The 61,028-nt window shown below is 45.8% G+C and overlaps 1 protein-coding gene and 1 long non-coding RNA gene across 3 annotated transcripts; one reads left to right on the forward strand and one right to left on the reverse strand.

Moving 5' to 3' along the window:
* Positions 1-9,711: 9,711 nt before the first annotated feature.
* On the reverse strand, positions 9,712-53,084 carry TIPE2 (TNF alpha induced protein 8 like 2). Of its 2 annotated transcripts, none has more exons than XM_089658963.1 (2): positions 52,986-53,084; positions 9,712-12,085 (listed from the first exon to the last, which is right to left on the reverse strand). In XM_089658963.1, the coding sequence occupies exon 2, from the start codon at positions 12,077-12,079 to the stop codon at positions 11,519-11,521; it is 561 nt and encodes a 186-aa protein (XP_089515089.1). In that variant the 5' UTR covers positions 12,080-12,085; positions 52,986-53,084; the 3' UTR covers positions 9,712-11,518. The 2 variants fall into 2 exon arrangements, with proteins under 2 accessions (XP_089515089.1, XP_089515088.1); XM_089658962.1 differs by lacking the exon at positions 52,986-53,084 and adding an exon at positions 43,094-43,191.
* On the forward strand, positions 52,151-54,644 carry LOC149440082 (uncharacterized). The gene is made up of 2 exons (XR_016307789.1): positions 52,151-53,279; positions 54,253-54,644. It is a non-coding gene; the product is annotated as an uncharacterized LOC149440082 (long non-coding RNA).
* The last annotated feature ends 6,384 nt before the right edge of the window (positions 54,645-61,028 follow it).

The following is a 61,028-nucleotide window of genomic DNA, read 5'->3' on the forward strand; positions in this document are numbered from 1 at the left end:
TAAAGTATGAAGAACAGTAAACTGGCCCTTTATTTAGAGACCCCAGCTGTACATATACAGGAATAGATAGGGAAGAATAGAGAGAGAAAGAGAAGGTAGATGATGGATGGATGAATGAAAAAAATTAATGGATGGATAAACGAATGAAAGATATGATTACAGGATGAATGGGTGGATGGTTGGTTTGGATGAATGAAGGTTTGGATGGATGAAGGTTTGGATGGATGAAGGATTGGATGGATGAAGGTTTGGATGAATGAAGGATTGGATGAATGAAGGTTTGGATGGATGGATGAATTAATGAATGGATGGATTAAAGAATGGATGTGTGGTATTGATGGATGAACTAATGAATGAATGGATGGATGAGTGAATGCATGGATGGATGGACAGATAAATGAATGAAAGATATGATGAAAGAATGAATGAATTGATGGATGGTTTGGAATGATGAAAGAAATATTGGATGAATGGTTTGAATGAAGGATTGGATGGATGAGTGAATGATTGAATGAATTGATGAAAAGCTGGATGGGATGGTGGGTTTGGGTGGATGAAAAAAAAAAGAATGGTTTATGGATGATTGAAGAATGAATGATTGGGTGGATGGATGGATTAAAGGATGGATGCGTGGGATTGATGGATGAATGAATGGATGGATGAGTGAATGATTGCATAGATGAACGGATAAATGAATGAAAGATATGATGAAAGAATGAATGAATTGATGGATGGGATGGATGGTTTGGAATTATGAAAGAATTATTGGATGAATGGTTTGAATGAAGGATTGGATGGATGAATGAGTGAACGATTGCATGAAGTGATGAAAGGTTGGATGGGATGGTTGGTTGAATAATGAATGGATGGATGAAAGTATAGATGGATGAATAGTTTGGATGGATAAATGAATGACTGATTGGATGAAATGTGAAATGATGAAATTATGGATGGGATGGATCGGTTGAAAGAATTATTGGATGGATGGTTTGGATGAATGAAGGATTGGATGGATGGAAGAATGAATGAATGAATGCATGCTGGATGGGCGGATGGATGAATTTTTGAATGAATGGATGTATAGCTTAGATGAATGGATGCATGCTGGATGGGCGGATGGATGAATTATTGGATGAATGAATGTATAGCTTAGATGAATGGATGCATGCTGGATGGGCGGATGGATGAATTATTGAACGAATGTATAGATTAGATGAATGGATGCATGCTGGATGGGCGGATGGATGAATTATTGAATGGATGGATGAGGGAATGATTGCAGGCTGGATGGGATGGTTGGTTTGAGTCAATGAGAAAAAAAAATGGACCAATGGATGATTGAATAATGAATGAATGGATGGATGAATGGATAAATGAATGACTGATTGAATGAAATGCTAAAAGGATATATTAACTGATGGATGGGTTGAAATAATTATTAGATAGATTGCATGAATTGATGAAAGGTTGGATTGGATGGTTGGTATGGGTGGATGAAAAAAAAGGATGGTTTGGATGGATGATTGAATAATGAATGAATGGATGAATGATTGGGTGGATGGATGATTGCATAATGAATGAATGGGTGGATGGATGATTGAAGAATGAATGGATGAATGAATGATTGCATGGATGGATGATTGAATAATGAATGGATGAATGAATGGGTAGATGGATGATTGATGAATGAATGAATGAATGATTGGGTGGATGGATGATTGAATAATGAATGAATGGATGAATGATTGGTGAATAATGAATGAATGATTGGTGGTTGGATGATTGAATAATGAATGAATGATTGGGTGGTTGGATGATTGAATAATTAATAAATTAATGAATGATTGGTGAATAATGAATGAATGATTGGTGGTTGGATGATTGAATAATGAATGAATGATTGGGTGGATGGACGATTGAAGAATGAATGGATGAATGATTGGTGAATAATGAATGAATGATTGGTGGTTGGATGATTAAATAATGAATGAATGAATGATTGCGAGGATGGATGATTGAATAATGAATGGATGATTGGTGAATAATGAATGAATGATTGGGTGGTTGGATGATTGAATAATGAATAAATGGATGAATGATTGGTGAATAATGAATGAATGATTGGTGGTTGGATGATTGAATAATGAATGAATGATTGGGTGGATGGACGATTGAAGAATGAATGGATGAATGATTGGTGAATAATGAATGAATGATTGGTGGTTGGATGATTAAATAATGAATGAATGAATGATTGCGAGAATGGATGATTGAATAATGAATGGATGATTGGTGAATAATGAATGAATGATTGGGTGGTTGGATGATTGAATAATGAATAAATGGATGAATGATTGGTGAATAATGAATGAATGATTGGTGGTTGGATGATTGAATAATGAATGAATGAATGATTGGGTGGATAGATGGATGGATGAAAGGATGGATAGTCTGGAGGGATGAATGAATTAGTGGGTGGATAGATGATTGGATGGATGAGAGAAAATAATTAGCTTCCCCCATCTATGCCAACAGTGTGACTGGAGGAATCCCCACTTCCGGCCATCCATCCATCCATCCATCCTGAATACCCCAACAGTGGCTGCATCCGATAGGCCTCAGTCCCCGTTCAGATGATCATTTTGTACCCAGCACAGTGGATTTTTACTTCCGATTTGTGGAGCCAAGTGCCGATTGCAGGGCCACCTACAGCTCAGATTTCAGCCGATTCAACAGGAATCGAACAAAATTCGACCCTTCGATGGCCAACTTTATTTGAACAGAAAAACTTAAATAGATGAAAAAAAACAATCACAAGAAATGTCGTCACATCAACATATTTATTGTAGATCAGGACAATACAAAATGCAGAATACAGTGTGTGCGTCTCGCAGGACCAGACGCCTGCGGTCGTCCTGAAATCTAACCGTGGCCGAGGAGGTCAGGTACAGGAAACTGTCCACCAGAAAGGACCCCGAATGGCCCTCCTGGATCCACAGCGAGCTCTTGGTGGAGATGCTGCCTTCTGGGGTAGTCCCTCTGCCAACTGACATTTTGCAGCAGTTGGAAGACGTAGAGAAACAATTGCATTGGTTCTGTAAAGAAATAAACAGCATTATCGGAACTTCAGACGAAACCTCTTTTTCTCGCCCTGGATAGGGTAAGGAAGCGATGGAACATTTTTTTTCTGGCTTTCGTTGCAGTCGGTGTCCCCAAGGAGAATTGACTTCACTTCCTATGTTGTCACCGGCCCAGGACGTGTGACAAAATCCACAGTACAAACCCGGCAGAGATTCAAACCCCTCCCCCCCATCTAGACTGTCACCCCTCTGCTACAAAAATGGCCGGAGTACCAGTTGAGGTTTGGTCACGTAGGATTTCACCCATTTTCTTGAACCCTGTGCTTTCTAAAAATCTAATCTGAAAAAAAATTGAATGAATTAAATGAATTGAATGAATTAAAAATAAACCTCTGCATAATTTAAAATCAATTTCCTGGGCAGTTTAAGTCCGCCCCCACCCTAGGATGACTACATTAAGGTAAGCCCATTCACTTACACTATCCTGTACCTCAGGGGTGGGGCCAGCCAACTAGTATGGGACTGGTTGGGAAGCCAGTTTAAAACCATTCCGGATTTTTACCGACCCCATCCCAGTATGACCATATTTTGATAAATGAATCCACTTATACTATCCTGCTCCTCAGTGGTGGGTCCAGTAATCCATTTATACTATCCTGCGCCTCAGGGGTGGGTCCAGTAATCCTTTTATACTATCCTGCGCCTCAGGGGTGGGTCCAGTAATCCATTTATACTATCCTGCTCCTCAGTGGTGGGTCCAGTAATCCATTTATACTATCCTGCTCCTCAGTGGTGGGTCCAGTAATCCATTTATACTATCCTGCGCCTCAGGGGTGGGTCCAGTAATCCATTTATACTATCCTGCGCCTCAGGGGTGGGTCCAGCAAACCGATTTGGGTCTGGCTGGAGAGCCAGTTTAGATCCACCACCGATTTGCACCGACCCCATCCCAGTATGACCATATTTTGATAAACTGATCCACTTATACTATCCTGCTCCTCAGGGGTGGGTCCAGTAATCCATTTATACTATCCTGTTCCTTGGAGGTGGGTCCAGCAAACTGATTTGGGACTGGCTGGAGAGCCAGGTTAGATCCACCCCTGATTTGCACTGACCCCGCCTCAGTATGACCATATTTAGGTAAACTGATCCTTTTATACTATCCTGCTCCTTGGGGGTGGGTCCAGCAAACTGATTTGGGAGTGGCTGGAGAGCCAGTTTAGATCCACCCCTGATTTGCACCAACCCTGCCCCAGTATGACCATATTTAGGTAAACTAATCCACTTATATTATCCTGCTCCTTGGGGGTGGGTCCAGCAAACAAATTTGGGTCTGGCTGGAGAGCCAGTTTAGATCCACCCCTGATTTGCACTGACCCCGCCCCAGTATGACCATATTTAGGTAAACGAATCCGCTTATACTATCCTGCTCCTTGGGGGTGGGTCCAGCAAACTGATTTGGGAATGGCTGGAGAGCCAGGTTAGATCCACCCCTGAATTGCACTGACCCCGCCCCAGTATGACCATATTTAGGTAAACCAATCCACTGATACTACTTTGTTCCTCGAGGGTGGGTCCATCAAACTTCGGACTGGCTGGAGAGCGATTGTAGGTTTGCAAATAATATTTTTTTTTTTTAAATGATGATCTGCAAAATGAAATCTTTCAGAAAGAACCCAAGAATTTATTTTTTATTGTCCTATAAAGAGATTTTTAAAAAATGTCATAAATAATTTTGTATCTATTTACAATATTTCTGTCTCGGATAAAAAAAAGAAAAAAAGAGAGACGTCAAAGGCTGATGTACAAGACGGGTCTGATTTCCCCCCAAAAAATGCGTAATTATCTTTTACAAACCATGAAAACAAAAAAATATTCGATACGCGAGGTCAACGAAAAAACTATGAAATCTAAAAGGACTTATTGCCTCACATTTCCTGTTTGTTCTGTTTCTGGGATTCCAAAGGGGGCAACAAGGCAGGCGGGCTCATATCTGGAGTTTATTTTTCTTTCCCTGCTTCCTCCCTCCCCACTCAGCAACAGGATACTTTACATTATTAAATAAAACCTTTCAGTTTCATGACACCCCTTACCATAGACCCCTTGATGTTATCATTGGGTCTCTGCGCTTCTCTATGCAATGCAGGCAGATCGTGGCTGGGGGGAGGGGCTTTACATAGCTTCCTGAAAACATCACAGCACCCTGCCTCAGTACTCCTCTCAAGAGCCTCGGCCCTACCCACATGGAAGAAAAATATGTTTGAAATATATTTTAAAAATATTCTTCCCAAATATATTGGCATATATTTGAAATGCTACAATTTCAGCCTTATTCAATATATTTCAAAATATATATATTTATATATATATATATATATATATAAATATATATATTTATATATAAATGTATATAAATATATATATATATATATATATATACACAAAAAAAAAAAAAAATATATATATATATATATATAAAAAATTAAAAAAATAAATATATATATATATATATATATATATATATATATACACACACATACATATATATATATGTATATATATATACAATTTCGGCCTTATTCAATATATTTCAAAATATATATATATATACATAAATATATATATTTTTATATATATATATATATATATATATATATATATATACACATATATATATATATATATATATATACACATATATATATATACACACACACACACACACAAATATATATATATATAAAAAAAATATATATATCTATATATAAATACGCACACACATATATATATATATATACTGCATGTTAAAATGCAATTTTTATATATTACAAAATATATGAAAAATATTTTTTAAATATATTTTTTTTCAAAATAAATTCTTCAGATTTTTTTTTAACATACAAAAAAATAATTTTTAAGATATATTTTTACAAATATTTGTAAATGCGTTCCAAAAATGTAGATTGAATGTATTTTTAAAAACATACAGTATGTTTGAAAATTTATTTTTAAAAATATTTTTCATATATTTTGAAATAAAACCGCGTTTCAACATGCAGTGTATATATATATATATATTTTTTTTTATTTATTGAAATATATTTTGAAATATATGGATTACGTCAAAAATTGTAATATTTCAAATATATGTCAATATATCTGGGAAGAATATTTTTCAAATATACGTATATTTGTAAAGGCATTCCAAAAACGTAGATTAAATTTATTTTTAAAGACATACAGTATATTTGAAAATTTATTTTTAAAAATATTTTTCATATATTTTGAAACAAAAATGCATTTCTTCCATGTGGGTATAGCTAGCAATGGGAGGAGTTATGCAAATATCAAAATGCTTTGGTGGGCTGGTTCCTAGGCAGGCTGCATTTACATAGGTATCGCTCACATGTGATGCTGAGCCTCAATAATTGAAAGAACTGAGGTCCAATGAATGAAAGGGCCAGGCTAGGGAGGAAAGGGCTAGAAATGGGGTGCCAAACTGGCGGCCCTCCAGCTTCCAAACTACAAGTCCCATGATGCCTTGCAAGGCCGGCAATTACAAGGATGACTCCCAAAGGCCGAGGCATGATGGAACTTGTGGTTTGGCAACAGCTGGAGGGCCGCCAGTTTGACACCCCTGGGCTAGATGATGCTGGATGACCTCCGGCCAGGAAATGAGGCGAAGCTCTGTCTGACTGGCTGCAGCTTCTAATGCACATTGTGAGGAGCTCGCAGTGTGCGGTGAAATCAAAGTGAGCCTTTTGAGGGTCACCTAAAGTCAACAGTCAGACATTACATGCTATCTTCTAATTGCTGAGTGGGCATAACACCATCGAATTACAGAGCCGCAGAGCTAGGACGAATGTAAACAGCTAGGGGGCGCTGTGATTTGATGTTGCTGTGCACACTGTGAGGTTGGGAGACAGCATGTAAGGCAAGGCAGTCGATTGGGCAACTGTCAGACATCAAGTGGTCACTGACACCATTGAGCCAATAGGAGCGTCTAACAAATGACTTCGGACTTCAAAGCCCTCTACTATTTTCACAAGTGAGAGAAAGCAGAAGGCATCCAACCAGGGGCGGACTGAAAACTCATGGGGCCCCCGGGCAATAGGGAATCATGGGGCCCCTGTGTCCTCGCCCACCCTCAAACCACACCCAAAAAAGCCTATGAAAGGTACCAGGCATCTCATGGGGCTCCCTGCTGACCTTGGGCCCTTGGGGAGTGCCCGAGAGCCCGAATGGTCAGTCCGCCCCTGCATCCAACGCATTTTGGCACCAAAGAAATCCCCCTTCGTCAGGGCTTGTACAATGTATCAATGTGTCTAACGGAATGAAAAGCTCCCTCGGCTCCAGAGGTCGATTATTTGTGCCGTGGATCCTAGCATGATCACTCGCTGACTTACCTCCTGCCCGGGAGCTTTGGATTTGATTCCATTGGAGAAGCCCTGACGAAACGCGTAGGTCACCTTTTTCCTTTCCTGTTGTCACTTATGAACACAATATTGGGCTTTGGACTCCCTAGACGTTCTTTTGGCACTCTTATTGGCTTCATTACTTGTGGACTTCTCACTTTGGGTGACCCCCTACCTTCTTGGGGGGGCCGTTTTGTGGAGATCTGCTGAACCCCAAGCCCTTAGGCTCCAATAATGACTCTTTCTATTGGCTAAAGATCAGCGCCCAGAGCCATATTTGACCTTTCCTTGGTCTCAAACTGAAGTGGTTGGATACATATAAAAAAAAGTTAAATATATGGATCATTTCAGGTGACCTCTGACCCCTGATGCTAAAAATGGGGTGTCAGGCATGGGTTACATAAGGGGGTGCATATATTAAAGAGAACCTGCCTGATTGTAGTCATCTATAGGAATCCTGTACCCAAAGAGGCAAAGAGTCCTTCTAAAAGGATAGCTGCCTCGCTCTCTCTCTGGACTCTACTTTCTGATAAAGCATGCAGCCAGTGAAGTCAAAGCACAGTGAGAGCCCCTGATCTGCCCGGTAACTCAGAGCATATCGAAACGTTCACCTCAACAGCCAGGCAGGCGGCATTTTTCAAAAGAAGGTCAGGCAGTTTCTCAGCGCAGTTTTCCTTTATGGCTTTCAGATAAGCCTGATGGTGGCTGGTCCTCTCTACGGGAAACCTCCACGTGGCCGAAGAAGCTGCCAATAAACAATAAACTCAGAGCCTGAAGCTAAACAGTATCACCAGAATTAGAACGGAATTGGAACTGGCAGGCGCAACGCTTGGCGTAAACAGAAATTTAACCCTCAAATGGGCGCTGGCTGCAAGCGTGAAGGCCAAAACGGGGACACAAAACTCCTGAAACCACCAGGACCATTCTGTAACTGGCGAAAAGTTGATCGGTTGGCTCAACTGGGAATCAGAATAAAGAAAAGTATAGCAACACCTGGTGACCTTGCCAGTTACAGAACTTCCTGTCGTAGGGTGACAACGCTCACTCTGCTGTATCTATGGAAGAACAGTGTTGTCACCCTAGGCTGCCTTCACCCTCTACTTAAAAATACTGTAACTCCTTAGAGCAAACTAGAGAAGAAGCTTCACATTTTTTCCCTTTCCGTTGCCATCCGTGGAGATCTAATGTGGGATCCAATGTGGAATCTAATGTGGGATCTAATGTGGAATCTAATGTGGGATCTAATGTGGAATCTAATGTGGGATCTAATGTGGAATCTAATGTGGGATCTAATGTGGGCTCTAATGTGGAATCTAATGTGGGATCTAATGTGGAATCTAATGTGGGATCTAATGTGGGCTCTAATGTGGAATCTAATGTGGGATCTAATGTGGGCTCTAATGTGGAATCTAATGTGGGATCTAATGTGGAATCTAATGTGGGATCTAATGTGGAATCTAATGTGGAATCTAATGTGGGATCTAATGTGGGATCTAATGTGGGATCTAATGTGGAATCTAATGTGGGATCTAATGTGGGCTCTAATGTGGAATCTAATGTGGAATCTAATGTGGGATCTACTGTGGAATCTAATGTGGGATCTAATGTGGAATCTAATGTGGGATCTAATGTGGGATCTAATGTGGGTTCTAATGTGGAATCTAATGTGGGATCTAATGTGGGATTCAGGGTCCTGGCAGATCGGATTTTCCTTTATACACCACAAAAGGCAGCTAAAACTAAGCAAGAGAACCTAAAGATTTTAAATGGACATTTGGGGCCTCCAAATGTTTTCAATGAAAGCCCCTCATGAGGGAACTATGGAGGCCGCTATAGATGACCTCTCCAATTGGCTGGTTGACCCTCTCGTTTCCATAATTTGAGTCGTTCACCTGGAACAAATATGTGCATAAGGCCTTACAACTTTGCTCCGATTACCATACTTGTACCTTGCCAACCAGGCAACTAGTATTTTTAGAAGGTCAACAATAGCAATTGGGGCCTCCAAATGTTTTCAATGAAAGCCCCTCATGAGGGAACTATGGAGGCCGCTATAGATGATCTCTCCAGTTGGCTGGTTGACCCTCTCGTTTCCATAATTTGAGTCGTTCACCTGGAGAAAATATGTGCATAAGGCCTTACAACTTTGCTCCGATTCCCATACTTGTACCTTGCCAACCAGGCAACTAGCATTTTTAGAAGGTCAACAATAGCAATTTAGTCCTCCTAAGATTACTTTAAAGTGGGCAAATTGTAAAGAATATCTTAACCGTTATACATTTTTTACGTATTTTTCACATCAGAGATGACACGGCCTGTATACCAGTTCTGGTTTGGTTTTCAGGTAAAAACAGATCTCAAACATCTTGCTTATTCACTATTTTTGTTCTGAAGGCGCCTCCATTCTCCATTGCACCCAACAGCGAAATTCAAGCACTTCTATATCTGTACCAAATCTCTGCAAGTTGAACACCATCTAGTTTTCAAACATGCCACATGCAGACATTAAAATGTGTAAACAGAACCTCAAACTGGGTGGCATAATTCAAAAAAGTAAGTATTCCCTAAGTTATTTGCAGTCACGTATGGAGTAAATCGGTGGTCATAAAAAAATGTAGCTACACAGCAACCATAAAGTCTACAAGTTCATGAGATTCTACGACCATTATTGAATTCTTCGTGTTGAAGATTCAGAACCTGAAACACCACAATGTTCATCAAGGTGGGAAGAGATGCTTCTTCCCTTTTTGGTTTTCCAAAGGTGGTTTCTCATTTTTGGTCTTTTAAAAAAAGACCTGTGCAGAAGAAACACATAAAGTCACGTGACACTGGTGGTCTTGTCCATAAAAGTTCATGATATTTTCCGACCATTATTGAAGTCTTCGTATTGAAGATTCAGAACCTGAAACACCACAATGTTCCTCAAGGTGTGAAGAGATGCTTCTTCCCTTTTTGGTTTTCCAAAGGTGGTTTCTCATTTTTGGTCTTTTAAAAAAAGACCTGTGCAGAAGAAACACATAAAGTCACATGACACTGGTGGTCTTGTCCATAAAAGTTCATGAGATTTTCCGACCACTAAAGAACGCTTCATGTTGAAGATTAGGAGCCTGAAACAGCACAGTGTTCATCAAGGCAGGAAAAATTGCATCTCCATTTTTTGGTTTTTCAAAGGTGGCTTCTCGTTTTTGGTCTTTTAAGAAGGTCTGTGCAGAAGAAACACAAAATGGTGACAGGACACTGGTGGTTTTGACCATAACATGTACAAGTTCCTGAGATTTTACGACCACAAAGGGACCCTTGTATTGAAGAGTCAGATCCTGAAACACCACAGCGTTCCTGAAGGTAGGAAAAGATGCAAACCCCCTCTAGGTTTTCTAAAGGTAGCTTCTCGTTTTTGGTCAAGGTGGCTTCTCGTTTTTGGTCTTTCAAGAAAGCCCGTGCAGAAACAACACAAAACTGTCATGTAACATGGGTGAAATCTACAAGTTCATTAGATATTACAACCATTAAAGGTTGAAGATTAGGAACCTGAAACACCACAATGTTCCTCAAGGTAGAAAAACATGGATCTCCCTTTTTGGTTTTTCAAAGGTAGCTTCTCATTTTTGGTCTTTTAGGAAGGTTAGTGCAGAAGAAACACAAAACTGTCACGTGAAACTGGTGGATTTGACCATAAAATCCAGTTCATGAGATTTTACAACCATTAAAGAACTCTTCGTAATGAGGATTCGGAAACTCAAACACCACAGTGTCTTGCTTGCTCAACCTCCAATAAGTAATGTCCTCAAGGTAGAAAGAGATGCATCTGCTACGGTTTTACAAAGGTGGCTTTTTGTTTTTGGTCTTTTAAGAAGGCCTGTGCAAGAAGAACACAAAATGGCTACGTGACACTGGTGGTTTTAATTAGCAGAACTTTCTGTCCCCAAAAAATGGGAACCTCTTCAGTTCAGCAGTAAATACCGGTTCAAGCACCTGGACATTCCAGCCAATCTGGAATAGTGGTAATTTTGACCATGCTGTCCATCATAATTTTCCCTCATCAATCAATTTGTTCATTCCATGGCAAATCTTCTGCAAGTGGGGCCTCATAGACCCCTGCGGGTCGTATAGCTGGCCAAGCATATCCTTATTTGCAAAGTGGTTGAAGACGTGTTGGATGCGGCCATGGGATTTGGGAGTCAAGTGTTTGTCAACGAGGCGGAGGAGCAAGTTCTTACATTCCATGAGGATCTCCGGTAACACGTCCTTCTCGTATGTAAAGTCTACTTCGTAGAAACTGATGGCGGTCATTGCTCCGTTATGCAGTTTGTTCTTAAAGTCCTCAGCCAGCACCAGTTCCTCAGGGCTGAACCGGTTGTGGCGGTATAGGACGCCGATCTTCACAGCGATCTTTATCAGGTTCTTGATGACCTTCTGAGACTCAGCTTTGTTTTTGGTGTACTCTTTTGAGACGCGGTACAGCTCATCTAGAACCTCACTGCTGGTCTCGTCGATGAACATGTTGACGACGGACTTGCTGGCCATGCGACTCAGGATCTTCTTTTGCGCCTGGAGGGCGAGGTCTTTAGAACTGAACGCCTCCATGGCCTCCTAGGGAAAGACAGAGATACAGATATGAAATACAAGCTGGAGATGAAAATAGACAAGACACATTTTTGAAGACCAAGAACTAATATGGAGGAAACCATTAATATGAAATACGAGCTGGAGATAAAAAATAGACACTTTTTTGAAGAACAAGAACCAATATGGAGAAAACCATTAATATGAAATGAAATAAACATGAAATACGAGCTGGAGATAAAAATAGACACTTTTTTGAAAACCAAGAACCAATATGGAGGAACCCATGAACATGAAATACGAGCTGGAGATAAAAATAGACACTTTTTTGAAGACCAAGAACCGATATGGAGGAACCCATGAACATGAAATACGAGCTGGAGATAAAAATAGATACTTTTTTGAAGACCAAGAACCAATATGGAGGAACCCATGAACATGAAATACGAGCTGGAGATAAAAATAGACACTTTTTTGAAGACCAAGAACCGATATGGAGGAAACCATTAATATGAAATACGAGCTGGAGATAAAAATAGACACTTTTTTGAAGACCAAGAACCAATATGGAGGAACCCATGAACATGAAATACAAGCTGGAGATAAAAATAGATACTTTTTTGAAGACCAAGAAACAATATGGAGGAACCCATGAACATGAAATACAAGCTGGAGATAAAAATAGATACTTTTTTGAAGACCAAGAACCAATATGGAGGAAACCATGAATATGAAATACGAGCTGGAGATAAAAATAGTCACTTTTTTGTACACCAAGAACCAATATGGAGGAACCAGAGGCGGACTGACAACTCATGGGGCCCCCGAGCAATAAGGGATCATGGGGCCCCTGTGTCCTTGCCCACACTCAAACCACACCCAAAAAAGCCTATGAAAGGTACCAGGGGCATCTCATGGGGCCCCCTTCTGACCCCGGGCCCTCGGGCAGTGACTGAGTTCCCAAATGGTCAGTCCACCCCTGGGAGGAACCCATTAATAAAAGCATAAATGATACTTTTTCTTTTTGATACAGTTGTTCATGTTGAAGTATATCTAATGCCCAAAACATTTTTTTCCCCTTTAAATCAAGACAGACAAAAGGTGCATTCTGATTGGCTCGCTGCACTTTGTACATTTGTCTGACTCTGCAGTGGTCAGCGGCTGTGGCACTTCGGGAGTTAAGTAGAGGCTTCCTATGGCTAATCTGTCTCCTCTTATCTTTTTGGCCCAGAACTGGGGGCCCTCCCCAGCACCAGGCCAGGGCCATGATGGGGAGGGGGGGGGGATTCTGGAATATAATTTCCGGGACGGTCAAACCAGTTTTTCGAACTCTGATATACAAAAGCCCTCAAAGAATTCTCCGCACCTGAGGACACAATGGGAGGATTTTTTTTCTTCTCTCCCTTCTGTGCCGTGTCGCGTCCGACATAATAAAAGTTTGTTTGAACAGCGATTGAAACAGGAAGTCTTTCCTGCATCCTGCGTGTCGGACGCAACGCGTCTTGTCTGGGTAACGCTTCTCAATACACAACACGGGCATTTCAGAGATCCAAGGCGGGACTTCAAATCTTTAAAAAAACGAAGATCAGGCTATTTATATTTTGCCTTTCCTGGTTCCAACCCCCCCCCCATCAGCATGCCAATGAGATTTTCCATTTGCATTACGTATCTGATTTTAGACTCACTGGGTCTCTGTGCTTCTCTAGGCAATGCAGGGAGATCATATCTGGTGGAAAGGGGCATCTGTGTGTATTTTGCATCCATTAAATTCAGTGGGCGGAAAAAACACAAAAAAAGATAGATTGCAAGCTCCAAGGAGCAGGGTCCTCCTAACGCTCTTGTATTGAACCGTTTCGTTGCTGTATTGTCTCTTTTTATATTGCAAAGCGCTGAGCAAACTGTTGGCGGTATCAGGGGCGGACTGACCATTCGGGCACTGGGTTAGTAGGGGGCCCATGAGATCCCCCTAGTACCTTTCATGGGCTTTGGATCCACATTGGAGATCCATGGCGTGCTGGTGACATCCTTCTCCTCTGACTGTTCCTGGGATGGGAAAAATAGGCCCGGGCATTTTGGACTGAGCAGCCCCACGCCCAGGGACCCTTTCCTTGGAGTCTGGTGGTGGAAGACCAGCGAACTTTGTGACCCTGGCGGAACGCCAATAGTGTCTGTAGATTTTTCGGGGGGGTTTTTTACAATTTTATATTGTATTTTTTTTTGTAGGAACCCGTTGGAGCTTTGATGAGAAAGAAAGAAAGAAAGAAAGACAGAAAGAAAGAAAGGAAGGAGAGACAGAGGAAGGAAGGAAGGAAGGAAGGAAGGAAGGAGAGACAGGGAAAGGAAGGAAGGAGAGAGAGAAAGGAAGGAAGGAGAGAGAGAAAGGAAGGAAGGAAGGAAGGAAGGAAGGAAGGAAGGAAGGAAGGAAGGAAGGAGAGATAGGAAGGAAGGAAGGAAGGAAGGAGAGATAGGAAGGAAGGAAGGAAGGAGAGATAGGAAGGAAGGAAGGAAGGAAGGAGAGACAGGGAAAGGAAGGAAGGAAGGAGAGACAGAGAAAGGAAGGAAGGAGATATAGGAAGGAAGGAAGGAAGGAAGGAAGGAAGGAGAGATAGGAAGGAAGGAAGGAAGGAAGGAAGGAAGGAGAGATAGGAAGGAAGGAAGGAAGGAAGGAGAGATAGGAAGGAAGGAAGGAAGGAAGGAGAGATAGGAAGGAAGGAAGGAAGGAAGGAAGGAAGGAGAGACAGGGAAAGGAAGGAAGGAAGGAGAGACAGAGAAAGGAAGGAAGGAGATATAGGAAGGAAGGAAGGAAGGAAGGAAGGAAGGAAGGAAGGAAGGAAAGAAAGAGATATAGGAAGGAAGGAAGGAGAGAGGAAGGAAGGAAGGAACGAAGGAGAGATAGGAAGGAAGGAAGGAAGGAAGGAAGGAAGGAAGGAAGGAAGGAGAGACAGAGAAAGGAAGGAAGGAAGGAAGGAAGGAAGGAAGGAAGGAAGGAAGGAAGAAAGGAAGGAAGGAAGGAGAGACAGAGAAAGGAAGGAAGGAAGGAGAGATAAGAAGGAAGGAAGGAGATGCAGGGAAAGGAAGGAAGGAAGGAGAGACAGAGAAAGGAAGGAAGAAAGAAAGAAAAGAAAAAAAAAGAAAAGAAAGAAAGAAGGGGGGAGAGAAGACACAAGACTGCCAGGGAGTGTGGGCGGGGCAGATACAGGAGGAGAGGGCGGGAGGGGGAGGGGCAGAACCAGGTTTCTCTCCTCCCCTGCTTATGGTGGTGGGGGAACTGTCAGCACAAGGGACAGTCTATCCTGACAGAACGCGCAGAAGTGCTGCAGGAGATGAGGAAGGGGTGGCTGCAGGGGAGCATACAGGAGCCCAGGGCAGCAGGGGATGGATAGGAGGAGCGGCACATAAAGGAACCGGACCGTGCATTTCTCTCCTGCCGCCACTGAATGCCTGCAGGAGGGAGAGGAGGAGAAGCATGCATTCAGTGGCAGCAGGAGAGAAATGCACGGTCCGGTTCCTCTATGTGCTGCCCGGCCGCCCCTCCTATCCAGGCGGCCCCAGCCCACAGGGCAAATGCCCAGTGTGCCCTATGGCCAATCCGGGCCTTTCTCCCCGCACCGTACAGCATGGTGCTGCGGCACCATGCAATTTGGCAGGTGTGAAAATGTGCATGTTTGTAGATGTATGGGGTGCCATTGACCATCATTGACACCATCAATAGCACCGCCGTGCGTCTGCTGAAGGGCAACGCGTTTCTGTGGGTGTCTACCAACACGCATAGATGTGAGCCTAGCCTAACATAGACATGAGATCCCAGACACCCCCTAGGTCAGGGGTAGGCAACCTGCGGCTCTCTAGCTGTTGTGGAACTACATTTCCCATGAGGCATTGCAACATTACAAAACTGACAGTTACAGCTATGACTTGCAGAGGCATGATGGAACTTGTAGTCCTGCAACCGCTGGAGAGCCGCAGGTTGCCCACCCCTGCCCTAGGTGACTCTAGATGTATTTCTAGCGTTGTATAAAGGACGCTGTTTGGATGGTTATGCAAGAATTCTAAAAAAGCAGAAGTTGCCAAACTCCTCCGACTGATCTCCTCTGCGGGATGTCACGGGTTACTAAACCACGGCGATTCCTAGTAAACCCGATCGGTTGCGTAAAACGGCCACTTCCTTAAAGGAACGGAAACTACAAGAGAGAGAACGACCTGTAAAACTAAACTAAGAGAACGTTTTACAGAACAAAGAGAACTAAAGGGCCAAGTCCAACCCCTGAAAAACACCCCCACACCATAATCCCCCCTCCACCAAACTTTACACTTGGCACAGTGCAGTCAGGCAAGTACCGTTCTCCTGTCAACCGCCAAACCCAGACATGTCCATCGGATTGCCAGACAGAGAAGTGTGATTGGTCCCTACAGAGAACATGTCTACACTGCCCTGGAGTCCAGTGGCGGCGTGCTTTACACCACGGCATCCGAGGCTTTGCATTGCACTTGGTGATGGAAGGCTTGGATGCAGCTGCTCGGCCATGGAAACCCATTCCATGAAGCTCTCTACGCACTGTTGTTGGGCTCATCTGAAGGCCACACCAAGTTTGGAGGTCTTTAGCTATTGACTCTGCAGACAGTTGGTGACTTCTGCGCACTGTGCGCATCAGCATGCACTAACCCCGCTCACACCAAGTTTGTAGGTCTTAAGCTTGGTGAGTGCGTATGCGCAGAAATCACCAACTGTCTGCAGAGTCAATAGCTAAAGACCTCCAAACTTGGTGTGGCCTTCAGATGAGCCCAACAACAGTGTGTAGAGAGCTTCATGGAATGGGTTTCCATGGCCGAGCAGCTGCATCCAAGCCTTCCATCACCAAGTGCAATGCAAAGCGTCGGATGCCGTGGTGTAAAGCACGCCGCCACTGGACTCTAGAGCAGAGGAGATGTGTTCTCTGGAGTGACCAATCACGCTTCTCTGTCTGGCAATCTGACGGACGTGTCTGGGTTTGGCGGTGGCCAGGAGAACGGTACTTGCCTGACTGCATTGTGCCAAGTGTAAAGTTTGGTGGAGGGGGGATTATGGTGTGGGGTTGTTTTTCAGGGGTTGGGCTTGGCCCCCTAGTTCCAGTGAAGGGAACTCTTAAGGTGACATTTTGGACAATTTCATGCTCCCAACTTTGTGGGAAGAGTTTGGGGATGGTCCCTTCCTGTTCCAACATGACTGCCCACCAGTGCACAAAGCAAGGTCCATAAAGACATGGAGGAGCCAGTTTGGGGTGGAGGAACTTGACTGTCCTGCACAGAGTCCTGACCTCAACCCCATAGAACACCTTTGGGATGAATTAGAGCGGAGACTGCGAGCCAGGCCTCCTCCCCCGACATCAGTGCCTGACCTGACAAATGTGCTTCTGGAAGAATGGTCCAACCTTCCCATAGACACCCTCCTAAACCTTGTGGATGGCCTTCCCAGAAGAGTTTAAGCTGTTGTAGCTGCAAAGGGCGGGGCCAACTCAATACTGAACCCTCCGGACTAAGACTGGGGGGGCCATCAAAGGTCATGTGCGTGGAAAGGGCGGGGCCAACTCAATATTGAACCCTACGGACTAAGACTGGGGGGCCATTAAAGGTCATTTGCCTGGAAAGGGCGGGGCCAACTCAATATTGAACCCTACGGGCTAAGACTGGGGGGCCATTAAAGGTCATGTGCGTGGAAAGGGCGGGGCCAACTCAATATTGAACCCTACGGGCTAAGACTGGGGGGCCATTAAAGGTCATGTACATGGAAAGGGCGGGGCCAACTCAATATTGAACCCTACGGGCTAAGACTGGGGGGCCATTAAAGGTCATGTACGTGGAAAGGGCGGGGCCAACTCAATATTGAACCCTACGGACTAAGACTGGGAGGCCATTAAAGGTCATGTGTGTGGAAAGGGCGGGGCCAACTCCATATTGAACCCTACGGACTAAGACTGGGGGGCCATTAAAGGTCATGTGTGTGGAAAGACCAGCGGCCCAATACTTTGGGCAATATAGCGTAGCGCACTCACCAGGGGTGGACTGACCATTCGAGCACTGCCCGAGGGCCCGGGGTCAGTAGGGGGTCCCATGAGATGCCCCTGGTACCTTTTTCATAGGCTTTTTTGAGTGTGGGCAAGGACACAGGGGCCCCATGATCCCCTATTGCCCGAGGGCCCCATGAGTTGTCCTCACACGTCTAGCAAACTTGCACGTGTTCACATCTTCCAAAATGCACGGTATCGCAGCACCACACATTTTGGTTCAGTGTGATTCGAAAAATCGCACTGGCACCTTTTTTTTTTTCACGCGTTTCACACCCATGGTCAGCCCACTGCAATGAATGGGCTTCCCTAAAACGTGCATCATGGGAACACACAAAAAGCGTGGAAGCTCCACGCCTCCTGGTGTGAATGAGCCCCGCGTCACGCATTAACGTGTGTTGTGTGTAACTTTTTTTTTTTTCTGTGGTTGAACTGGATGGACTTTTGTCTTTTTTCAGCCAGACTAACTATGTAAAATTATGTCAAGACAGTCCAACTAAAGCGATTGTCCCGCCAACGCACCGATGCATCCCGAATATCAGGCGTGTAATGCATTGAACTATGATGCGTTGTGGTGAATGCTATTGAAAAGCGCGTTGCGGTGATCTGCGCGATTCTGTAACGCAAAGATAAAATGGTTGTATTTGCCGCTTCCACCATCTTTCCCACAATACCCGGTTATTGGAAACAGGCAACCGGCGTTACATTGTTGCCATCTCATCAAGGATCAGAGCCCCGCCCTCTTTTTTGCTTCATCCGTGGCGGTGAGAACGGCGGCAGGCGAGATCATGTCATACATGGATACGCTTTGTTGTTCTAAGCCGGGTGGAGTCGGGAACTGTCAATAAAGCCACCGAGGTTGGCGGAGTTACCGAGTCACCTGACCCGCCCTTCTCGCCTTCGACAGCCAAGAACGGAATTTGGATGGCGACCAATTCCCGATGGAAGAGGAGAGATGGGAGGCTTTTTTTTTTTAATATGAAAGATAATCACAAAAACAATTAAATCTCCTCTAAGCCAAACACAACCGGATTGCCCAGTCTTCAGTCTTCCCCATACACCTTACAATCTGACCGTACAATCTCTGTAGACCTAACTAATCTATCCAATCAATGTGTATCCAATCAGCAAGGACCTTGCAGGACAGAGTTGATGGCAGATCTAAAGGAGATTGAGTGTATGGCCACCTTTAGAGATCGATTGGGCAAGACTGATCTCCTAAAAGCTGGTAGCCTTCCAATTACTTTTCAGGAGCCCATTCACACATGTGCGACCTGTCATGCGACTTTGGGGGTCCAACGCCGCAAAGTCCAGGGGCGGACTGACAACTCATGGGGCCCCCGGGCAAAAGGGGATCATGGGGCCCCTGTGTCCTTGCCCAAACTCAAAAAAGCCTATGGAAAAGGTACCAGGGGCATCTCATGGGGCCCCCTATTGACCCCGGGCCCTCGGGCAGTGCTCGAGTTTCCAAATGGTCAGTCCGCACCTGGCAAAGTCACATGTCAAGTCGCACTCCATGTGTCCCGATGAGTACCATTCACACATGTGCGACCTGTCATGCGACTCTGGGGGTCCAACGTCGCAAAGTCACATATCGAGTCGCACCCAGGGGTGGACTGACAACTCATGGGGCCCCCCGGGCAATAGGGGATCATGGGGCCCCTGTGTTCTTGCCCACACTCAAAGCACGCCCAAAAAACCCTATAAAAGGCACCAGGGGCATTTCATGGGGCCCCCTACTGACCCCGGGCCCTCGGGCAATGCCCAAGTGCTCGAATGGTCAGTCCGCCCCTGGTCGCACCCCATGTGTCCCAATGAGTACCATTCATATCTGTGCGACTTGTCATGCGATTTTGGGGGTCCAACATTGCAAAGTCACATGTCAAGTCGCACCCCATGTGTCCCAATGAGTACCATTCACACATGTGCGACCTTTCATGCGACTTTGAGGGTCCAATGTTGCAAAGTCACATGTCAAGTTGCACCCCATGTGTCCCAATGAGTACCATTCACACATGTGCGACCTGTCATGCGACTTTGGGGGTCCAACGTCTCAAAGTCACATGTCAAGTTGCACCCAGGGGCGGACTGACAACTCATGGGGCCCCCGGGCAATAGGGGATCATGGGGCCCGTGTCCTTGCCCACACTCAAAGCACACCCAAAAAACCCTATAAAAAGGTACCAGGGGCATTTCATGGGGCCCCCTACTGACCCCGGGCCCTCGGGCAATGCCCAAGTGCTCGAATGGTCAGTCCGCCCCTGGTCGCACCCCATGTTTCCCAATGAGTACCATTCATATCTGTGCGACTTGACAGCAGTTCCTGCACTACTTTCGTCCAACCTGAGGGCCATAGACTTCAGTGCAAACCTTACAAAGTCTGAATGATATGCACGCGACTTTGTAGGGCACAAACATTCGTCCTTGGCCAGAGTCGCACTCATCCAAAGTCGTGTCAAGTCCACGCAATGAAAATCGCACCATTTAGAAGTCGCACATGTGTGAATGGAGCCTAAACAAAATTCTCTGCAGAAAATCCTGGCCGATGGAGGGTTAAATAATAATGGCGTCGTACCGCGCTCAGTCACAAATTGGCGGCGCACGCATTAAGCTCGGAGCCAACGACCCGGTTGCCGGATACATGGAAAATTCCTACTTAAATCTCCATTAGCCATCCATCACCATGATTGGGGCTTAATGGGCTCGAAGGCGGTGAGGCGTAGGCACCCTTGTGCGCCGTGTTAACCCATTCGCCGCCGCCATACCGGTCGACTCCACAGGCGACGCTAATTAATAATTCTTCGTGCCTTGTTGTTGTCTTTCCCTCCCGTTGTGGATTTCCTGACTCCGCGTAGAAACAGCGCGCTTCTTGTATCAATTTCCGTGCTCCAGGCGACACGGACAGCCGACCGCCTCCCCTCTGTGCGATTTGTTTAATCCAAGAGAGAACGTGGCTTCTGGTGCTGCGTAAACATTAGCACATGAAGTGTTGGTGGAGCGCCGGGACCCGAGGGTGGTGTTGGTGGACACGAAGGTGGTGTTGGTGGACCTGAAGGTGGGCGATCCCTATCATACGGGGTGTCCCTAATGGTAAATTAGCAACTGAAGTGTTGGTGGAGCGCCGGGACCCGAGGGTGGTGTCGGTGGACCCGAAGGTGGTGTTGGTGGACCCGAAGGTGGTGTTGGTGGACCTGAAGGTGGGCGATCCCTATCATACGGGGTGTCCCTAATGGTAAATTAGCAACTGAAGTGTTGGTGGAGCGCCAGGACCCGAGGGTGGTGACGGTGGACCCGAAGGTGGTGTTGGTGGACCCGAAGGTGGTGTTGGTGGACCCCAAGGTGGGCGTTCCCTATCATATGGGGTGTCTCTAATGGTAAATTAGCAATTGAAGTGTTGGCGGAGCGTTGGGACCCGAGGGTGGTGTTGGTAGACCCGAAGGTGGTGTTGGTGGACACGAAGGTGGTGTTGGTGGACCTGAAGGTGGGCGATCCCTATCATACGGGGTGTCCCTAATGGTAAATTAGCAACTGAAGTGTTGGTGGAGCGCCGGGACCCGAGGGTGGTGACGGTGGACCCGAAGGTGGTGTTGGTGGACCCGAAGGTGGTGTTGGTGGACCCCAAGGTGGGCGTTCCCTATCATATGGGGTGTCTCTAATGGTAAATTAGCAATTGAAGTGTTGGCGGAGCGTTGGGACCCGAGGGTGGTGTTGGTAGACCCGAAGGTGGTGTTGGTGGACACGAAGGTGGTGTTGGTGGACCTGAAGGTGGGCGATCCCTATCATACGGGGTGTCCCTAATGGTAAATTAGCAGATGAAGTGTTGGTGGAGCGTCGGGACCCGAGGGTGGTGTTGGTGGACCCGAAGGTGGTGTTGGTGGACCCGAAGGTGGTGTTGGTTGACCCGAAGGTGAACGGTCCCTATCATATGGGGTGTCCCTAATGGTAAATTAGTAATTGAAGTGTTGGCGGAGCGCCGGGACCTGAGGGTGGTGTCGGTGGAACCGAAGGTGGTGTTGGTGGACCTGAAGGTGGGCGGTCCCTATCATACGAGGTGTCTCTAATAGTAAATTAGCAACTGAAGTGTTGGCGGAGCGCCGGGACTCGAGGGTGGTGTTGGTGGATCCGAAGGTGGTGTTGGTGGACCCAAAGGTGGTGGTTCCCTATCATATGGGGTGTCTTTAATGGTAAATTAGCAAATGAAGTGTTGGTGGAGCGCAGGGACCCAAGGGTGGTGTCGGTGGAACCGAAGGTGGTGTTAGTGGACCTGAAGGTGGGCGGTCCCTATCATACCAGGTGTCTCTAATGGTAAATTAGCAACTGAAGTGTTGGCGGAGCGCTGGGACCTGAGGGTGGTGTCGGTGGATCCGAAGGTGGGCGTTCCCTATCATATGGGGTGTCCCTAATGGTAAATTAGCAAATGAAGTGTTGGCGGAGCGCCAGGACCCAAGGGTGGTGTCAGTGGACCCGAAGGTTGTGTTGGTGCACCCGAAGGTGGTGTTGGTGGACCCGAAGGTGAACGGTCCCTATCATATGGGGTGTCCCTAATGGTAAATTAGCAATTGAAGTGTTGGCGGAGCGCCGGGACCCGAGGGTGGTGTTGGTGGACCCGAGGGTGGTGTTGGTGGACCCGAATGTGGCCGGTCCCTATCATACGGGGTGTCCCTAATGGTATCCGGAGTCATCAGAATGGAGTATAAAGGGTGAGAGCGCCACACCTGTGTCACCAACCCAGCAAACATCTATGAGATAAAAGATCAGAAGGTAGGCCAACACGTTTCGGAGGCTCAACTCAAGAGACGAGATAAGACCAATAATACAAATAATATTATTTGTACCAAAAAAGGAATAACTAATAAAATAATCATTATGTGTCATCTATTATTTATATACACTATATTAACCCAAGTATGGTCCTCCTGCCTCTCCACGCACATGACCTTTAATGGCCCCCCAGTCTTAGTCCGTAGGGTTCATTATTGAGTTGGCCCCGCCCTTTGCAGCTATAACAGCTTCAACTCTTCTGGGAAGGCCGTCCACAAGGTTTAGGAGGGTGTCTATGGGAAGGTTGGACCATTCTACCAGAAGCACATTTGTCAGGTCAGGCACTGATGTCGGGGGAGGAGGCCTGGCTCACAGTCTCCGCTCTAATTCATCCCAAAGGTGTTCTATGGGGTTGAGGTCAGGACTCTGTTCAGGACAGTCAAGTTCCTCCACCCCAAACTGGCTCCTCCATGTCTTTATGGACCTTGCTTTGTGTACTGGTGGGCAGTCATGTTGGAACAGGAAGGGGCCATCCCCAAACTCTTCCCACAAAGTTGGGGGCATGAAATTGTCCAAAATGTTGCCTTAAGAGTTCCCTTCACTGGAACTAGGGGGCCAAGCCCAACCCCTGAAAAACAACCCCACACCATAATTCCCCCCTCCACCAAACTTTACACTTGACACAATGCAGTCAGGCAAGTACCGTTCTCCTGGCCACCGCCAAACCCAGACACGTCCATCAGATTTCCAGACAGAGAAGTGTGATTGGTCACTCCAGAGAACATGTCTCCTCTGCTCTAGAGTCCAGTGGTGGCGTGCTTTACACCACAGCATCCGACGCTTTGCATTGCACTTGGTGATGGAAGGCTTGGATGCAGCTGCTCGGCCATGGAAACCCATTCCATGAAGCTCTCTACGCACTGTTGTTGGGCTCATCTGAAGGCCACACCAAGTTTGGAGGTCTTTAGCTTTTGACTCTGCAGACAGTTGGCGACTTCTGCGCACTGTGCGCTTCAGCATGCGCTGACCCCGCCCTGTCATGTGACGTGGCCTACCACTTGGTGGCTGAGTGGCTGTTGTTCCCAGTTGATTCCACTTTGTTATAATCCCACTAACAGCTGAGCGTGGAATATTTAGTAGCCAGGAAATGTCACGGATGGACTTATTGCACAGGTGGCCACCTATCACGGGACCACGCTTGGAGTCACTGAGCTCCTGAGAGCGACCCATTCTTTCACCAATGTTTGTAGAAGCAGTCTGCATGCCTAGGGGATGATTGTATACACCTGTGTCCATGGAGGGGATTGGAGCACCTGAATCCAATGATTGGGAGGGGATTGGAACACCCGAATCACATGATTGGGAGGGGATTGGAACACCTGAATCACATGATTGGGAGGGCGGGTACAATACGTTTGCCAATATAGTGTATATTTTATGTATGTTTTAGGTTTCTCATATGTATCTTCCATGAATTTCTCCTGAATGTCCTGTGTATCTCGTGTGAATCTCTTATATATCACCCCCCCCAGGGTGCCATCAGTGGTGGCTAAGGATGCAGCAGGTACAGCAAGCCACTGCTTCCTTAGTAACCATTGACAGCTGAATCCAGGCCGAATGCCCTAGGGGTGTCAAACTGGCGGCCGTCCAGCTGTTGCCAAACTACAAGTCCCATCATGCCTCTGCTGTTGGGAGTCATGCTTGTAACTGTCAATCTTGCAATGCCTCATGGGACTTGTAGTTTGGCAACAGCTGGAGGGCCACCAGTTTGACACCCGTGACCTAGACATTTGGACGAACGTCCAAACAGCCAGTACTAATGTTCAGGCTGAACGCTAAGCTCATCCCTAACAGGTGGCTCGGGGAGGAATGAGAGGATTCTGCACGTGTATGGCCAGCGTTACATTACTGTGTTGCAGCTTATATGAGATTGCAGCGATTGGGGTGACATTATTATTATACAGGATTTATATGGCGCCAACAGTGTGTGCAGCGCTTTACAATATAAAGGAGGGGGGGGGGCAGTACAATTACAATACATTTCAGTACAGAAGGAATAGGAGGGCTCTGCTCGTGTAGCTTACAATCTAAATACAATAATAACATGAGATTGCAGTGATTGGGGTGACATCTACTTGATCTGATGAGATCCCCTCCCGTGTACTGGCAGGACGCCACGCTCTACACCTCTCTGCAGGCTTTGGCACACAGCAGGTAACCGTCTTGCTTGCACCATGCAACCGCTTCCAAAAACTGTTAGCTCCAGGGCATTGGCTCCCGACTATCCGCAGAACTCGAATTTCCACCAGGATCTGAAGGCGTTCCTAGCTGACAGGGTAACCTGCTAACCTTCCAACGTTCCCTTCACACCCGGGCAGGGGCGGACTGACAACTCATGGGGCCCCCGGGCAATAAGGGATCATGGGGCCCCTGTGTCCTTGCCCAAACTCAAAAAAGCCTATGAAAAAGGTACCAGGGGCATCTCATGGGGCCCCCTACTGACCCCGGGCCCTGAGGCAGTGCCCGAGTGTCCAAATGGTCAGTCCGCCCCTGCACCCGCGGCCGCTGAGTCTCATATACATCACAGGGACTAGAATATGTCTCCAATAAGTAACAAAAGTTGAAGTTTCTGTTGCAACATTGTAGCCACAATTGCATCATGGAATCTTCGCTGCGTCTTTTAGATTTGTTCTTCCATATATTCATTACTGCATTTACACCCCTGCGATCAGGGGCGGACTGACCATTCGGGCTCTCTGGCACTGCCCAAGGGCCCAGGGTCAGTAGGGGGCCCCATGAGATGCCCCTGGTACCTTTCATAGGCTTTTTTGGGTGTGGTCTGAGTTTGGGTGAGGACACAGGGACCCCATGATCCCCTATTGCCCGGGGGCCCCATGACTTGTCAGTCCGTCCCTGCCTGCAATTTAAAATCGTGCGACTTGTGTGCAATTTCAGCAGATTTCGGAAGACTTTGTGACTTGTGCAGATTTTCAACGATTTCTTGCAATATTCTATGTTCTATGTATGCAAAAATCGCAATTAAACTGCAGAAAAAGTCACGCGAGAACGACTTTAGAAACTGCGCCGCAACAAATCGCACGTGTTAAAGCGGAGCTCCACCCAAAAGGGGAAGTTCCGGCTTTAAACCTTTGTCCCCCCCCCCGCTCCCCATTAAGGATCGGCACCTTTGGGGAGCGGGTACCCAGATTTGACAGGTACCCGCTCCCACTTCCGCCGCGATCGCCTAGGCCAGGGGTAGGCAACCTGAGAGCCGCAGGACTACAAGTTCCATCATGCCTCTGCAAGTCATAGCTGTAACTGTCAGTTTTGTAATGTTGCAATGCCTCATGGGAAATGTAGTTCCACAACAGCTAGAGAGCCGCAGGTTGCCTATCCCTGGCCTAGGCGATTGGAAGCGGAAGTTGTCCCCCCCCCCCTCCCTCCCCGTAGTCTTCTGGGACACGTGACAGGTCCCAGAAGACTACGGGGGCCATTCACAAAGCGCAGCTCTTCTCGCGCATGCGCAGTGGGCATAAAGCCGCAAGCTGTCACAGCCGGGTGCCCACACTGAAGATGGCGGCGCCGGGGAGAGAAGACGGCCGGTGAAACCAGCCGTGGTGAGGACAGTGCTGGATTGAGGGACAGGTAAGTGGATGTATTTTAAAATACTGTAGCTGCCTTTTTTTTTTTTTTCCAGGTGGAACTCCGCTTTAACACACTGACTTTCAAATTCATTACCCTAGGTTCACATCTGTGCGGGTGGTGCCGCTGAAGATCCGCACGAAAATCCGTGCAGCCATACCACCCGCACTGCGGCGGCCATTCTGCCACTAACTGCCACTGACTAACTGCCACTAACATCCCCAGTGACACTAATACAGTGATCAGCGACTTACATCAGGACTGCGGCGGGCATTCTGACACTAACTGCCACTGACTAACTGCCACTGACATCCCCAGTGACACTAATACAGTGATCAGTGACGTACATCAGGACTGTGGCGGGCATTCTGACACCAACTGCCACTGACTAACTGCCACTGACATCCCGCTGACACTAAGGCTAGGTTCACATCTGTGCAGGTGGTGCCGCTGCGGATCCGCATGAAAATCTGTGTCGCCGCACCACCCACACAGAGGAAAGCGGACCAGCGTGTCATTAGTTCTAATGGCACGCCGCCAGCACTGGAAAACGCAACTGCACCGGGAACCTCGGCTGCGTTTTCCAAAGAAGAGCAGGGACTTCCTTCCCTGCGTGTCATGGGGCACAGGAATCCATTCAAATAAATGGGCTCTCGTGACTGTGCAAAACGCACCCGCACGGCCGCATAGATGTGAAGCGGGGGTAAGATGCGATTTCAAGTGAGATTTAAATTTGCAAATCGCGCCTGAATTCGCACCGGTATGACCGGGCTCTTAGGCTCAGTTCACACCTATGCAGTTTGCGTTTGATCCGTTTTGTGTTTTTGCACATGCGTTTTTGATGCTTTGCAGTTTTTTCTTTTTTCAACTTGTTGCTGGGAAGAATAAAACGCATCAAAAACGCATTAAAAAATGCATCAAAAACGCACTACATGCTTTTCTGCAGCGTCTCCATTGAAGTCTATAGAAACTGAAAACTCAACATTTTCCGTTTTTACACTTGCATTTTTGGTGCGTTTTTTACGCTTTTTTCATTTTTTAAAATGTTTCTTGTTGCTAGGCAGAATTGAAACACAAAACGCAGCAAATATACATTAAAAATGCACAACATGCTTTTCTGCAGCGTCCCTGACCCTTTCCAAAAAACGCAGCGGGTGAAAACGCCGAGATGGGAACCTGTCTCATAGGAAATCATGTTAAATAGACTGTAGTGCGTTTCCGAAAAAAAAAAACGCAAAACGCAGCGGAAAACGCTTAGGTGTGAGCCTAGATTAAATGTACAGATCTACTGCCACTGGCGACTGTCTGCATCCTGATACATAAAAGATGAGCCACACACAAGGCCTCCATTCATCAAGCTGCAAAGGCCTTTAATGTGCGCTCAACGGCACGCAAGGCAGGCTAAAGCGACACTCAGGCCACTTTATTATGCTTTACCAGGGGCCAGGGGCGGACTGACCATTTGGAAACTCGGGCACTGCCCGAGGGCCCGGGGTCAAATGCCCCTGTTACCTTTTTCATAGGCTTTTTTGAGTTTGGGCAAGGACACAGGGGCCCCATGATCCCCTATTGCCCGGGGGGCCCCATGAGTTGTCAGTCCGCCCCTGCCAGGGGCACATATAGGTAAGTTATGCTTCCTGCTTTGCAGCGCAGCACATCGGCTCTGCTTTCCTGCTGGAAGTCTATGAGCCGGCTGATTCATCAAAAACAATGCCCTCCCTGTGCGGCCGACATCTGATCTCAGCAGCTGATGAGAAGGGAGGTTGGCTGAGGGTGGGACAAATGCAGAGCTCCCTCTACTGGTGAGTCTTCAAATCGCTATATTCATTCGTTGATGATGTCCTGACTACATGGCTTGCTGGCTGCAGAATGGAAAGACGGGGAATGCGTCACCATGGAGGAACTCGTAGTTCATGACTTCTTTAGGTTGTCAGCACCTGGACTCTGCCTGTACACAGATCTGGGAAGGTGTTGGCGGAGCGGTGCGGAATGATTGGGCCGTGACCACACTGTAACTGAACTCTGTGCAAATATACTGCGTGGTCAGAGATCAGACAGGAGTAACCGATGACAGATGGAACCGAATTGTGAGCTACGCCGATCAATTCAACTGTCACAATTCCCTACATGTTCTATGATATATAGGCGGGGCCCCAAGTGTCATTGGTCTGGAACCCCAAGTGTCAGTGTGTCATTGTTCTGGACCCCCAAGTGGCAGTGTGTCATTGTTCTGGGGTCCAAAGTGTCAGTGATTCATTGTTCTGAGACCCCCAAGTGTTATTGTTCTGGGATCCCCAAGTGTCAGGGTGTCATTGTTCTGGACCCCCAAGTGTCAGGGTGTCATTGTTCTGGACCCCCAAGTGTCAGTGTGTCATTGTTCTGGGACCCCCAAGTGTTATTGTTCTGGGATCCCCAAGTGTCAGGGTGTCATTGTTCTGGACCCCCAAGTGTCAGGGTGTCATTGTTCTGGACCCCCAAGTGTCAGTGTGTCATTGTTCTGGGACCCCCAAGTGTTATTGTTCTGGATCCCCAAGTGTCAGGGTGTCATTGTTCTGGACCCCCAAGTGTCAGTGTGTCATTGTTCTGGATCCCCAAGTGTCAGTGTGTCATTGTTCTGGATTCCCAAGTGTCAGGGTGTCATTGTTCTGGGATCCCCAAGTGTCAGGGTGTCATTGTTCTGGGATCCCCAAGTGTCAGGGTGTCATTGTTCTGGATCCCCAAGTGTCAGGGTGTCATTGTTCTGGGATCTCCAAGTGTCAGGGTGTCATTGTTCTGGGCTTCCAAGTGTCATTGTTCTGGGACCCCCAAGTGTCAGTGTGTCATTGTTCTGGGCTTCCAAGTGTCATTGTTCTGGGACCCCTAAGTGTCAGTGTGTCATTGTTCTGGGACCCCCAAGTGTCAGTGTTTCATTGTTCTGGGACCCCCAAGTGTCATTTTTCTGGGACCCCCAAGTGTCAGTGTGTCATTGTTCTGGACTTCCAAGTGTCATTGTTCTGAACCCCCAAGTGTCAGGGTGTCATTGTTCTGGGGTCCAAAGTGTCAGTGTTTCAATGTTCTGGGACCCCCAAGTGTCAGTGTGTCATTGCTCTGGGGGCCATCAGAGGGTTGTTGCACCATCCCCACCACTCGGCTTCCTGTCCACCTTCTCATGGTGACAAGTGATGGGCTCCTGTGGCCCCTCCATCCCCCAACCACAACATAGAGCTCACTATAACCCAGCACAGTAACCCGCAGCCTTCCCTGCCATGCAGGAGCCGAGCAGGGAAGGGGCCACGGAAGCCACTCCCACCGTAAGGCTGATCTCTAAAAACTCTGAAATGACCAATTAGAGGCAATGACAGCAACTGAACCGGAATCAAGGATTTCCTGCAATTTAAAGGGTTTTACAAAGAAAAGGATCTCTGAATGTAAAGCCGACATAATCCCATCCATGCCAATGTCACCTTGTGTGTAATTCCACAGCTGTCATTAACCCCTCCCCCTCCAGAGGATCCCCCCCTCGCCTTCCTGAGGATCCCCCCCCTCGCCCTCCAGAGGATCCCCCCCTCGCCCTCCAGAGGATTCCCCCCCCCCTGCCTTCCAGAGGATCCCCCCCCTCGCCCACCAGAGGATTCCCCAAGTGTCAGGGTGTCATTGTCCTGGGGTCAAAAGTGTCAGTGTTTCATTATTCTGGGACCCCCAAGTGTCAGTGTGTCATTGTTCTGGACCCCCCAAGTGTCAGGGTGTCATTGTTCTGGGACCCCAAGTGTCAGGGTGTGATTGTTCTGGACCCCCAAGTGTCAGTGTGTCAATGTGTTGGGACCCCCAAGTGTCAGTGTGTGATTGTTCTGGACCCCCAAGTGTCAGTGTGTCATTGTTCTGGACCCCCCAAGTGTCAGTGTGTCATTGTTCTGGACCCCCAAGTGTCAGTGTGTCATTGTTCTGGACCCCCCAAGTGTCAGGGTGTCATTGTTCTGGGACCCCAAGTATCAGTGTGTCATTGTTCTGGGACCCCAAGTGTCAGGGTGTCATTGTTCTGGGACCCCAAGTATCAGTGTGTCATTGTTCTGGACCCCCCAAGTGTCAGGGTGTCATTGTTCTGGACCCCCCAAGTGTCAGGGTGTCATTGTTCTGGGACCCCAAGTGTCAGTGTGTCATTATTCTGGACCCCCAAGTGTCAGGGTGTCATTGTTCTGGACCCCCCAAGTGTCAGGGTGTCATTGTTCTGGGACCCCAAGTGTCAGTGTGTCATTATTCTGGACCCCCCAAGTGTCAGGGTGTCATTGTTCTGGGACCCCAAGTGTCAGGGTGTCATTGTTCTGGGACCCCAAGTGTCAGTGTGTCATTATTCTGGACCCCCAAGTGTCAGAGTGTGATTGTTCTGGGACCCCCAAGTGTCAGTGTGTCATTGTTCTGGGACCCCAAGTGTTAGGGTGTCATTGTTCTGGGACCCCCGAGTGTCAGGGTGTTGTTATCGCCCTCCAGAGGATTGGGGGGGGGGGGGCCCTTTCTGTCCAGGCCATTTTTTGTGATACGGCGCTGCGTTACTTTCACTGACAATTGCGCGGTCATGCAACACTGCACCCAAATGAAATATTTGTCCCTTTTTTTCCACGAATTGAGCTTTCTTTCGGTGGTATTTGATCGCCTGTACGGTTTTTATTTTTTGTGCAATAAAAAAAAAGACCGACAATTTTGAGAAAAAAAACAACATTTTTGACTTTTTGCTATAAAACATGTCCAGTAAAAAAGCTTAAAAAATCAAATTTCGGCCAAAAAGTATTCCGCTTCGTGTCTTTGCTGAAAAAAAAATCCCAATACGTGTAAATTCATTTTTTTACGTAAAAGTTGCATCTGCAAATGGCGGTATAGATATATTTGGATTTTTTTTAAATATTAGAGTTGGGGGCGATCAGTGACTTATAACAGGACTGCGGCGGGCATTCTGACACTAACTGCCACTGACTAACTGCCACTGACATCCCCAGTGACACTAATACAGTGATCAGTGACTTATAGGAGGACTGCGGCGGGCATTCTAACACTAACTGCCACTAACTGCCACTGACTAACTGCCACGGACATCCCCAGTGACACAAATACAGTGATCAGTGACTTATAGCAGGAATGCGGCGGGCATTCTGACACTAACTGCCACTGACTAACTGCCACTGACATCCCCAGTGACACAAATACAGTGATCTGTGACTAACAGCAGGACTACGGTGGGCATTCTGACACTAACTGCCACTGACATCCCACTGACACTTATACAGTGATCAGTGACTTATAGCAGGAATGCGGAGAGCATTCTGCCACTGACTGCCACTGACTAACTGCCACTGACATCCCCAGCGACACAAATACAGTGATCAGTAACTTACAGCAGGACTACGGAGGGCATTCTGAAACTAACTGCCACTGACATCCCACTGACACTTATACAGTGATCAGTGACTTATAGCAGGAATGCGGAGAGCATTCTGCCACTGACTGCCACTGACTAACTGCCACTGATATCCACAGTGACACTAATACAGTGATCAGTGACTTATAGTAGGACTGCGGCAGGCATTCTGACACCAACTGCCACTGACTAACTGCCACTGACATCCCCAGTGAAACAAATACAGTGATCAGTGACTAACAGCAGGACTACGGTGGGCATTCTGACACTAACTGCCACTGACATCCCACTGACACTTATACAGCGATCAGTGACTTATAGCAGGAATGCGGAGAGCATTCTGCCACTGACTGCCACTGACTAACTGCCACTGACATCCCCAGCGACACAAATACAGTGATCAGTAACTTACAGCAGGACTACGGAGGGCATTCTGAAACTAACTGCCACTGACATCCCACTGACACTTATACAGTGATCAGTGACTTATAGCAGGAATGCGGAGAGCATTTTGCCACTGACTGCCACTGACTAACTGCCACTGATATCCCCAGTGACACTAATACAGTGATCAGTGACTTATAGTAGGACTGCGGCAGGCATTCTGACACCAACTGCCACTGACTAACTGCCACTGACATCCCCAGTGAAACAAATACAGTGATCAGTGACATATAGCAGGACTGCGGCGGGCATTCTGACACCAACTGCCACTGACTAACTGCCACCGACATCCCCAGTGACACTAATACAGTGATCAGTGCTAATAAAAAGCACTGACACTGCACTAAAGGCGATGGACAGGAAAAGGTTAACATCTGGGGCGATCAAAGGGTTAACTGTGTGCTGTGTGTGTGTTTTACTAGGGAGACATGCTGCTTTGTATGGCTGTGCTATGCAGAGCCATACAAAGCAGAATGCTGGAGCTAACAGGGGAGAGATCTGTATCGTTTACACACATACCTCTCCCCTGTCAGTGTTCCTCAGCAATCGCCAGGCAGGCAATCTCCGGCCGGGACCTGGCGGTCGACAACCGTAGCCGCCAATGGTGTCGCACGTAGGGTGACCCGCGCACACACCCCCTACCCGGAAATGCAAAATCACGTATGTATACATGATTTTGTGCAGCACCGCCGCCCTGTAGCAGTATTTATGCTATAGGGCAGCAGGGAAGCAGTTAATTCCCAGTGATCCCGCCTTGTTTTGGGCACTTCCTGTTATAGGGTGACAACGCTCTGTCCCTGTCTGCCAATCGTACTCTTGTGTTGTCACCCTGTCCATTGGAGACATACATTACTATGGCATGGTTAACGATTGTCCCCATCAGGAAACCCACCTTGGAAATTTCCATGCAGCCATCGCAGGGGGTGCATGTAGACTGGAAGTGGCTGCAAAGAGGCTGCAGGAGATCAGCAGCACTGAGATGCAGCAAGGGATGGAGAAGCTAAAATCGAGTATTACATTGTCAATGAAACCACTTTGCATTCCACTTTTTAGTGAGAGGCGCTGCAAGCAACCTTCCATGGGAATCTTAGAGCTGCTTGTGCCTCCCGAGCGACTGGATGACAGGCAGAGGGCTGCAATGCAACGCTGGGGCTGCAAATCTGGTTGACAAACAAGCAGGAGGTTTGGCAGAACGCAGGAAGGAAATGTCGACGAGAAGGAGGATGTGGGCTGGTTGTCTCTTCGCAGCGAGGTGATCACAGTGTGCAGATCCATGGAGGAGACGACCCCAACACTGAAATCTATGAAGAACAAAATCAGGGCAGGAAATGATGGGGAATCCCCCCACTGGGGACACCGGCTAAACCACGTTTGATATGGTGGCTAAATCAGGGGTGCTCAACCTTCCTGATATGGGGGGCCTCAAGTGTGGCCCCAAAATCACCACAGGGCCGCACATAGAATAAATGAATATTTGTGGTCAGAGACTGCGGACATAGTACAGGAGATGGTCAGAGACTGCGGACATAGTACAGGAGATGACCAGAGACTGCAGACATAGTACAGGAGATGGTCAGAGACTGCAGACATAGTACAGGAGATGACCAGAGACTGCGGACACAGTACAGGAGATGACCAGAGACTGCGGACACAGTACAGGAGATGACCAGAGACTGCGGACACAGTACAGGAGATGACCAGAGACTGCAGACACAGTACAGGAGATGACCAGAGACTGCAGACACAGTACAGGAGATGACCAGAGACTGCGGACACAGTACAGGAGATGACCAGAGACTGCGGACATAGTACAGGAGATGACCAGAGACTGCAGACACAGTACAGGGATGACCAGAGACTGCGGACATACTACAGGAGATGGTCAGAGACTGCGGACATAGTACAGGAGATGACCAGAGACTGCAGACATACTACAGGAGATGGTCAGAGACTGCGGACATAGTACAGGAGATGACCAGAGACTGCAGACATACTACAGGAGATGGTCAGAGACTGCGGACATAGTACAGGCGATGACCAGAGACTGCAGACATACTACAGGAGATGACCAGAGACTGCAGACAGTACAGGAGATGAGCAGAGACTGCGGACACAGTGCAGGAGATGACCAGAGACTGCAGACACAGTACAGGAGATGACCAGAAACTGCAGACACAGTACAGGAGATGACCAGAGACTGCGGACATAGTACAGGAGATGGTCAGAGACTGCAGACAGACTACAGGAGATGGTCAGAGACTGCAGACATACTATAGGAGATGATCAGAGACTGCAGACATATTACAGGAGATGGTCAGAGACTGCAGACACAGTACAGGAGATGATCAGAGACTGCAGACATGATATAGGAGATGATCAAAGACTGCAGACACAGTACAGGAGATGACCAGAGACTGCAGACATAGTACAGGAGATGGGCAGAGACTGCAGACATAGTACAGGAGATGATCAGAGACTGCAGACATAGTACAGGAGATGGGCAGAGACTGCAGACATAGTACAGGAGATGGTCAGAGACTGCAGACATAGTACAGGAGATGGTCAGAGACTGCAGACATATTACAGGAGATGGTCAGAGACTGCAGATATATTAGAGAAAACTGAGAAAAAAAATAACTGTTGTCACCGAAACAGGATAAGAGGGAAAACCTTCCAGTGGGGACACCGTTGTCAACTGAGGAAGAGGAGACAACCCCTTTGTAGAGATTTCATCTCAACTTCCTGTGGTGTCACCTGGACAGGAAGTGAAGGGAATGTCCCTCCAATGAGACACAGACAGCAAACAATACAACGACGGAACTCCGATTCCTCCCTACGGTGTCCAAAAACAAAAACAATCTTTAAATCCTCTTACGGAGATCGGGATTTCATCGTAAAAGCGGCGCCATTCCAGATCCACGGACGCCGAGATCCGACCGAAGGGGCGAGCGAATACAGAACGGCTATGACGGGTTTTTTCGCCCTTTGCCCCGATCAGGTGGACCGAGTCCTCCGGCGTTGGGGGGGATGGGCAGCACGGGGCGGACTTCAATCTTATCTTCTGGGAAATTCAAATCCGTTGGCGCCTTCGAGGGACTCCAATGTGTTTGGAACTTCGAGAATTCTGGGAGAGGCGACTTTTTTTTTTGTATTCTCTACGGGAAAGCGAGATTCAAAGATTCCTGCGTGCGTGTCCATGCAGGACCAGAGGAATGAAGGGAGAGCCTTTCCCCGGGACAAAGGGGAAAAAAAATTTGATCGCGGTGTCACTCAAATTAAAAAAAAAAAATCTATTTGTACGTTGGGACGTGCGGGAAATCATCGCACATGCGTCTGAAGATTTCCAGCGTGCTGGCAATTTTCTCAGATCAAGCATTTGGTTCTCTTTTCATGAATATCATTTAATGATATCAAATATATTGCAGGAATGAAACACAGAGGTCAAGGGTCAGGCTTGGGGCTGTGTTGTCAGTCCGGGGGGGGGGGGGGGGGGGGCTTACGTCTTTTTTTGCCGCAGGATTTACAGCAGGCTGGTGTACAAGCAGCGGCGGACTGACCATTCGAGTGCTCTGGCACTGCCCGAGGGCCCGGGGTCAGTAGGGGGCCCCATGAGATGCCCCTGGTACCTTTTATTGGCTTTTTTGGGTGTGGGCGAGGACACAGGGGCCCCATGTTCCCCTATTGCCCGGGGGCCCCATGAGTTGTCAGTCCGCCCCTGTGTACAAGGCCGCAATGCAAACCTATCAGGACCAACCTGCCATCAATGCCGTTGGCCGGACTACCTCCAGCTTCAGTGCTCTGTGAGCCGCGGACTCGGAGCAAGCATGCAGCCAGTGAAGTCGCAACTCCTGATTCCTGTGCTCCGAGTCAGCCAATCAGATGCTGAGGCCAGGAAGCGGAGATTGATGAAGGGAGAGGTGTTATCTTTTTAGGAGGAGGAATGCAACCGGCCGAATTTGGCAAAACAATAGAATCTGATAATACAAAATCTCGTGTCTGAGGGAAGCTGCAGGACGAGGCGGATCATTCATCGATAGGTCAGATCGCGAAGTTTCCTTCCCTCAACCGGAAGACTTTCCCGCACTTTGCGATGAAAGGTGATGGCTGTTTGATGTTTTCAAAATGAAATAAATTGTGTTGGAACCATGTTTGTCCTGGATTGCTACAGGTCTCTTCTGAATCTCCTATGAATCTCCTATGAATATCCTATGAATATCCTACCTATCACTTATGAGTCTCTTATGAATCTCTTTCGAATCTCCTATGTCTCACTTATGAATCTCTTATGTATCATTTATGAATCTCCTATGTGTCTCTTATGAGTCTCCTATGAATCTCTTATGTATCTCCTATGTATCTCTTGTGAATCTCCTATGTATCTCCTATGAATCTCTTATGTATCATTTATGAGTCTCCTATGTGTCTCTTATGAGTCTCCTATGTATCGCCTATGAATCTCCTATGAATATCCTATGTATCTCTTGTGAATCTCCTATGTGTCTCTTATGTATCTCCTATGAATCTCTTATGTATCTCCTATGAATCTCTTATGAATCTCCTATGTATCACTTATGAATCTCCTATGAATCTCCTATGTATCACTTATGAATCTCTTATGTATCACTTACGAATCTCCTATGAATATCCTACGTATCAATTATGAATCTCTTATGTATCACTTATGAATCTCTTATGTATCACTTATGAATCTCCTATGTATCACTTATGAATCTCTTATGTATCACTTATGAATCTCCTATGTCTCACTTATGAATCTCTTATGTATCATTTATGAATCTCCTATGTGTCTCTTATGAGTCTCCTATGTATCGCCTATGAATCTCCTATGAATATCCTATGTATCTCTTGTGAATCTCCTATGTGTCTCTTATGTATCTCCTATGAATCTCTTATGTATCTCCTATGTATCTCTTGTGAATCTCCTATGTATCTCCTATGAATCTCTTATGAATCTCCTATGTATCACTTATGAATCTCCTATGAATCTCCTATGTATCACTTACGAATCTCCTATGTATCACTTATGAATCTCCTATGAATATCCTACGTATCAATTATGAATCTCTTATGTATCACTTATGAATCTCTTATGTATCACTTATGAATCTCCTATGTATCACTTATGAATCTCTTATGTATCACTTATGAATCTCCTATGTATCACTTATGAATCTCTTATGTATCACTTATGAATCTCCTATGTATCACTTATGAATCTCTTATGTATCACTTATGTATCTCCTATAAATCTCTTATGAATCTCCTATTTTTCACTTATGAATCTCCTATGAATCTCTTATGTATCTCCTATAAATCTCTTATGAATCTCCTATGAATATCCTACGTATCACTTATGAGTCTCTTATGAATCTCTTTTGAATCTCCTATGTATCACTTATGTATCTCCTATGTATCTCCTATGAATCTCTTATGAATCTCCTATGAATATCCTACGTATCACTTATGAGTCTCTTATGAATCTCTTTTGAATCTCCTATGTATCACTTATGTATCTCCTATGTATCTCCTATGTGTCTCTTATGAATCTCCTATGTATCTCCTATGAATCTCTTATGAATCTCCTATGTATCACTTATGTATCTCCTATGTATCACTTATGTATCTCCTATGTATCACTTATGAATCTCCTATGTATCACTTATGTATCTCCTATGTATCACTTATGAATCTCCTATGTATCTCCTATGAATCTCTTATGAATCTCCTATGTATCACTTATGTATCTCCTATGTATCACTTATGTATCTCCTATGTATCACTTATGAATCTCCTATGTATCACTTATGTATCTCCTATGTATCACTTATGAATCTCCTATGTATCACTTATGAATCTCTTATGTATCATTTATGAATCTCCTATGTGTCTCTTATGAGTCTCCTATGAATATCCTATGAATCTCCTATGAATCTCTTATGTATCTCCTATGTATCTCTTGTGAATCTCCTATGTGTCTCTTATGAATCTCCTATGTATCTCCTATGAATCTCTTATGAATCTCCTATGTATCACTTATGAATCTCTTATGAATCTCCTATGTATCACTTATGAATCTCTTATGTATCACTTATGTATGTCCTATGAATCTCCTATGTATCTCCTATGAATCTCTTATGAATCTCTTATGTATCACTTATGTATGTCCTATGAATCTCCTATGTATCTCCTATGAATCTCTTATGAATCTCCTATGTATCACTTATGAATCTCCTATGTATCACTTATGAATCTCTTATGTATCACTTATGTATCTCCTATGAATCTCCTATGAATCTCCTATGAATCTCTTATGTATCTCCTATGTATCTCTTGTGAATCTCCTATGTGTCTCTTATGAATCTCCTATGTATCTCCTATGAATCTCTTATGAATCTCCTATGTATCACTTATGAATCTCTTATGAATCTCCTATGTATCACTTATGAATCTCTTATGTATCACTTATGTATGTCCTATGAATCTCCTATGTATCTCCTATGAATCTCTTATGAATCTCTTATGTATCACTTATGTATGTCCTATGAATCTCCTATGTATCTCCTATGTATCACTTATGAATCTCTTATGTATCACTTATGTATCTCCTATAAATCTCTTATGAATCTCTTATGAATCTCCTATTTTTCACTTATGAATCTCCTATAAATCTCTTATGAATCTCCTATGAATATCCTACGTATCACTTATGAGTCTCTTATGTATCACTTATGAATCTCCTATGTGTCTCTTATGAATCGTCGGCTTGCTTTACAACTTACCTTTTTGTGGAGCGGGTCCGGTGTCACCGCACCCCCCACACCTGCCTCGGGACACCACTGTGTCTATGGGAAGGTTGGACCATTCTTCCAGAAGCACATTTGTCAGGTCAGGCACTGATGTCGGGGGAGGAGGCCTGGCTCTCCACTCTAATTCATCCCAAAGGTGTTCTATGGGGTTGAGGTCAGGACTCTGTGCAGGACAGTCAAGTTCCTCCACCCCAAACTGGCTCCTCCATGTCTTTATGGACCTTGCTTTGTACACTGGTGGGCAGTCATGTTGGAACAGGAAGGGGCCATCCCCAAACTCTTCCCACAAAGTTGGGAGCATGAAATTGTCCAAAATGTCGTCCTTCACTGGAACTAGGGGGCCAAGCCCAACCCCTGAAAAACAACCCCACACCATATTCCCCCCTCCACCAAACTTTACACTTGGCACAATGCAGTCAGGGAAGTACCGTTCTCCTGGCCACCGCCAAACCCAGACATGTCCATCGGATTGCCAGACAGAGAAGTGTGATTGGTCACTCCAGAGAACACGTCTCTTCTGCTCTAGAGTCCAGTGGCGGCGTGCTTTACACCACGGCATCCGACGCTTTGCATTGCACTTGGTAATGTAAGGCTTGGATGCAGCTGCTCGGCCATGGAAACCCATTCCATGAAGCTCTCTACACACTGTTGTTGGGCTCATCTGAAGGCCACACCAAGTTTGGAGGTCTTTAGCTATTGACTCTGCAGACAGTTGGTGACTTCTGCGCACTGTGCGCTTCAGCATGCGCTGACCCCGCCCTGTCATGTGACGTGGCCTACCACTTGGTGGCTGAGTGGCTGTTGTTCCCAGTTGCTCCCACTTTGTTATAATCCCACTAACAGTTGGTCGTGGAATATTTAGTAGCCAGGAAATGTCACGGATGGACTTATTGCCCAGGTGACCACCTATCACGGGACCACGCTTGGAGTCACTGAGCTCCTGAGAGCGACCCATTCTTTCACCAATGTTTGTAGAAGCAGTCTGCATGCCTAGGGGATGGATTGTATACACCTGTGTCCATGGAGGGGTTGGAACACCTGAATCACATGATTGGGAGGGGATTGGAGCACCTGAATCACATGATTGGGAGGGGATTGGAACACCTGAATCACATGATTGGGAGGGGATTGGAACACCTGAATCACATGATTGGGAGGGGATTGGAACACCTGAATCACATGATATGGAGGGGATTGGGACACCTGAATCACATGATTGGGAGGGCGGGGCCAATACTTTTGGCAATATAGTGTGTATTTTATTTACGTCTTATGTTTCTCATATGTATCTCCTGTGAATCTCTTATATGTTTCCTAGGTTTCTCTTATGAATCTCCAGTGTATGTTCTATGTGTCTCATATATACTGTAAGTCTTCTGTATCTTCTGTGAATCTCTGATGAATCTCCTGTGTATCTCTTATATATCTCATGTTTCTCTATGCACAGACATCAGCCAAGTCCCATGACAGGTCGCCCCGGTGTGACCCAGGGGATGTTTTATGTTTCTTATGAATCCTAAATCTATCTCTTATGAATTTCTTGTATCTTTTATAATTCTTCTATGAATCTCCAATATATCTCTTGTGACCCTCTTATATATCTCCAAGGTTTCTCCTATGTATCTCTGATGAATCTCCAGTGTATCTTCTATGTATCTCTTACATACTCTATATATCTTATGTATCTCCTGTGAATCTCTTATGAATCTCCTATGTATCTTCTATGTGTCTCTTACAAACTGTATATCTTATGTATGTCCTGTGAATCTCTTCTGAATCTCCTATGTATCTTTTGTGAATCTCCTGTGTATCTTCTATCTACTGTATGTCTTCTGTATCTCCTATGAATCTCTTATGAATCTCCTATGCATGTTCTATGTATCTCTTACAAACTATATGTCTTATGTATCTTCTGTGAATCTCTTATGAATCTCCTGTGTATGTTCTATGTGTCTCTTACATACTGTATGTCTTCTGTATCTCCTATGAATCTCTTATGAATCTCCTATGTATGTTCTATGTATCTCTTACAAACTATATGTCTTATGTATCTTCTGTGAATCTCTTATGAATCTCCTGTGTATCTCTTATATATGTCATATGTTCCTCTATGCACAGACATCAGCCAAATCACATGACAGGTCGCCCCGGTGTGAACCAGGCGATGGTTTATGTTTCTTATGAATCCTAAATCTATCTCTTATGAATTTCTTGTATCTTTTATAATTCTTCTATGAATCTCCAACATATCTCTTGTGACCCTCTTATATATCTCCAAGGTTTCTCCTATGTATCTCTGATGAATCTCCAGTGTATCTTCTATGAATCTCTTACATACTCTATATATCTTATGTATCTCCTATGAATCTCTTATGAATCTCCTGTGTATGTTCTATGTGTCTCTTACATACTGTATGTCTTCTGTATCTCCTGTGAATCTCTTATGAATCTCCTATGCATGTTCTATGTATCTCTTACAAACTATATGTCTTATGTATCTTCTGTGAATCTCTTATGAATCTCCTGTGTATGTTCTATGTGTCTCTTACATACTCTATATATCTTATGTATCTCCTATGAATCTCTTATGAATCTCCTGTGTATGTTCTATGTGTCTCTTACATACTGTATGTCTTATGTATCTCCTATGAATCTCTTATGAATCTCCTGTGTATGTTCTATGTGTCTCTTACATACTGTATGTCTTCTGTATCTCCTGTGAATCTCTTATGAATCTCCTGTGTATGTTCTATGTATCTCTTACAAACTATATGTCTTCTGTATCTCCTGTGAATCTCTTATGAATCTCCTGTGTATGTTCTATGTGTCTCTTACATACTCTATATATCTTATGTATCTCCTATGAATCTCTTATGAATCTCCTATGTATGTTCTATGTATCTCTTACATACTGTATGTCTTCTGTATCTCCTGTGAATCTCTTATGAATCTCCTGTGTATGTTCTATGTGTCTCTTACATACTGTATGTCTTCTGTATCTCCTGTGAATCTCTTATGAATCTCCTGTGCATGTTCTATGTGTCTCTTACAAACTATATGTCTTATGTATCTTCTGTGAATCTCTTATGAATCTCCTGTGCATGTTCTATGTGTCTCTTACAAACTATATGTCTTATGTATCTTCTGTGAATCTCTTATGAATCTCCTGTGAATCTCTTATGAATCTCCTGTGTATCTCTTATATATGTCATATGTTCCTCTATGCACAGACATCAGCCAAGTCCCATGACAGGTCGCCCCGGGGTGAAGCAGGGGATGTTTTATGTGTTTCCTATAAATCCTAAATCTATCTCTTATGAATTTCTCATATCTGTTATCATTCTTCTATTTCTGAATCTCTGCTGAATCTCTTATGAATCTCACAAAAGCTTGTCTTGAAATCCTCCTCCGCCACGCTTCTCATACACGAGGTGAGCTCCTGCCTGTCCCGTCCTGACACATTGCCCTGTTAGGTATGTATGTGTCAGAATCCGACCCCCCCCCCCCCCCCGATATCGGGAAGTCTGATTGCACCAATCTCTCCATCTTGCTGTGTATGGGAACGTCTGGCTGTCAGCCTCTCCTATAGGCGCTCTCAGCACACAGAAGAGAAGTCTCCCAGCCGTCAGACCGGCTCTCGTTGCGTGTCGGCGGCTCTACATCTGCAGCCAAACAGTGCGAAAAAAAAAAACAAAAAACGAAAACAGAAAATCAAAAACAATCCGAAAACGTTTTTCGCAAAAAACAAACGCGGAGATCTCGCCGCCCCGGCCGTTCGGTGTAAAGACAAGAGGCAGCTGCTTGTTGGAACTTGCCCGTGAAACAAAGAGAGAGGTGTTAGCTTCGCGCATCAAGCCTGAGACATCTGGGGCCCCCCCCCAACCCCGAATTTCCTGCGTCCCCCCCTCCCCCCCCCCCATCACCGCCGACTTACTTGTGGCTCTTCTGCCCCGAGTCCGGCCGCTCGACTCCTTTGGTAGATGGACTCCCGCCTGTGACAGAAGCACAAACTTCTCTGATAAGTTTTCAGGCACTTCCTTGAGGAACTTGAGACCCGTCCCGCCCCCCCCCCCCCTCCTCGGCCCGGGGAGGGGGGGGGGGGGAGGGCTGCACAGTCTTATGAGACGGGTAGAACCTGAGCTCGTTTGTCACCAAAAGAATAAAAGATCGACCTACCTGGGGGGGACGCGGGATGGGGGGGATGCTGCGGGGCGCCGTACAGAAACCTGAACCCCCGGCGCAGTTGCTTGTGATCTGGGTTTGTATCAAGTTCCTCCTTTATCAGAGTCAAAGGGACCCCCCCCCCCCCCTAAAGTAGTCGAATTAGTTCCTTAGATCCAAATATTTTCATACCATCCTCTATTATACCCATGGCTACTATGAGAGGTAAGAAATGGGCCCGTTTTGGTTTGCCGTTAAATGTGGTTGGGCATGGCACAGCTTAACTGTAAAGAATCCCTTCCTAGTCCATTGATAAAATCATCCTTCCTCCATACACAACCTGTTGAAGATTTGCTACACTGGTTGACAAGCTTTGCCCCGGCCCCCAGTGATGGTATTGAGTTTGGCATTGCACCCTGCAGGACATTCTACAACATAAGAGTAAAGAATCCTTTCCTATACCGACGATAAAATCCTCCTTCCTCCATACACAACCTGTTGAAGATTTGCTGAATTGGTTGACAAGTATTGCCCCGGCCCCCAGTGATGGTATTGAGTTTGACATTGCACCCCGCAGGACATTCTACAGCTTAACAGTAAAGAATCCTTTCCTATACCAACGATAAAATCATCCTTCCTCCATACACAACCTGTTGAAGATTTGCTACACTGGTTGACAAGCTTTGCCACGGCCCCCAGTGATGGTACTGAGCAGGGGTGGACTGACCATTCGGACACTCGGGCTCTGCCCAAGGGCCCGGGGTCAGTAGGGGGCCCCATGAGATGCCCCTGGTACCTTTCATAGGCTTTTTTGGGTGTGGTTTGAGTGTGGGAAATGACACAGGGGCCCCATGATCCCCTATTGCCCGGGGGCCTCATGAGTTGTCAGTCCGCCCCTGATACTGAATTTGGCATTGCTTGCCGCAAGACATTCTACAGCGTAACAGTAAAGAATCCTTTCCTGTTCAACAATAAGATCATCCTTCCTCCATATATAACTGGCCTACACAGTGATTAGTGTGAGAGTCATCAGTGAGGGAAAAAGACATGTTGAAGATTTGCTACATCGGTTGACAAGCTTTGCCCCGGCTCCGAGTGATGGTACTGAGTTTGGCATTGCATGCCGCAGGACATTCTACAGCTTAAGAGTAAAGAATCCTTTCCTATACCGACGATAAAATCCTCCTTCCTCCATACACAACCTGTTGAAGATTTACTACAATGGTTGACAAGCTTTGCCCCGGCCCCTAGTGACAGTATTGAGTTTGGCATTGTACGCCGCAGGACATTCTACAACTTAACAGTAAAGAATCCTTTCCTATACCAAGGATACATTCATCTTTTCTCCATATATAACTGACCTACACAGTGAATATCGGAAGGGTCATCAGTGAGGGAAACAAACATGTTGCAGATTTGCTACATTGGTTGACAAGCTTTGCCCCGGCTCCCAGTGACGGTATTGAGTTCGGCACTGCACGTCAGAGGACATTTTATGACTTGACAGTAAAGAATCCTTTCCTATACCAAGGATAAAATCATCCTTCTTCCATACACAACCTATTGAAGATTTGCTACAATGGTTGACAAGCTTTGCCTCGGCTCCCAGTGACGGTATTGAGTTTGGCATTGCACGTCGCAGGACATTTTACGACTTAACAGTAAAGAATCCTTTCCTATACCAAGGATAAAATCATCCTTCCTTTATACACAACTGGCCTACACAGTGATTAGTGTGAGAGTCATCAGTGAGGGAAACAGACATGTTGAAGATTGGCTACCCTGGTTGACACGCTTTGTCTTGACCCCTGATGACAGTAATTGAGTTTGGCATTGCACGCCGCAGGACATTCTACAGCTTAACAGTAAAGAATCCTTTCCTATACCAAGAATAAAATCATCCTATCTCCATACACAACCTGTTGAATATTTGCTACATCGGTTGACAAGCTTTGCCTCGGCTCCCAGTGACGGTATTGAGTTTGGCATTGCACCCCGCAGGACATTCTACAGCTTAACAGTAAAGAATCCTTTCCTGTACCAAAGAAAAAAAAAATCATCCTTCCTCCATACACAACTGACCTACACAATGCTTAGCAGAAGTGTCATCAGTGAGGGAAACAAGACATGTTGAATATTTGCTACACTAGTTGAAAAGCTTTGCCCCGGCCCCCACTGATGGCATTGAGGTTGGCATTGCACGCCGCAGGACATTCTACGACTTGACAGTAAAGAATCCTTTCCTATACCAAGGATAAAATCATCCTTCTTCCATACACAACCTATTGAAGATTTGCTACAATGGTTGACAAGCTTTGCCCCGGCCCCCAGTGACGGTACTGAGTTTGGCATTGCACGCCGCAGGACATTCTACGACTTAACAGTAAAGAATCCTTTCCTGTACCAACGATAAAATCATCCTTCCTCCATATATAACTGACCTACACAGTGAATAGTGGAAGAGTCATCAGTGAGGGAAACAGACATACCGTCCTTTATTATACCTATGGCTACCAAGAACTGAAAAGTTTCCTGTTTTTCTTTTTAGAAAACTATGGCTTGTGGCCCGGCTGAACCGTAAAGAATCCTTCCGCCATAATAAATGACCTACACGATGCTTAGATGAAGAGTCACCAGTAGGGGAAGCAGGCATGTGGAACACTTGCCACGCTGATTGACAAGCTCTGCACAGACTTTGCCCTGACCCCTGGATGAAGGTACTGAGCTGTTACAGCAAAGAATCCCTCCCTAAACCAAATCCTCCTTCCTCCATATATAACTGATCTATACAGTGCTTAGCAGAGGAGTCACCAGTAAAGAAAGAAGACGCGTGGAAGGAATAGCGGCAGATAAAAACGCAAGCGAATAAAAACTTCGGCCCAAAATCCTCCAATCAGAACGGGAAGGGCCTGTTGTGGGTGGAGTTACATTCCTCCATCTCTGGGCGGGGAGAGCGGTTCGTTTCTCCTCCCCCGCCTTGTGAAATATCCTGAAACTCGATGCAGACGCAGGAAATGTCGCCATCGCCTTGCGGTTCCCTTCGTTGTAGACCGAGCGCCAGTCAGGCCGCGGCGCGGATTTTAAAGGCCAAGGAGGTCTGCGATTTCCACCGCGAGAGCATGCGATGAGAGCCGCATTCTCCGATTCCCACCGCGGCGTCCAAAACTCGCCGCGCTGGGGTCAGCCCACACCATAGAAACGCGGTCCGGATGCGTTATGGATGCGTTTCTGCATGTGCAATTTTGGCGAGTTCCGGTTCTTTTTTTATACGTTTTTGACACATTCTCGTGCGTTTTTGATGCGTTCCAGTTCCTGTTTCCCCTCTCTTTTTCTTCAATTTAAATAGGGACATGTGTGTTCCAGTGTGTTTTTGATGCGTTTTTGACATGTTCTGGTGCATTTTTGATGTGTTTTTGACACGTTTCGGTGCGTTTTTGATGTGTTTTTGACATGTTCTGGTGCATTTTTTACACATACCTCTCTTTTTCTTCAATTTAAATAGGGACATGTGCGTTCCAGTGTGTTTTTGGTGCATTCCCGTGCGTTTTCGATGCGTTTTTGACATGTTACGGTATATTTTTGATGTGGTTTTGACACATTCTTGTGCGTTTTTGATGCGTTCCAGTTCCTTTTTCCCCCTCTCTTTTTCTTCAATTTAAATAGGGATAAGTGCGTTCCAGTGTGTTTTTGATGTGTTCTGGTGCGTTTTTGATACGTTTTTGATGAGTTCCAGTGCATTTTTGATGCGTTCCAGTTCATTCCCCCCCTCTCTTCAATTTAAATAGGGACATGTGGGTTCCAGCGTATTTTTGGTGCGTTTTTGATGTGTTTAATTTAAATAGAGACATGTGTGTTTTGGTGCGTTGCAGTGCATTCTGGTGCATTTTTTATGTGATTTTTACACATTCTTGTGCGTTTTTGATGTGTTCCAGTTCCTTTTCTCCCCTCTCTTTTTATTCAATTTAAATAGGGACATGTGCGTTCCAGTGTGTTTTTGGTGCGTTCCTGTGCGCTTTTGATGCGTTTTTGACATGTTACGGTACATTTTTGATGTGGTTTTGACACATTCTTGTGCATTTTTTATGCATTCCATTCCCTTTTTTCTTCAATTTAAATAGGGACATGTGCGTTTCAGTGTGTTTTTGATGTGTTCCGGGGCATTCTTGATACGTTTTTGATGCGTTCCAGTTCCTTTTTTCCACCTCTCTTTTTCTTCAATTTAAATAGGGACATGTGCATTCCAGTATGTTTTTGATGCGTTATTGACACGTTCCGGTGCGTTTTTGATCCGTTTTTGACACATACCAGTTAATTTTTTCCCACCATATCGCCTACTTTCTGTGCGTTTTGGCTGCAGAAAAAAAAGCAACTGAAACGCATGTCGTGTGAACTGGCCCTTGGGGCTTATTCACATGGACAGCTGGAGGAGGGCGGGGGGCGGTAACAGCGGTAGTAACATGCAGACTCCACACAGCTCAAATAGGAAAAGTGCATTCAGGTGTGATGGTGCGTGCGTGCGTGCGTCTCTGTGCGTTTCCCATGCATACCCACGTTTCGTGCAGTATGTAGCTCATTCATTTAATTGGGCTGCCCTACGCGCGAGAAAAGCGCAAAATAATTCCCTGACACTTTTAAAATATCGTGCTGCATTTCCATTCCAGTCCATGTGGGGTGTTTCTGCCCCTTCTTGGGGTGTTCCTGTCTACTATGGAGTAGAGTGTTCCATTCCAGTCCATGTGGGGTGCTCCTGTCCACCTTCGAGCAGGGGAGTTCCATTCTTGCCCATGTTGGGTGTTTGTTCCTGTCCACTTTGGAGTAGAGAGTTTCAACCAGTCCATTTGGGGTGTTTCTGCCCCTTTCTGGGGTGCTCCTGTCCACTTTGGAGTAGAGAGTTCCATTCCTGTCCATTTGGGGTGTTTCTGCCCCTTCTTGGGGTGCTCCTGTCCACTATGGAGTAGGGGAGTTCCATTCTAGTCCATTTGGGGTGTTTCTGACCCTTCTTGGGGTGTTCCTGTCCACTATGGAGTAGAGTTTTCCATTCCAGTCCACGTGGGGTGTTTCTGCCCCTTCCTGGGGTGTTCCTGTCCACTTTGGAGTAGAGAGTTCCATTCCTGTCCATGTGGGGTGTTTCTGTCCCTTCTTGGGGTTCTCCTGTCCACTTTGGAGTAGGGGAGTTCCATTCTATTCCATTTGGGGTGTTTCTGTCCCTTCTTGGGGTACTCCTGGGAACATTGGAGTAGGGGAGTTCCACTCCTGTCCACGTGGGGTGTTCCTGTCCACTATGGAGTAGAGTGTTCCATTCCAGTCCATGTGGGGTGTTTGTCCCTTCTTGGGGTGCTCCGGTCCACTTTAAAGTAGGAGAGTTCCATTCTTGTCCATGTTGGGTGTTTCTGCCCCTTCTTTGTATGCTCCTGTCCACCTTTGAGCAGGGGAGTTCCATTCTTGTCCATGTTGGGTGTTTGCTCCTGTCCACTTTGGAGTAGAGAGTTCCATTCCAGTCCATGTGGGGTGTTTCTGTCCCTTCTTGGGGTGTTCCTGTCCACTTTGGAGTAGGGGAGTTCCACTCCTGTCCATTTGGTGTGTTTCTGTCCCTTCTTGGGGTACTCCTGGGCACATTGGAGTAGGGGAGTTCCATTCCTGTCCACGTGGGGTGTTCCTGTCCACTATGGAGTAGAGTGTTCCATTCCAGTCCATGTGGGGTGTTTGTCCCTTCTTGGGGTGCTCCGGTCCACTTTAAAGTAGGAGAGTTCCATTCCTGTCCATGTGGGGTGTTTCTGCCCCTCCTTTGTATGCTCCTGCCCACCTTCGAGCAGGGGAGTTCCATTCTTGTCCATGTTGGGTGTTTGCTCCTGTCCACTTTGGAGTAGGGGAGTTCCATTCCTGTCCATGTGGGGTGTTTCTGTCCCTTCTTGGGGTACTCCTGGGCACGTTGGAGTAGGGGAGTTCCATTCCTGTCCATGTGGGGTGTCCCACGAGTATGGGAGTTCCATCTAGGCTTCTATAGGGCCCGTGTCCTGAGACTGGAGATGGTTGGAGATGATCCCATGGACATCTCTGAGGCCGTAACACGCAGGACTATTACAAAAAACATGCAACGCCGGATGTAAATCAGAATCGCAGCCGCCAAACGGAGGTAAGTGCCCATCTGTGGGGAGTGAGGGAGGGTAGGAGGAGTCAGGAGACAAGAGGGATCAGTGCAATCTATTTGAAGGCGTACTTACCCTTTAAGCCTGACGTGATTTTGCAGTCGGCTAGTTTTGGAAATTGCTTTCCAGCCGCCTAATTAGGTGAAAATTTTGCAAGCCGCGATAATCCGATTCCCCGAACCAATTACTAAATATCAAATACACAAAATCAATTACCGAGCATGAAAAATCGTTAACCCCCGGAGTGCCGCGCAGAGTCATTCGGTCCCGCCTCGGTTTCCGGCCACAAACCACGCCAGAAGCGTCGGAGGGTCACTCCACCCATAACCAATACTACAGAAATGGCCGAAACTTCCACTACGTTCCTGATTCTGCGGCCAATGCCTTCATCTTCTGTCCTCCCAGTTGGGCCTTCAATGAGCACCTGCACCAAGGCCGCTGGTGCAGATCTCCTCGGTGCAGATCTCCTCGGTGCAGATCTCCTCGGTGCAGAGGTGCCCCAAGATATCCCCAAGAAATAAATTTCGCAAAATTTAGAGAACACAGAAACATCCCAAGATTGGGAGAACACCTCAATGTGGACAGGAGTGGAACTTCCCAACTCCAAAGAGGACAGGAGCACCCAAAGAAGGAGCAGAAACACCCCACATGGACAAGGATGATACTCCCTACTCCAAAGTAGACAGGGACACTCCAAGAAGGTGCAGAACCCCCCCCCCCCATGGATAGGAATAGAACTCCCCTACTCCAAAGTGGACAGGAGCACCTCAAATGGACTGCAATGGAACTCCCCTACTCCAAAGTGGAGAGGAAAACCCCAAGAAGGGACAGAAACACCCCACATGGACAGGAATGGAGCGCTCTACTCCAAAGTAGACAGGAACACCCCAAGAAGGGGCAGAAACACCCCACATGGACAGGAATGGAACTCCCCTACTTCAAAGTGGACAGGAGAACGTCAAGAAGGAGCAGAAACAACCCAAATGGACTGCAATGGAATACCGCTACTCCAAAGTGGAGAGGAACACCCCAAGAAGGAACAGAAACACCCCACATGGACTGCAATGGAACTCTCCTACTCCAAAGTGGAGAGGAACACCCCAAGAAGGAGCAGAAATACCCCACATGGACAGAAACGGAACTCTCCTATATCAAAGTGGATGGGAGCACCCCGTGAAGGGGCAAAAAACACCTCACATGGGCAGGAATGGAACTCCCCTACTCCAAAGTGGACAGGAGCAAACACTCCACATCAAAAAGAATGGAACTCCCCTTCTCCAAGGCAGACAGGTGCACCCGAAGAAGGGGCAGAAACACCCCACATAGACTTCAAGGAACTTTCTACTCCAAAGTGGACAGGAGTACCCCAAGAAGGGGCAGAAACACCCCACATAGACTGGAAGGAACTTTCTACTCCAAAGTGGACAGGAGCACCCGAAGAAGGGGCAGAAACACCCCACATAGACTGGAAGGAACTTTCTACTCCAAAGTGGACAGGAGTACCCCAAGAAGGGCAGAAACACCCCACATAAACTGGAAGGAACTTTCTACTCCAAAGTGGACGGAAACACCCCAAGAAGGAGCAGAAACACTCCACATGGACAAGGATGATACTCCCATACTCCAAAGTGGACAGACACAACCCAAGAGGGGGAAGAAACACCCCACATGGACAGGAACGGAACTGTCCTACTTCAAAGTGGACAGGAACGTCCCAGTATGAGAAGGAACTCTCCATGTGGACAAAAGTGAAACACCTCTACTGCAAAGGTGATAGAAGCACCCTATAATGGGCAGATATACTCCATGTGGACAGAAACAAACTTCAGAATGGACAGGAACACCCCATGATGGGAAGAACACTTCAATGTGGACAGAAGTGGAACTCCCCTACTTCAAAGTGTACAGGAGTACCCCAAGATGGAGAGGAACACACCATGCAGACAGAAATTGAACATCCTAATTCACAGTGGATAAGAACACCCCAAGACGGGCAGGGACACTCCATTTGGACCAGAATGAAACTCCCCTACTTCAAAGTTGACAGGAACATCCCATGATGGACAGAAACACTCCATGTGGACAGAAACAATGTCCAAGATGGGGGGAGCACCTTAATGTGCACAGGAGTGGAACTAACCTACTTCAAGGTGTACAAGAGCACCCCAAGATGGATGGGAACACTCAATGCAGACAGGAATGGAACTCCCCAACTTCAAAGTGGACAGGAATAACCCAAAATGAGTGGGAACCCCCCAATAAGGATGGGAAAAGAACTCCCCAAACTTTGTTGTGGACAGAAACACCCAAAGATAGGGGTAACACCCAATGTGGACAGGAATGGAACTTCTCTACTCAAAAGTGGGCAGGAAAACCCCAAGGTGAGAGGGAACACCCCAATGAGAACAAAAAAAGAACTTCCCAAACTTCAACACTCAATGTAGATAGGAATAGAATTCCTGTACTCCAAAGTGGATAGGAACACCCCAAGATGAGAGGGAACACCCCAATGAGAAAAGAATAGGCACCCCCAAATTTCCATGTGGACACTCAAAAGATAGAAGTATCATCCAATACGGACAGGAGTGGAACTCCTCTACTCATATGTGGACAGGAAGACCCCAAGACGAGAGTGGACACCCCAATAACAGAAAAGGAACTCCCCAAACTTCAATGTGGAAAGAAACACCTCATGATGGGGGTAACACCTGTACTCCAAAGTGGTCTGAAACACCCCAATGAGGACAGAAACAGAACCCCCCATACTTCAATGTAGACAGAAACACCCCAAAAAGTGAAACAGCATCCCATGTGGACAGAAATTGAACTTGTCAAACGCCAAAGTGGGCAGGAGCACCCAAAGATGGAGGGTAACAACCAGTATGGACAGAAGAAGAACTTCACTACTTCATAGTGGGCAAGAACACCCCAAGATGGGTGGGAACACCCCAATGAGGACAGAAATAGAACCCCCCCATACTTCAGTGTAGACAGAAACACCCCAAAAAGTGAAACAGCATCCCATGTGGACAGAAATTGAACTTGCCAAACTCCGAAGTGGACAGGAGCACTCCAAGATGGAGGGTAACAACCAGTCTGGACAGGAGAAGAACCCCCCTACTTCATAGTGGGCAAAAACACCCCAAGATGGATGGGAACATCCCAGTGAGAATAGAAACCGAACCCCCCCCATACTTCAATATAGACAGAAACACCCCAAGATGTCAAACAGCATCCCATGTGGACATAAATTGAACTTGCCAAACTCCAAAGTGGACAGGAGCACCCCAAGATGGACGATGAACAAGGTTCAGAACTTCCGAATGTATTGGTGTCCGTCCCTTCCTGTCCCAGTGGCCACCAACCACTCTTGTAGAGGTGTCACACGGACAGGAAATGAAAGAGATTCCTTCTAATGGGGTCACGGATGGAAATTTTTGACTCTATCCAAAAGTTTCAAAAATACGTAACAGCTTGAAGAACACCGAAAGATAGCTCAGTATTTTCGGGGGGTTTTACCTGATCGCCTCGGCCCCCACCTCCCGGGGACACACAGCAGCTGCAGAACGTTGGAGCTGATCCCTCACCGAGGAGTCGCCGGCGCTTCTTCCAGACACACAGCGCTGGCAAGGCGTAAATAAGTCATGAGGGGGTCAGCTTACCTGATATCAATACCCGCGTCTCATCGCTCGCTGGGAACGCCTAGCTGTCCTCCGTGTGCGCACGTCATCCTGAGCTTCAGCTGTGGGAGATGTTCAGAGAGAGGACAATCCTCAGATCTTTCAATACATTGCAGAGAAACGACTAATTCACGTATATTATTATTATTATACAGGATTTATATTATTATTATTATACAGGATTTATATTATTATTATTATTATACAGGATTTATATTATTATTATACAGGATTTATATTATTATTATTATACAAGATTTATATTATTATTATTATTATTATACAAGATTTATATTATTATTATTATACAGGATTTGTATTATTATTATTATTATTATTATTATTATACAGGATTTATATTATTATTATTATTATTATACAAGATTTATATTATTATTATTATACAGGATTTGTATTATTATTATTATTATTATTATTATTATACAGGATTTATATTATTATTATTATTATTATACAAGATTTATATTATTATTATTATACAGGATTTGTATTATTATTATTATTATTATTATTATTATTATACAGGATTTATATTATTATTATTATACAGGATTTATATTATTATTATACAGGATTTATATTATTATTATTATTATTATTATTATACAGGATTTATATTATTATTATTATACAGGATTTACATTATTATTATACAGGATATATATTATTATTATTATACAGGATTTATATTATTATTATTATACAGGATATTTATTATTATTATACAGGATATATATTATTATTATTATACAGGATTTACATTATTATTATACAGGATATATATTATTATTATTATACAGGATTTACATTATTATTATACAGGATTTATATTATTATTATTATACAGGATTTATATTATTATTATACAGGATTTATATTATTATTATACAGGATATATATTATTATTATTATACAGGATTTATATTATTATTATTATACAGGATATTTATTATTATTATACAGGATATATATTATTATTATTATACAGGATTTATATTATTATTATTATTTTACAGGATATTTATTATTATTATACAATATATATATTATTATTATACAGGATTTATATTATTATTATTATACAGGATTTATGGCGCCAACAGTTTGCTCAGCGCTTTACAATATAACGGGAGACAATACATCACCAATACAGTTCAATACAAGAGGGATAGGAGGGCCTGATCCTGGGAGCTTACAATCTAGTACAACCTCGTCCGCGACGACCAATCCCTTCATCAGTTTAATACCATGCAACTACTGCTGAACAAAAAAAACGCATTTTTCACGCCCTTAAAGAGGACCTGTCATCTGATATATTTCTTCTTGGTAACCCACATGGAAGAAAAATATATTTGAAATATATTTTAAAAATATGCTTCCCAAATATATTGACATATATTGAAATACTACAATTTTGGCCGTATTCAATGTATTTCAAAATATATTTCAATAAACAAATTAAACAAATTAAAATTTATATATATATGTATGTGTATTTATTTATTTTATTAATTTTATTTATTTATTGAAGTATATGTTGTAATATATAAACAAACGCATTTCAACATGCAGTGTATATATATATATATACTGCATGCATAATTTGAAATGCGTTTGTTTATATATTACAACATATACTTCAATAAATAAATAAAAATAAAATAAATATATATATATATATATACACTGCATGTTGAAATGCGTTTGTTTATATATTTCAAAATATATTTCAATAAATAAATAAATAATAATTTAAAAAAAAATATATATATTTATATATATATATATTTATTTATTTTATTTTTATTTATTTATTGAAGTATATGTTGTAATATATAAACAAACGCATTTCAAATTATGCATGCAGTATATATATATATATACACTGCATGTTGAAATGCGTTTGTTTATATATTAAAAAAATATTTTTTCATTTTTTTTGTTACTATTGATTGGGAGTGGGACTGACTTTTTAATTATTTTTCATTTTTTTTGCAGTCTGTATTTATTTTTACATATTTGCGCTGTTTTGATGTTTCAATGAAATCTGATTGCTCTCCTCCCGCCTCACAGACAGTACAACTCTCACCAGACGAATTAACCATTTCCCTGCCACCTCACACTGCACACACCCTTTTCTTCCTGGAGGGGGAATCTGTAGTCTGTGGCTTTAACCCCCTCCCTGCCTACACCCAAACCGACAGCCTTAACCCTTCGCTCCCCTCCCTACTGAAAGCTCGAGATGACTCAACCGCAGGCAAGCCAATGGTGCAATCTGCCTCTTTCCTATTGCACCCGGCTATTGCTGAGTGCGCATTTGCTAGGGGTTGGCCATGAAGGTCTCTTTCCTGGCCTTCATGTCTATTTAAAGGCTTCAATGTATTCTGAATCCCTGATCAAGATCAGGAGTTCTGGGTCTGGCCGGACTTCACTGGCCGCATGCTTGCTTGAAATCAGCACTAAGTGTTTTTAAACCCATGATAACAATTGTAACAAATTGCAGTTTACTGGTTCTTAGATGTGGAGGATGCATTACTTTTATCCTGCCAGTAACACATTTCCAGGCCTAGGGTGACAACACTCCTACTGTATCAATGGAGGAGCAGCGTTTTCACCCTTGGGAGGAAGTGTGTGCTGATTATAATGCCAACAACACACTTACTGCCTTGGGGTGACAACACTCATTGTACTGTATCAATGGAGAGAAGTGTTGTCACCCTAGGGACGAAGTGTAGGAAATGCTCCTGGTAAGCCTGCCAGAAACACATTTCCAGCCTTAGGGTGACAACGCTCATTGTACTGTATCCAATAGAGGAGCAGCGTTGTCACCCTAGGGAGGAAGTGTGTCCTGATTATAATGTCAAAAGCACACTTACTGCCTTAGGGTGACAACACTCATTGCACTGTTTCAATGGAGGAGCAGTGTTGTCACCCTATGGAGGAAGTGTAGGAAATGTTCCTGGCAAGCCTTCCAGTAACACATTTCCTGCCTTAGGGTGACCACGCTCATTGTACTATATCAATGGAGGAGCAGCATTGTCACCCTAGGGACGAAGTGTAGGAAATGCTCCTGGTGAGCCTGCCAGTGACAACACTCAGGGTACTGTATCAATGGAGAGAAGTGTTGTCACCCTAGGGACGAAGTGTAGGAAATGCTCCTGGTAAGCCTGCCAGTAACACATTTCCAGCCTTAGGGTGATCACGCTCATTGTACTGTATCAATGGAGAGAAGTGTAGTCACCCTAGAAAGACAGTGTAGTAGATGCCCTGGTTATTCTGCCAGTAACACAATTCCAGACCTAGAGTGACAACGCACAGTGTACTGTATCAATAGAGGAGTAGCGTTGTCACCCTGGGAAGGAAGTGTAGGAAATGCCCCCATCGATCCTGCCAATTACACATTTTCAGCCCTAGGGTGACAACGCTCATTGGATTGAATCCAATGGAAGAGCAGTGTTGTCATCCTAGGAAGGAAGTGTAGGAAATTCTCCTGGTGATCCTACTAGAAAAACACTTCCTGCCTTAGAGTGACAACACTCACTGGACTACATCAATAGAGGAACAGAGTTGTCACCCTAAGTAGGTGCCCTGGTTATTCTGCCAGTAACACATTTCCAGCCCTAGGGTGACAACGCTCATTGTACTGTATCAATAGAGGAGCAGTGTTGTCACCCTAGGGAGGAAGTGTAGGAAATGCTCCTGGTGATCCTGCCAGAAACACACTTCCTGTCTTAGAGTGACAGCGCTGATTTTTACTGTATCACTATAGAAGCAGTGTTGTCACCCTAGGACAGGAAGTGTGTTAGGGCTACAGAACACCTCCCTCCTTCCTCATCTTTATCACATAGGGGTTCTGTAGTCCACAGTGAGAGCTGGGAGAAAACCTCTGGAAGTTGTCACAGAGAACCCAGGAAGTTATCAGCCCACAATGTATATTGTTCTGTATAATATGTTCTTCTCTCCTGTGATCATCAGCTCCATCTAGTGGCCATAATACAGTATTTACCTGATTGAGGTACTTCAGGAAAACACCACATTCTAGCCACTAGAGGGAGCTGACAAACATAGAAAATAAATACATAATAAGTTTTTCTCCTGTGATCATCAGCTCCATCTAGTGGCCATAATACAATATTTACCTGATTGAGGTACTTCAGGAAAACACCACATTATAGCCACTAGAGGGCGCTAACGATCATAGAAAATAAATACATAATATGATTGAGTGGACTGTTCCTGCAGACAAGGGCCACAAAACATCCAACAGTGCGCCATTGTAATTGATATCGGCGAAGTCTGCCAAATTTTCCCGGATTCTGATTGGCTGAAGTTCATTGTTGGGGGGGTTATGCACACTTTAAGGGCAGCAGAGGCTCCCAGGCTATACGACAGGTTCTCTTTGATGCTTTCGGTGTGATCTGTGTCTAGGGACTCTTGAAGCAGAGCGGTTGGTTATGTCATGAAATAAACGCCGCGCTCTATACGAGGTCACATGACCAAGGCGGAGCTTGCTGTGGTTTCACACTTTTCTCTTTGTTTCCTGCAGAAGCGGTATGGCCGGATACGTAGGGTGTCACCCGTAGGGCCGGGTACGTAGGGTGTCACCCGTGTCACTTATGTAGAGTGTCTCGTCCAGGGGCGTACTGACAACTCATGGGGCCCCCGGGCAATAGGGAATCATGGGGCCCCTGTATCCTTGCCCACACCCAAAAAAGCCTATGAAGAAGCCTATGAAAGGTACCAGGGGCATCTCATGGGGCCCCCTACTGACCCCGGGCCCTCGGGCAGTGCCCGAGTGCTCGAATGGTCAGTCCGCCCCTGGTCTCGTCCTTCAGCGGCCGGGCCCTAACCGCTCCCAGGAGTCCCTGAGCCTTGACTGGGCCAGCTAGCGGTGCCCTGACAGGTCCTCTTTAAATCTGACCTATCATCAGGTATCGTTTTTCGTGGTAAGGGCTGCCTGTGCAGGAATGATGCCTGAATAAAGATGGTGCCGTCCAGGGGCGAACTGACAACTCATGGGGCCCTCGGCAATAGGGAATCATGGGGCCCCCGTGTCCTTGCCCAAACTCAAAAAAGCCTATGAAAAAGGTACCGGGGCGTCTCATGGGGCCATCTACTGAACCCGGGCCCTCAGGCAGTGCCCGAGTTTCCAAATGGTCAGTCCGCCCCTGGTGCCGTCCTTCCGGGTGATGCTAGGGGGAGGAGTACCCTGACAATGTAACACCTCCAGGTATTTATTACCTCTCTATCAGGGGCAGACTGACAACTCATGGGGCCCCCGGGCAATAGGGGATCAACTCATGGGGCCCCCGGGCAATAGGGGATCATGGGGCCCCTGTGTCCTCGCCCACACCCAAAAAAGCCTATGAAAAAGCCAATGAAAGGTACCAGGGGCATCTCATGGGGCCACCTACTGACCCCGGGCCCTTGGGCAGTGCCCGAGTGCTCAAATGGTCAGTCCGCCCCTGCTCTCTATTACCAGAGATCTCAGTACTCCTCCTGACAATATCTCCATCTGCTTTTCCTAGAGGGACGGCACCATCTTTGTTCAAGAATAATCCCGGCTTGCCATATACTTTCTGGACTTTCTGGAGAGGGCAGCTCAGAGATGACAGTCATGATGCTTTTGCAGTTTTTGGCTGCGATCACGAGTGATTCACACGGATCAGCCCCCTGCTGCTACAAAGTTACAGTGAAGAGGACAGGGGTCACTGCTGGCAGGGCAGAGGACAGAGGTCACTGCTGGCAGGGCAGAGGACAGAGGTCACTGCTGGCAGGGCAGAGGACAGGGGTCACTGCTGGCAGGGCAGAGGACAGGGGTCACTGCTGACAGGGCAGAGGAGAGGGGTCACTGCTGGCAGGGCAGAGGACAGAGGTCAATGCTGGCAGGGCAGAGGACAGGGGTCACTGCTGATGGGGCAGAGGACAGGGGTGAATGCTGGCTGGGCAGAGGACAGGGGTCACTGCTGACAGGGCAGAGAACAGGGGTCACTGCTGACAGGGCAGAGGAGAGGGGTCACTGCTGGCAGGGCAGAGGACAGGGGTCACTTCTGACAGGGCAGAGGACAGGGGTCACTGCTGGCTGGGCAGAGGACAGGGATCACTACTGGAAAGGGGGTCACTGCTCTCAGGGCAGAGGACAGGGGTCACTGCTGGCTGGGCAGAGGACAGGGGTCACTGCTCTCAGGGCAGAGGACAGGGGTCACTGCTGGCTGGGCAGAGGACAGGGGTCACTGCTGGCGGGGCAGATGACAGGGGTCACTGCTGCAAAGTCACTGGTCAGGAGCTCCGTGTCGCACGCACCTTTTTTTAGACAGTGCACAGCAACACATGTAAGTGCATTGCTGCAGCGTTGCGCTACGCTGCATCACCAAGGTTCGAGCAGCACTCAGAATGGCATCCAATTATAGCAGAGCTGTGGGAGGGGCCCAGCAGGCTCCACCCACTGCAGAAAAATACAGGAGGGAGGTGGAGTCAAGACCAGTCATCCTACATCCCAGCAGGCCCCACCCACTACAAGAAAATACAGGGGGGGGGGGGACAGAGTCAAGATCACTCATCCTGCACAGGAGATGCATCCTTTAATCACAGGGACAGTCCACCCAAGCCTCAGAAATAGTGACCATATGTTAATTTCCTGTGATCCTCAGCTCCATCTAGTGGCCATAAAGCAGTATTTACCAGATTGAGGCACTTCAGGAAAATACTGCATTATGGCCACTAGATGGAGCTGACAATCACAGGAAATTAACATATGGTCACTATTTCTGAGGCTTGGGTGGACTGTCCCTGTGATTAAAGGCCCATAGACACATAGTAATGCGCCACTGTAACCAATATCGGCATAGCCTTTAGACATTTCTAGGATCCTGATTGGCTGCTTACTTGGAATTTTTTTTTTTCGTAGAAACTATCTGGTTAGAAGATACAACACACAGACCGGGGGTCCCTCTTTGTGTTTTGTCTCCCCCACCTATTGTGTGTGACCATCGGAAGAACCGCGGTCCCCCCACCACCGCCACTCCAGAGCATGGCTTGTGAACGGCGCTGCGTTCACCATCACATCCTCCCCGCAGTAAGAGAGAAACAGGAAGAGGTCAGGAAACCAAACTACACAGCTCTGCTTCCTCCCGGGCCCGTCCTTCCCGCAGCCGAGGCCCTCCATGAATGGGAGGGATGTGTGCGCCGCACGCGCCATTGTTACTGGCCGCCCAAGCCATTTATCCAAACAGTCACAGCTGCCTCCTTGTTAGGATCACCCTTTATTATTAAGTTATATTTGGATCTTCGGCGGCTTATTTAACACTTCCGAGAGGAAAGAAAGAGAAGGCTTTGTTCTGTGATGCCCCCATCAGAGACGTGCCCCCGGAAGTCTGATATAAACTGCGGCTGGTGGGCAAGACTGAGGGGAAGACAATACAGAGAAGGATTGCAGATTATTACATGGAACCTTGTCTAGGAGGAGATTATTACAATTATTTATTGGAAGTTTTCTCCTGCAAATGTTCAATATTAAGAATGTTATTATATTATAAAAAGGAGATTCTGAATAAAGATAGATAGATAGATAGATAGATAGATAGATAGATAGATAGATAGATAGATAATAGATAGATAGATAGATAGATAATAGATAGATAGATAGATAGATAGATAGATAGATAGATAGATAGATAGATAGATGGAAAGATAGATAGATGGAAAGATAGATAGATAGATAGATAGATAGATAATAGATAGATAGATAGATAGATAGATAGATAGATGATAGATAGATAGATAGATAGATGGAAAGATAGATAGATGGAAAGATAGATAGATAATAGATAGATAATAGATAGATAGATAGATAGATAGATAG

The sequence above is a fragment of the Staurois parvus genome, unplaced genomic scaffold (genome assembly GCF_062004578.1).
Source record: "Staurois parvus isolate SC_StPar_1 unplaced genomic scaffold, SC_StPar_1.0 ptg001115l, whole genome shotgun sequence".
In the NCBI taxonomy this organism is placed as follows: domain Eukaryota; kingdom Metazoa; phylum Chordata; class Amphibia; order Anura; family Ranidae; genus Staurois; species Staurois parvus.

What these genes read in the sequence shown, in the direction of transcription:
- TIPE2 (XM_089658963.1), bottom strand. Translation starts at nt 12,079, where the DNA reads ATGGAGGCGTTCAGTTCTAAAGACCTCGCCCTCCAGGCGCAAAAGAAG.